The sequence below is a fragment of the Rhinoderma darwinii genome, chromosome 4 (genome assembly GCF_050947455.1).
Source record: "Rhinoderma darwinii isolate aRhiDar2 chromosome 4, aRhiDar2.hap1, whole genome shotgun sequence".
NCBI classification, from domain to species: domain Eukaryota; kingdom Metazoa; phylum Chordata; class Amphibia; order Anura; family Rhinodermatidae; genus Rhinoderma; species Rhinoderma darwinii.
The window spans coordinates 214,547,069-214,619,157 of NC_134690.1; positions in this window are offsets into that span (position 1 = coordinate 214,547,069).

Below are 72,089 nucleotides of genomic sequence, written 5' to 3' on the forward strand. Positions count from 1 at the left end.
CCATCTGAACCTCTTTGGTCTTCGTCCATGCAGGACAACAGGTAGCTTGCGCAAAATGGGAAATTGCCCAGGGCCCCCATCTCAGTCTGCGCTGGGCCATTGCCTTCATAGGCTAGAAGACTCCTCAGCCACTCTACTCGTTGTGAGATTGGGGTGAGGTGAGCATATATTTTATTATTTTATTACCTATTAGGTGGTACTGTTAGTGACAAGGGGGCAGTGTTGGCCATAAGGTGGGCAGTGTTGGCTATAAGTAGACAATGTTGACCACCACTACAGCTGGTCGGGTACTGGATCGCACCCAACACTTCCCGGTACCCCTGGTGGCGTTAGGTGCCCAGGTAGTAATGGGGGTTAGTGCTGGCCTTTTCACCGGCTAACATTAAAACCCGCCATAGTAATGGACGCTGTCAATCGGCCAGCGGCCATTACTAAGGCGGTACAAATATAGTTTAAAAAAATGCAAAGACATAGAAAAAATATTTTATTGAAATAAAAACTGCCCACACAAAGCTGTTAACCATTTTATTAAGAAAAAAAAAGCACCGCCATCGAAGTAGTCCTCGAATCCAAAGTAGTCCAACAACCGAACCTGTAAAAAAACACAAACACAAAAAAAAGTAACATCAAAAAGCAAAGCAATTCTTATACTTACCTTTCCTGGGTCCAGCGCTGGAGCAGCAATGTCAGCGAGCTGGGCCCTATATCTAAGCATACCATATGTGATAAAGTCTGTTTAGCCACAAACTGTAAGTAATTCCATCCATAGCTATAGGAGTCGTAGTGCTATAGATATATATACACACATACATAAATATTTGGGGGGGGGGACATATGTATTGAGGCTATTTCCCCCCACATTTTAAGACCTTAGCAACGCCCCTGCCTGCTAGTGCTGCATCGTTGGATCACTTTTTTGGGGGGACATATGTATTGGGGCTATTGCCCCTGACGTTTTAAGACCTTAGCGATGCCCCTGGCTGCTAGTGCTGCATCGTTGGGTCACTTGCAGAGTGTATATATGTATAATTTTTGTATGTAGACAGATATATGCCTTGGGGCCCCAAAGACCCTAGCAATGCCACTCAAAAGCACTAGAGATCAGCTCTATAAGCTCTTTGCACACTATCTTCTGAATTGAATGAAGATGATGGTGTTGTTAGAACAATATTTCATCATTTGGGGCTCACACTTTCAATTTTTCCTAGGGCCACACATTGTCTAAACCTGCCCTGCTTCTATGCACAGCATGTTTGAGCTCTACTTTTCAATAGTACTCAAGTCTGGGTATCTAAATTGTAATTCCAGGCACCTCTTTTACCATGGTCTCAAAAAATATAATGGAAACATTCATGTATCTTCTCTTTTTTGGACAGACTTTTTATTTTGGCCAACAAAAAACTAAAGCAAAATACTGATCACATTTAAAGGACTCATTTGGCATATGTGTAAATTACTTGATAACATTAGTTACCTCACTGGTTTGATTTCTTGTAGTTTCTTTTATGAGGAGCAACTGGAAATGTGGACAAAATTTTGCATATACTGTAGCATATCGGGGCACAGTTTGCCAAACATAACCGAAACAATCCAAAAGATGGTATAAGAGAAAAGTGTCTAGCTTATTTAGCAAGATGTGTCAAAGTTATTATACAGGGTGTGCGACTGTGATAAATTTGGCACATCTTCAGACTGTCTGGTCTAAGTTTATGCTGTCTACATCTTAGGCAATGTTCACATCTGCACTGAAGGCACTATTAGGAGCTTCCGTTGCAGTTTTGGTAAAAAAAATGCCAGAGGAAAGAGCTATTTCTCACGAAAGAAAAAAAGGACAACATCACCAAAACCTGAGGAAACCTATTAAGTCAATGAGCTCCATCGGGTCCGTTAGAGTCCGGGGCACAATGGGGCAACCACTTCTAGTTTTTTATTCTTCTGATCCTATGATGGAATAGAAAAATATCGTAGATGTGAACGAAGCCTAAGGGTATGTTCACACGAGGGCGTCCGTAACGGCTGAAATTACGGGGATGTTTCAGCCTGAAAACATCCCCGTAATTTCAGCCGTAACGGCATGTGCAGGCGCTTGAACGCCGCGTCCATTACGGACGTAATTGGCGCTGCTATTCATTGGAGTTAATGAATAACGGCTCCAATTATGGCCAAAGAAGTGACAGGTCACTTCTTTGACGCGGGCGTCTATTTACGCGCCGTCATTTGACAGCGGCGCGTAAATTACGCCTCGTGTGAACAGACAAACGTCTGCCCATTGCTTTCAATGGGCAGATGTTTGTCAGCGCTATTGAGGCGCTATTTTCGGACGTAATTCGGGGCAAAAACGCCCGAATTACGTCTGTAATTAGTGCGTGTGAACATACCCTAATGTATACACATGGTGAAAAAATAATCCCATAGAAACTTTCATAGAATTAGGTAATTTCTCCTTGAAATTGAAAGATTTCCCAAGGAGAATAAGAAGATCTAGGCAGTTAGACCAAGATGTCAATCATTAAACTAAGATGAATAAAGTATATTGGATAAAATTCATCTGTCAAAAATTTGTCAAAAAAATACCACACAATTAAAGCATACATAACCTTTCAGATGACTTTCTTGAATAAGCTGTCGTGTGTGTACTTGAGGAATAACAGTATTTCTGGCCTTTATATGACTATATGGCATTTTTTAGCAGTTTTCCCCTCTGCAGGCTCTGTATCTTATTTTCAGTTTCAGTTTCAGTTTCCTGAGCTACTGTGTGGAGCCTAAGGGTATGTTCACATGCAGTGTTTTCAGGCATATTTCGTGACGTTAACGCCTCGAAAAACACCTGAAAAAACGGAAGCTGAATGCCTACAAACATCTGCCCATTGAGATCAATGAGAAATACAGAATTTAGTTCATACGGGGCGTGTTTTTAAGCCGCTGTTTTAAAAAACGGAGCGTAAAAAGACGCTCCGTAAAAAGAAGTAGCATGTCAGTTCTTGAGGCGTTTTTTGAGCTGATTTTCCATTGAATACTATGAAAAACGCCTCAAAAAACACCTCAAAAGAAGCCTCAAAGAAGCTCCAAATTAAAAGAAGCTTCATTTTCACCTTCAAAAACGCCTGAAAATCAGAGGCTGTTTTCTCTGAAAACAGCTCCATATTTTCAGTAGTTTTTTAGTAAACGTGGGAACATACCCTTAGGGCAGGGGTCTCAAACTCGGCCGGGTAAGTGGGCCACATATAGAAAAAATGGGAAGTTAACGGGCCACATTACTTTCAAATTTGATACAATACAAAATTATTGTTAATCAATTAGTTATTTGAACTACTATAACAATATATTACTATAATAATAATACTACATTACCATAATAATAATACTACATTACTATAATAATATCGCTAGGTTTAAAATTTGAGAGAATTCTCCACGTGCTTATTTCAACAATCCAGTTTTCCAGTTTAAGTGTTGCTAAATGCAGTCCGGCGGCTCAGTTAGCAGTGTTTGGCAAACACACATGTCAAGATTGGGCAGCCCCTTTTTAGATAGTGTCACAGTGCCCACTTTGGATGCTGCCACAGTGCCCTCTGTGGATGCTGCCACATAGTCCTCTGTAGATGCTGCCTCAGTGCCCTCTGTAGATGCTGCCTCAGTGCCCCCTGTAGATAATGCCACAGTGCCCTCTGTAGATAATGCAACACACCCCTAGATAATGCCACAGTGCCCTCCGCAGATGCTGCCACAGCGCCCTCTGCAGATGCTGCCACATTGCCCTCTGCAGATAATGCCACACACACCACAAGTAGATAGCTCCATTGGGGCTCCCTCTAGGAGTGGAATCCTCAGCCAGAGCGTTGCCGACACTTTGGCTGGGGATTCCTCTACTGTTGGAGCCCCTGACGTCACTGTCCATACACAGTGATGTCAGGGGATCCTCCTGGACCGGAATGTGATATCAGGGGCAACCCCGGAGCCGGAGTCCCGGAGCAGGAACTCTGGGGAAGCCATTAACATAAGTGTCCATACATGGAGAGTGATGTCAGGGGCTTGCCCAGAGCTGGAGTCCCGGAGCAGAGCCGCTTCTAGCACTCTGCCTGGGATTCCAGCTCTGCTCCTAACATCACTGTCCATATATGGACATGGATGTCAGGGGCAACCCCAGAGCTGGAGTCCCGGGCAGAGCGCTAGCAGGCTCTTCTTAGGACTCAAGCTGTGCTCCTGACATCACTGGGACTCCTGCTCTGGGGAAGCCCCTGACATCACTGTCGATGTATGGACAGTGATCTCAGAGGCTTCCCCAGAGTCCCAGAGCAGAGACTATACTAGCGCTCTGCCCAGGACTCCAGCTCTGGGGAAGCCCCAGACATTGCGTGTCCAAACATGGACACCGATGTTAGTGAACTCCACAGAGTCCCGGAGCAGAGCTGATACTAGCGCTCTGCCCGGGACTCCGCTCTGGGGAAAACCTTGACTATACTAGTGCTCTGCATGGGACTCCGGCTCTGGGGAAGCCCCAGACATCACTGTTCATATGTGGACAGCGATGTCAGGGAGTTCCAGAGTCCCAGAACAGAGTCTGTACTAGCGGCTCTGTGTTCCGCAGGCCGCAGATGACAGCCCCAGGGGCCTCAGGCGGGCTGAGACCCCTGCCTTAGGGTTAGTAAAAAAACATCTGAAAATACGGAGCTGTTTTCAAGGGAAAACAGCTCCTCATTTTCAGCCGTTTTTTAAGCAGACTCGCGTTTGTTGCTGCATTTTTTACTGCGATTTTTGGAGCTGTTTTCCTATATAGTCAATGAATAACGGCTCCAAAAACGTCTCAAGAAGTGACATGCACTTCTTTCTATGGGGCGTCTTTTTACGCGCCGCTTTTTCAATACGGCCACGTCAAAAAACTCCCCCTCGGAACAGAACGCCAATTTCCCATTGAAATCAATGGGCAGATGTTTGGAGCGTAATGCTTCTGATTTTACTACCGTTTTTCGGCCAAAAATGAACCGTGTGAACATACCCTAACTGTTATCATGTCTTCTATACACTGCACAGAGAGAAGAGGAGAATCCTGCTCTCCTATTTCTATCTATCACGCAGCAGCAGCAGCAGCATTAAGGAGACTATATCTATCTATCTATCTATCTAGATATAGATATGGATATATATACAGTATATAAATATACAGTATATATATATATATATATATATATATATATATATATATATATATTTATTTAATGCACTGGGTGAAATATAAAACTTACTAGGAAGCTGCTGCAGCATTTATGTGTGTCGCTCTCTCCTCTGTCTCTCTCACTCTGCTCCTCCTCCCTCCCCCCCTTACCCTCATTATGTCGCCTTTTAGACTTATATTAACTTATTTTCTTTAACTCCTCTAATCCTTACCTCAGTAATATTAGCAGATTTAAAATGTTCTATATTATATGTTTCACATTGTAAATATAACTATGTTAAATGCTATTATATATCTGCTCCTATATATTTATTTCTTTACATATTAACTTTCATGAAGGAAATGCTGGAAGCAAGGATAATCACCAATCCAAAACCAGGGAAAAAACATTTGCTCCCAGAGAGCTATAGACCAATATCTCTCCTTAATGGAGACCTAAAAAAATAATTCTACTGTCCTGGCAAATAGATTGGGGTTTGTGGTAGACTCGATCATTTCACAAGATCAGGTGGGTTTCATGCGATATAAACTAACTAGAGACGCCACCAGAAGAGTGGTTGACCTGGTTCAGTTGGGTGGACTGTCCGGATCCCCAGTGCTCTCCTATCGCTTGACGCTGAGAAAGCGTTCGATCGAGTGCACTGGGGTTTCCTCGGATCTATCCTGGTTAAGTTCAGCTTCTCTGGATTCATAGTGAATGCAATAATTTATCTTTATCCGTGTCCTACTGCAAGAGTCTTTAACGTGGTGTTTAATTAGAAATAATTTAACGCCTTGTTCAAACGGTGTGTATTCGATGCGTTTCGGACGCATTTTACACGCTGAAAAACGCGTCAAAAGTGCATGCTTTAAGCTTCCCATTGACATCAATGGGAAAGCGCATTGTAGTGCATACAACACGTTTTTTTTACGCGTGTGTGTTTAAAAAACTAGTTGTGTAAAAAAGGAAGAGTCACGTCAAAACGCGCCTAATACCCGGAGTGAAAGGGAGTCCTAATTACGCACCTAAAAAACGCGCCAAAAATGCACACAAAACGCGTAAAAAACAACTGTATTTTAAAAAGCGCTTTACAAAAATTATAAAGTATAGGAGCACGATCCGTGAAATGAAAAAATAGGACATGAATTTTTTGGGCAGCTTTCTACGGCATGGACACCCTCCCGTAGACATACGGGAAGGTGTCCGTCGGCCATAGAATTGAGTGGGCCCGTAATTACGAACAGTAATTACGGTCCGTAGTTAGGGGCGATTTTACGGTCGTGTGCATGAGGCGTTACTGTGGACTTTTTATGTTATAAATAGCATATTTGCTAATAATTTTAAAATACATTAAATAATAATCAATCTAAAATGAACTCTCATGCCAATTAATCTGAAGTCTAGTACAGACCTATACAGTATAACACGGAAATATTTTATATTTATTTATATTATTTATTTATTTATTATAACATAATTTATATAGACTTAGGCCTCATGCACACTAACTTATTTTTTCCCTCCCGTAAATACTGGCGTAAATACGGGTCCTTGGTCACACGTATTCGACCCATATTGCACCAGTATTTACTGACCGTGTCCGTAAATACGGGTCCGGTGTCACCAGTATTCCACCCGTATTTACGGGCACGTTTTCGCTGCAAAATTTCACTGCACTAATTGGCAGCCCCTTCTCTCTATCAGTGCAGGATAGAGAGAATGAGCAGCCCTTTCCGAGGTAAAAGTAAAAGAAATTCATACTTAGCCGGCCGTTGTCTTGGTGACGTGTCCCTCTCTTGACATCCGGCCCGACCTCCCTGGATGACGCGGCAGTCCATGTGACCGCTGCAGCCTGTGATTGGCTCCAGCGGTCACATGGGCTGAAACGTCATCCCGGGAGGCCGGACTGGAGGAAGAAGCAGGGAGTTCTGGGTAAGTATGAACGTCTTTTTTTTTTTACAGGTTGATCTATATTGTGATCGGTAGTTTCTGTCCAGGGTGCTGAAACAGTTACTGACGATCGTTTAACTCTTTCAGCACCCTGGACAGTGACTATTTACTGACGTCACCTAGCAACGCTCCCGTAATTACCCGTAATTACAGGAGCCACATAGACTTCTATGGGCCTGCCCGTGCCATAATTACGGCCTGAAATAGGACATGTTCTATATTTTTAAACGGCACGGGCACCTTCCCGTAAGCATACGGGGAGGTAACCGTGGCCAATAGAAGTCCAGGGGCCCGTAAAAATGTGCCGTAATTACGGCCCGTAATTATGGGCGTTTTTACGTTCGTGTGCATGGGGTCTTAGAAATGAGAATACATACTGGAGTTGTTTTTGAAAGTGGAATTAAATGTATAATTTTGCAAGAGTGTTCTTTCTGTTTCCTTTCCACTACTGTCTTCTTAAAAAAAACCTTCAGATTTCTAAAACAAACATTTTCTCTGGTTCTGTTTGATTCTTTGCAGTTTCCTTTTTCCCCAGCCATACTCTCGTCATATGTTACATTATCAGTAATCTATTTGCAATGCTTATTTTTGCTGACCTTTTAATATATTTTTTTCAGCTTTTTTTCCCAGTATTGTGTTGAGACTATACTTGAAAAATATTTGATATATAAAAAATAACATGGAAAGTAGAAATAGTATAAGGAAAATGTGATTATTCTATCAATGATCAATGCCTGAAACGAATATTCAAAGAATGAATATATTTGTTATGCTTCTTCTAGTGAAGAGGTCATGGAAAGGACAAATCAAATGAAACTAAATGGAAAAAAAAAAAAGAATTGAATGTGCATAAGCATTAAAAATCCATGGAAATCTACAGTGCATTAAAAAAAAATCTGTAGGGCATCAGTCTTTCATCTTACTTTATCCCGGCTCCTGAACTAATAATTAAACCGATAGAAATACTTCTTTATCCATTTCTTTGTTCTGTTTAATCCTGATGTTCTGCCCATCATATTTGGACCATCTTCAAAGAAAACATATCCAAGCAGTCAAAACAGCATTGAAACACTGTGCTGTGCTACAAATTTTTAATTCATATAAACTAAAGTGTGTTTTCATGCAAAAATGTTACCTGTTTTTTTAGGGGATGTTCAGTTTAGACAATTCCATTTTGTTATAAGGGTATGTTCACACGCCCTATTTACGGGTGTAATTCGGGCGTTTTACGCCTCAAATTACGTCCGAAAATATGGCTCCAAACCGCCGGCAAACATCTGCCCATTGAAATTAATGGGGTTACGATGTTCTGTGCACACGGGCTTTTTCAAAGACGCCCATTTCAAAGAAGTGCATGTAATTGACGCCGCGAAAAACGCGAGTACGAGCAATTACATCTGAAATTCAGGAGCTGTTTTCGCCTGAAAACAGCTCCGTAATTTCAGGCGTATTTGATGCTGCCATGTGAACATACCCTAAGGGTTACCCGACATTAAAGGGGTTGTCCAGATTGGGGGCTGTTTTTTATACTGATGACCTATCCAGAGGATAGGTCATCAGTATATAATTGGTGGAGGTCCGACACCCAGGCTCTGCACCGATCAGTTGCTCCGGCTGCCTCCAGGCGCTGGAAGCTATGCAGGGATCGGTGCCGAAAGCAGAAGGCTCCGACCACTGTATAGCAGCTGTGCTGTAGTACAGCAGCTCTGCTCCTATTCAAGTGAATAGGGGCAGAGCTGCAGTAAACCCAACAAGAAAATATAGTGGGCACTACAAATAAATATATCGGAGTGCCAGTCAACGTCTGCATTAAACTATGAAAACAATATATAGAGCAAGAAATGCACATATATAAGGCATCATTTACACGAGCCTAATATACGCACGTGCTTTTCACGCGTGTCGTACGCACCTATATTACTCTATGGGGCAGTGCAGACAGTCCGTGGGTTTTGCGCAGCATGAGTGTGCTGCGTAAAACTCACGACATGTTCTATATTTCAGCGTTTTTCGCGCATCACGCACCCATTGAAGTCAATGGGTGCGTGAAAACCACGCAGGTCGCACGGAAGCACTTCCGTGCGAACTGCGTGGTTCGCGCAACAGCTGTCAAACTCTGAATGTAAACAGAAAAGCACCACGTGCTTTTCTGTTTACAAACATCCAAACAGAATGTCAAAATGATGGCGGCTGCGAGAAAATCTCGCAGCCGCGCATCATACACTGATGACATACGCAGCTGTTAAGTGCCTTTTGCGCACACAAAACGCCGCGTTTTTTGCATGCGCAAAACGCACATGCTCGTGTAAATCAGGCCTAAGACTGATCTCCTATATGAATGAAATCACTTTATTATAGCCTACACAGAAAGATGGAAAAACAAACAAAAGTTCTGGGTAGAGTGCTTTGACCATGGATTCTGCTCCTAGAGGGAGCTTAGGTGGCGCTATCTATGGAGGGCATGCTGCTATCTACAGGGGGTGTTGCTATCTACCCGGGGGTGGTGATATCTGCAGGGGGTGGCACTAACTACAGGAGGGATGGTGCTTTCTACAGGGGGGATGGTGCTATCTACGGGGGGATGGCACTATCTAAAGGGGGTAGTGCTATATACAGGGGTGTGGCACTATCTTCATGGGCACTGTAGCACTATATGGGCACTACCTACAGGGGACACTGTGGCGTTACCTATATGGGCACTGTGTGTGGCACTATGTGGGCACTATCTACAGTGGGAACTGTGGCACTGTGGGGGAACTATCTACAGTGGGATTGGTGGCACTATGTGGGCACTGTGGCACTATCTACAGTGGGCACTATCTATGTGGTCAAAGGCACTATCTACATGGGCACTATCTATGTGGTCAAAGGCACTATCTACATGGTCATTGCAGTGTTTTCAGGGGTTTGGGACAAAAAAAACTTAACAAATAAAATTCATCCATTTTTTTTAACTGCTGTAAAAAGCGGCTGGCAAATGGCGGTTAAAAATGGTCAGACAGACGGAAAATGTATAAAAAATTTGAGACACACTGATGCAAAAAAGTCATGAAAAACTGACATGTGATCCGTTGTTAACTGCCTTTTTTTTCACGTCGTGAAAGCCTTCTTCATTCTCCCCTCACAGTGAACAAGGCTGACAGAGAGAGACTAATTGGTACAGAGCTGCAACAGTGTGTGTGTGTGTGTGTGTGTGTGCGTGTGTGCGTGTGTGCGTGCGTGTGCGTGTGTGTGTGTGTGTGTGTGTGTGTGTGTGTGTATATATATATATATATATATTAGATAGATATAAAAAATTACACAAAAAGATATATGAAGAAGTGATTTTTTTCACATTTTTAGTAAATTGTCTGCTCACAATAAAAATGAAAAACATGGACTTAATTAAAGTAATGTAGAAAGGGAAATGCTCAAAAGTCTTGTAAAAAAATAAACAAAGTAAAAATAGCTGTAATAATTAAAACGATTGCAAAGATATTAAGGAAGTGCATATAAAAAATGGAAAATTTCACCTCAAAATTTAACCCTTGGTCATGAAAGGGTTAAGCTGGTTACACAGTGTTTTGTTTTTTGCAGGTACCCACACCAATCAGTTGTAATCTATTGGACAACCAAACAGCAAGTGTTCAATAGCTCTGCAGTGCTACTGCAGGTCAAAAAATGCAGTACACAGTTAGGCTGGGTTCACACGACCTATTTTCAGACGTAATGGAGGCGTATTACGCCTCGAATTACGTCTGAAAAAACGGCTCCAATACGTCGGCAAACATCTGCCCATTGCTTGCAATGGGTCTTACGATGTTCTGTGCAGGCGAACTGTCATTTTACGCGTCGCTGTCAAAATACGGCACGTAAAATTACAGCCTCGTCAAAAGAAGTGCAGGACATTTCTTGGGACGTTTTTGGAGCCGTTTTCTCATAGACTCCAATGAAAACAGCTCCAAAAATGGCCGTAAAAAACGCAGCGAAAAAACGTCTGAACATACCCTAAGGGTATGTTCGCATGACAGCGCAAAGAACGTCTGAAAATACGGAGCTGTTTTCAAGGGAAAACAGCTCCTGAATTTCAGACGTTTTTTGAGCAACTCGCGTTTTTCGAGGCGTTTTTTACGGCCGTTTTTGGAGCTGTTTTCAATACAGTCTATGAGAAAACGGCTCCAAAAACGTCCTAAGGCCTCATTTACACGAGAGTGTGCGTTTTGCGCACGCAAAAAAACGCAGCGTTTTGCGTGCGCAAAAGGCACTTGACAGCTCCGTGTGTCATCGGTGTATGATGCGCGGCTGCGTGATTTTCGCGCAGCCGCCATCATAGAGATGAGGCTAGTCGACGTCAGTGCTGAAAGAGTTAACTGATCGGCAGTAACTCTTTCAGCACCCTCGACAGTGAATTCCGATCACAATATACAGCAACCTGTGAATAAAAAAAAGACGTTCATACTTACCAAGAACTTCCTGCTTCCTCCAGTCCGGTCTCCCGGCCGTTGCCTTGGTGACGCGTCCCTCTCTTGTCATCCGGCCCCACCTCCCTGGATGATGCGGCAGTCCATGTGACCTCTGCAGCCTGTGATTGCCTGCAGCCTGTGCTTGGCCTGTGATTGGCTGCAGCTGTCACTTGGACTGAATTGTCATCCCGGGAGATCAGACTGGAGGAAGAAGCCGGGAGTTATCGGTTATCGGTTTTTTTACACGTTCATGTATATTGTGATCGGAAGTCACTGTCCAGGTTGCTGAACCAGTTTAACTCTTTCAGCACCGTGGACAGTGACTGTCTCCTGACGTCGCGTACCGGAAAATTTATTGCCGGGTTCGGTCAAAACGAGTTTGGCCGAACCCGGTGAAGTTCAGTGCGCTCATCTCTAATTTGACACTCCGTTTGGATGTTTGTAAACAGAAAAGCACGTGGTGCTTTTCTGTTTACATTCAGTTTGACAGCTCTTGCGCGAATCATGCAGTTCGCACGGAAGTGCTTCCGTGCGGCATGCGTGGTTTTCACGCACCCATTGACTTCAATGGGTGCGTGATGCGCGAAAAACGCACGATTATAGAACATGTCGTGAGTTTTACGCAACGCACTCCCGCTGCGCAAAATTCATGCATTGTCTGCACTGCCCCATAGAGTAATATAGGTGCGTACGACACGCGTGAAAAGCACGCACGTCGCACGCGCGTATATTACGCTCGTGTAAATGAGGCCTAAGTGTATGTGCACACGATAGCAGGCATTTACGTCTGAAAAGACAGACTGTTTTCAGGAGAAAACAGCTGCCTCGTTTCAGACGTAAATGCTCCTCCTCGCATTTTGCGAGGCGTCTTTGACGGCCGAACATTTGAGCTGTTCTTAATTGAATTCAATGAAGAACGGCTCAAATTACGTTTCAAAGAAGTGTCCTGCACTTCTTTGACGAGGCAGTCATTTTACGCATCGTCGTTTGACAGCTGTCAAACGACGACGCGTAAATTACAGGTCGTCGGCACAGTACTGGCACAGTATTGGAGCCGTATTTTCAGGCGTAAATCGAGGCATAATACGCCTCGTTTACGCCTGAAAATAGGTCGTGTGAACCCAGCCTTACATTTATTTGTAATCAGAGAGTTATCACTGTGTTATCTTTGGTGTTACCTAGGACTGCAAGTAAAATCTACTACATTATCTGTACTCAGAGTGTTCACTGTGTGTTATTTGTGGTGTTACATAGGACTGCATATAACATATACTCCATTATCTGCACTGTGTATATATGTGCCTTTTTGGGTTTATATTGGTCTGTATGTGAATGTATTTTTGTGCTTGTATATATATGTGCCTGTATGTCTATATATGTGCCTTTTATGTATTTGTATATGTTCCTGTCTATGTGTTTATGCGCCTGTATGTGTGTGTGTGTGTGTGTGTCCGTAAATATGTGTCTGTATGTCTATATATTTACTATATTTCAGAATCTGTTTATAATGTGTGTATATACTGTATATTTGCAAGTTTGTCTAAATATCTGCCTTTATGTATGTACAGTATATAGGTTCATGTGTGCATGTCTATATATGTGGTTATTTTTTGGTTTGCGGAGGGCAGCAATAGAGAGTCCCGCACAGGGCGCCATCCAACCTAAGGCCAGCCTGCATTCCTGCTAGCTATGTAACATTATTTCATTCTATGTTAATTGGAACATTTAAGATCATATATCAGTTTATAGTTTTTCATATATAGTTTTACAATTTTGGAAGTAAAAAATGGTTAAGTCTATTTGTTCATATGCCTGGCATCTCAATTGGCTTTCAAAAATATCAATTTGTAGTCCTATAATGCACACAAATAGTATCACTTAATAATGGTGCATACTTTTGAAGCATTTACATAAAGGCTGTATCCCCATACTGCGACTCTGTCAAAACTTAAAAATCAAAAAAAAGAAGAAAAAAAAAGCAAATCCGACACAGGTTTGCAAAAATTGCCGCAAAGCTGTGTGTCATATCCTTTATATGTAAACATAGGCTTAGGTCTTTCCATGTACAGAAATGATTAGAAAATTATGTGTCAGTTTACCTTAATATGTGCCAGCATGGGGAAAACTGTTAAAGTACAAAGTACAACTGTTAAAGCGTTAAATTCATTAATTTTCCACACTTTTTTCACAATGTTTAAGACCACAAATTACTTTTTTTGAATAGTATAAATAAAATTTGAAGATCCTTCATAGAAAAAAAAATTCATTTTCTTCAAGCAAATAAAGAAGCAAAATGATTTAACTGAGGCATGCATAGGAATAAAATGTAATCAACTCAATAACAGACATGGGATATTTCAACATTTTGAAACATTGCCAGCAAATCTGTCAAAATATTATTCAATGTCTTTTCCACGTGGACTTCTATAATAAATGTGTGATAGGCAGAAAACAGATTATGATTCATGAGTAAGATTTCCTCTTATTTATCCATCAAAACAGATTAATAAAAAGTAATTTCAGTAATGTTCCCAGACAGCAAGGGGTATGGCAGGGACCCAGAAGTTGCTCATTTGAGCATAGTCGCCCACCCTCTTCAATAATGGAAACCAGACTTATAAATGTAAATGTTTCCCTTTGTGCTATAGCAGTGATAAAAAAGAGAAATTTATTTGCATTTAAAATAAACTTGAATGAGTTAAAAAATAATCCTAAATATGAAAACATAGATATCAAAATTCTTTAATTAAGAAGTCCAATATAGGGGGGCGGAGCTTGCCGAGCAAGGTGATGGACGTGTAATCCCGGCGCTCCACACTACATCCACCGATTCCTCAGGTTATTGCCCGTTTATTCTGCTAAAATGGTGAAGACAGGTCGGGACAAGACTAAGGACCCTACAGGTACCCCCAGATCCCATAAACAGTCGTCCGACATGGACAAATACTTTGGCAAAAAGCTGCCGCCTGTGGAGGGCAGATCTAAGATGGCGCCAGCGTCCTCTCACTGGAGCAGGGAGAGGACTCAGACAGCTCGTGTGCGCCTTCAGACTCGGCTGGGGATGCGGACTCCGTGCCGATATCCAGGGCTTATCTAAAGAAAACGCTGCTCCAGGTACTCATGCCTGTGATGAAGGACTTATCGGACATCAAATCCGATATGCATCATATTGGCCATAGGGTAATGGTGCTGGAGGAAGCTCACATTACTACTGCTAAATATGGCGCTTCAGTTCATCAGGGACTCTCTGCTCATCACATGCATTTGAATAATCTATATCTTCACATGGAAGATCAAGAAAATCGTAGTAGACGGAGGAATATCCGCCTACGAGGAATTCCCGAATCGATTGACCATGGTGCCTTACCTGCTGTGGTGGACACTATTTTTCGCTCATTAGTGGGATCTGAGCTGGCTTTGGCTATCACGGTAGAAAGGGTGCATCGAGCCCTTCGTCCCAGGCCTGGGGCTGGTGAACCACCGCGTGACGTCATATGTGGGATTCTTAGCTATGTTCACACGGCGGCCATTTTAAGAGCTGCAAGAGATGCTCCGGAAGTAGTGTATGAAGGGACTAAGATCTTACTCTTCCAAGACCTGGCTGCGAGCACATTGGCCAAACGCCGTATTCTGAAGCCGGTTACAGAGGCTCTTCGGGCTAAGAAATTACCTGTTCGTTGGCTTTACCCCTTTGGCCTTGCTACTATGAAAGATGGTCGGCAGATCACCATCCGCACACCTGGAGATCTGGATACCGCATGGAAAAAGCTGGGGATAGAGCCTATGGAGATTCCGTCCTGGATGCCAGTGTCGCTGGATTTAGAATTGCCTTCAGTGCAGGAACCGTGGCACCCTACTCTCAAGCCCAAGTCTCCGAGAGGCAAGAAGACGCGTATGGCAGAGGACACTTGAATGATGTCTTAGAGTGATATATATTTTTCAATTTCTTCACAGAATGCTGTGGTCATTTGTACATGTTGGGGCTTTTTATTTTCTTTCATGTAAACCCAATACACTGTTGCAAATTCACCTTGATAAGTGAGAGGAAGGTGTGATACTGTTTTACTGAGGGGTTGGAAAAGATTGTTATATCGTGGGTTGGTGAATAATTTTTAAAGTATGGGTCAGACGCTGTAGTTGACAGATGCTTATGACACTACTTATACCCCCTACATATATATATTTCTCCCAGCTCTCTAATATATTCATGAGGTGACTCAGTTTAGTATTAATATTTGGATCAGTATTCGGTTTATGTCTTACGAGTTATGAAGAATTGGTGCGATGTTTTGTACAAAATGGCAATTTTCTTTCCCCCCCCTCTGGCAGGGGATTTGTTGGATGCTTAGTTGCATCACGATAGCACCTCCTATTTCCGGGATAATATGGAGGTTTCCTTTTGATACCATTCCTTATTGTTTTGTTATTATTTGTTTCATTGTCAATTTTGTCTTATCTCCCTGGTGGTGGCACATTGCAAACGTACTTGCGGTCCTCTTGGTTCTACAGGTAAAATATCATGGGTAGACTACGTCTCTGTTCCTTCAATGTGAAGGGGTTGAATTCTCCCCAAAAGAGGTCTTGTATTTTTAATTCTTTAAGGTTTAATACTCCTGATATATTAATGCTGCAAGAAACCCATTTCTGGCCTACACATATCCCAAACTTGTCTACACAACCATATACACAATGGTTCCATAGCAGTTATTCCTCTAAATCGAGGGGGGTTTCTATTGCTATTCACAAAGACACTCCATTTAGAGTGGAAGCTTCTTTGCTAGACCCTATGGGAAGGTATGTCTTCTTGAAGGGACACATCTCCAACACAAAGTTTATGATAGCAGCTGTATATGCACCTAATGTTGGACAACTGACGTGGTTGCGTAAAACTCTTTGCTCTCTTAAAACGTTTAGTGAGGGATATCTTGTTTATGGGGGAGACCTTAATGTGTCTCTGGACCTCACTTTGGATTCTACCTCTTCTAGTACGAGGTTATCCATATCTGCTATGCGTCGCCTTAAACTTCTTTTGTCACAATTAGGGATAGTAGATGCCTGGCGTGTTAAGAATCCGTCCTTAAAAGACTTTACTTTTTACTCTGCCCCACATGAGACTTATCATAGAATTGACTATATATTCATTCCTATGGTCCTTGTTCCCTCATTACTTCAAGCTGATATAGGAAGTATTACGATCTCAGACCATGCTCCGATCTCGCTTTCCTTAGAACTGTTTAATTTACCTCGTAGGGAATGGACCTGGAGATTGAACGATACCATTATTGCAAACAAGGAGCATAGTCAAGCACTTGCCCTAAAACTAGAAGAATTCTTTGGCTTTAATGATACTCCGCAAATCTCTAGACCCATTCTCTGGGAGACGCAAAAAGCCTTCATGAGAGGAGAACTTATTGCCCTGTCCTCACGAGTTAAAAAACAATGGAATGCTCAAATCCTAGACTTACTTCATAAGATAACCCAAATGCAATTATCGCATAAAAATTCTAGCTTGGCTGAGGATTATAGGGAATTGTGTCAGTTACGTCAGGAACTTAAGGACCATATGAATGTAAAAGCGGCTAAAGCTTTTTTGGCTGCTCAAAGTCACATGTATCTTCATGGAGACAAAGGCTCTAAATTGATGACCCGTCTGATCCGACAAAAACAGTCCAAAACATTTATAGAGACCATAAAAGATGACAAAGGGGCAAGGGTGACTACCACCCCACTTATAGCAAAGGCCTTTCAATCCTTTTATTCTTCTCTATACAATTTGGGTAACTCGGTGGGGAATTCTGGGTTGACGCCTCAGGAGAAGACTGGTAAAATAGGAAGTTTTTTAGATTCCATTACGGTTCCTGGCCTTTCTGAGTTGGACTGTGGAGTGCTCCTGGCGCCTATCACTAAAGTGGAGGTTGAGAAAGTATTGCATTCTATACCGTCTGGGAAGAGCTCGGGGCCGGATGGTCTCCCTATTTCGTTCTATAAAAAATTTAGTAAGCAATTGATACCGAAATTTGTGGAAGTATGCAATTCTCTGATGAAGGGGGCTGCGCTACCTAAGCAAGCTTTGGAAACTTTTATAACTATTCTCCCTAAAGAGGGGAAGGATCCGGAATGCTGTGGGAGTTATAGGCCTATCTCGCTCTTGAATTGTGATGTGAAGTGGTGGGCTAAAATTCTGTCTCTCCGCATTCAACCACTATTACCGAAACTCATAAATGAAGAGCAGGTGGGATTTGTGAAGGGACGGGAAGGTAGGCACAATGTGAGTAGGGTAGTGCATGCTATATGTCAAATAAGGCGCCGGGGGCATTCTATGATCCTCCTTGGTACTGATGCAGAGAAGGCGTTTGATAGGGTCTGTTGGGAGTACATGAGAGCTACCTTACTTAAGTTTAATTTTCCGCCTGTGTTTATTGATGCCATATTTTCTCTGTATACCTCCCCGTCTGCTAGAATTCAAGTGAACGGTTCTTTGTCAGACTACTTTTCTATTACAAATGGAACCCATCAAGGTTGCCCCTTGTCCCCGTCTCTGTTTTGTATGGTGATGGAGACATTACTTGCGAAATTACGACAGACCGTTGATATTGAAGGGCTGCAGATGGGGAACTATACTCATAAATTGGCAGCCTTTGCAGATGATTTGCTATTGATGGTTACAAATCCACTTGTAGCCTTCCCAAAAATAATAGACGTCTTTAATGAATTTGGAGAGATATCTAATTTTAAAATTAATTATGATAAGTCGGAGGCCTTAGGTATTAATGTACCGGTTGGTCAGCTATTGGTTCTGAAATCTATGTCGCCCTTTAAATGGCCCTCGCATGCTATTAAATATTTGGGGATAATGATTTCAGCTGATGTGTCCCAGCTTTTCGCACTTAATTTTAAACCCCTCCTCTCCAAGATTCATAGATATATAACCCAATTGAACATACCTTATGTCTCTTGGATAGGACGGAAAAATTTACTTGCGACTTATGTGCTCCCACAGATCCTATACATGATGCAGAGTCTGCCTATTGAGCTTCCAAATAGTTTTTTCAATAGTTTTAAGAGTCTTTTTGTTAAATTCTTGTGGAAGGAGAAACATTCCCGGTTGGCTTATCGGCTCCTTACTTTTAAAAAAGCGCAAGGAGGGATGGCATTGCCTGATTTAAAGACATATTACGAGGCGGTCCAATTGTCTCGATGGTCACAATTAGCTAATTTGTCTCTGGGGGCTCTTCATCTGGACATGGAAAGAGCGCTCCTCTCGGAGGACTTAGCTCACTTGTTGTGGGTGAAATTACTGTTGCCTCCACCAAAGGTTTTAATTAGTGTACTGACTAGGGGAATGCTTAAGGTTTGTCAGAGATCGGGCGCTCTGGCCATGTCTAGTGGAAATCTCTCTTCATTGGCTCCGCTGGCTGTACTGCCACATTATGTAAATAAAGCGCAAAATGTTAGTTCTTCGATGTGGCAGACACTTAAAACTTATAAAGTAGCTGAGATAATAGATTCAACAGCCTTACCTGATTTGGAGGCTCTTAGGGCACGACTCAGGGGAAATGCTCCGAACCCTTCTCTTCATAAGGTTACGGTCTCCTTTCTACATCAATTTAATTTTAAATCAGTATGTCGTAAATTTCTGTCGGCCAATCCAGTCTAGTATCCTGATCCCACGTGGCTTGAAAATTATTCTCTTTTACCCAGTACCCCAGCTAGGCCTCTGTCCAAGATACATTCTGGTCTCCTCCTACAACGAGCTCCATCTAAACCATACTTCATTAGAGAATGGGAAGTTGAGCTAGGCTTTACTTTCTCGCAAACAGAGATTGATCTGATATTATCTCACTCTCATGGGTTCTCTAGATGTGTGAGGTACCAGGAAAATTCATACAAATTAGTGACAAGATGGTATAGGACACCCGCTTACCTTTATAGAATACATCTAGTTAGCACGGACGTTTGTTGGAGATGTGGCCTTGAGACAGGGACGCTCTCACACATATGGTAGTTTTGCCCTAAAATTAAGAATTTCTGGAGGGAGGTGGAAATAGCCATAGGCAAGATTACAGGGAATAATATCCGGCTGACCCCGGAGTTAGTTTTGTTGTGGTTACCAGTGAAAGATTTTACGCCTTCTAAAAAGAATTTGATTACTTTCCTGGTGTCCACTGTAAAACTTCTAATTCCCTTATATTGGAGGAAAGCAGATCCCCCTACGATAGAGGTCTGGTGGTCTAAAATGCATCAACTATATAGACTAGAGGAGTTGGTTGGCTGGACTACTTTCATAAGGGACAGCTTTCTTAAGATATGGCAACTTTGGAAACAATATTTAGAAAAATTATCCAGTAACAGGAATGGGGGGTCTGTAATCTCTTGACAAAGGAATAGTTAGGGGTAGGCATATTTCGAGAAACCCTTTCTAGATTAAGCAAACTAGTATGTAGGGGATCGATGTATGAATAATTTCTATTTCATGGTATTTAATTTAATGGTTATTTTGAAGGACGTGACCAGGGACGTTGAAAGGTGCTGATATTCAATACTTTCCCACCGCCAGGGAGACTGTGTCTTTTGTACTGTATTTACCCGTTTATGTTATTATTATTTCCTTTCCTTTACTTTGTGTTCTTTTACTACTACAGTAGGTTATTGACATTTGATCTTCGATGGGTGGTTTTCATTTATCAGGTTATAATATAGGGAAGGGGGACCTCTTGGTCCACTCTCTGTTATGCATGTCTTTGTATTTTCTTCACACTTTATTTCATGCTGATATGTCGGGATTTATCCCATTCGCTCATAGACGACTTTTCTAAAGATGTTTGATTTATGTAAACCTACTGCATTGTAAGAATATTATTACGATGGACGTAAGTTTTGTTTTTCTTTGTATGTTAAAACCTTTAATAAAAGAGAATTTATAAAAAAAAGAAGTCCAATATATCATATAACTTGTTAGTTCATTTAGCCAGGGAGCATGTTAATAGGAACGATTTGGCAGTCTGCTCATTTTGAGTAAGTAACGGTTCGTTATCTGTCATCCTGCGCCCCACCCCTTGTACCTGTGTCTCTTCCTCACTCTCTCCCTCTCCCGGATGGTTTGTGCAAATAAATACAGAAAGAGTTGGTCAGAATTACAGAAATCAGTTTAGTGTGCGATGCAAGAGAGATTGCCTATATTTCTGTAGAGGTATTCCAGAGTGATGGAGAAGGGGTAAGTATGAGTCATGCTCCAATATCCAAACCGTGGATTCTCCTGTCAAAGTTTTTCTGCAACTAGAATCACACGGGCGTTGCGCATCTCAGACGTGAAAAACTGAAGTTTTTTACATCCGAGGTGCATCCGTGCTCTGCTCTGCGGGATGCGATATCATGCATCCCCCTTAGATTAGAGTCTATGGAGGGATGTGTGAAGCGTGAAAAAATAGGACATGAGATGTCCTATTTTCTCACGAACCCCTCACACGGTCCGTTGAAACAACGGCTGTGTGAACGGCCACATTGAATTATATAGGTCCGTGTGACGGCCGTTTAACACGTTCGTGTGAATAAGGCCTTAAGGAAATATTTGTACTCCTGTTTTTCACTTGTACAGCTGGATGTAATTTGTGGTTCCCTGTAAGCAGACATTCCATTCTGTGGTAAGGCTTTCTAATATGTTCACCATAGAATTGATAAGACACAGAAAAATGTCTGCCCCCCTGATTACAAATTGATGTCACGTATCGACAGACATAATAACATTAGAAAGATTTTCACATGCATAATTGAAAATAAGAAGCTCTTTTTATAAGCTTTATGTTTAAAGTAGCAGTTACAGTCACTAGATTTAACTTTTCCTTTTATTCCTATTAATGTGCATATGTTTAAATTTAACTTCCAGCGTTTAGTTTAGTTTAGTTGTTTACCTGAGAAAAAAAAAAGCTGGGTCTGTACATTTCTTGCAAATAAAATACTGTGCAATCGTATAAGGCCTCGTTCACATCTGCATTGGTATTTCTGAGGAGCAGGAACGTTACCCAAAGTATGCAGTTAACATATACCTGTGATGGATGCCAAACAGTGGCATTGGTCACAGATAGGCTCCCATGTAAATAAAAACAAATACCGCGCAGTATGTTTTGGTTTTTTTGCGGGATCCCTCAGGATGGAATAGCGTAGTATACTACGTTATTCCATCCTACCAGCCCAACGCAGGCCAAAAGGACACTTTTTGTTCATGTTTTTATAAATTATGTTTTTTGGGAGTATTCTATCTTTTCCAGATGAATGGGTGTCTTTAAAATCTGTGGTTATAATGGATGAAATGTATTAAGGAATTTCCCCTGGTTTTCCACTATATAAAACCTGGATTGGGGTTTGCTGGCTTTGTGTAAAGCTGTATCCAATCCCTGGGCATCCTCGGATCATTACTTTCTTCATTCTTCAGACAGGCAGATAAAGGGGATGGGACAGTGATCCAAGATTTTGAGGTTCTGTTGTCGGAGGGGGCCCAATGGCAAATCTGCCTTATGGGAAGACACTAATATTACAAATGGCACATAGTAAATGAATTTGGGGCCCAGGAGCTTCTGAACATACTTCTGACTATGGAGTTAACATCACTATAAACAAACATCCAACATAACCTAGGGATTAACTATGTTGATTATTATCTATGTAGGGACCCATTTATTTCAGAGGAACAAAGGCAGTTCTTAATCAAGAACTTTGGTTTTATTTTGAAGAACAAATATTTTACCTTTGACAAACAAACTTACCATCACATCTCTGGGACATTGATGGGTACAAAGTAGCACCAACTTATGTAAAACTCATTAACGGGGAAGTTAAGGAGACCCAAATTCTCTCCACTTTTACAGACAACATATCACCCTATATGAGAGATACAGATAATCTCTTCTTTATTTGCAGAGGAGACAGTGACTAGGCTGAGTAATTATGTGACCAGTTAAATAGGAATGAGTGGGGGATTAAATTGACAGTTAAAAATAGCAGAGACGAAATGGAGTATCTAGAGCTATTATTATTGCATGATGACACAAAGTTCATCACGTCTACCTTTTTATATAAAAAGGTAGCTATAAACAGCTACCTAGAAAAGAACAGTGGTCACAATAAAAAAAAATGTTAACAAAATATTCAGTTTAGCCAGTATAAACTAATAAGAAAGAAATGTATTAATATCTAAAATATAAAAGCCAAGCAAACATATTGCGAAGAAGATTTAAGGAGAAGGGGCATTCGGAGGAACTTGTCACTACATCATATAAAAGAGTCACTGCCCTCAGCCAGGAAGATTGTCTGACCACACCAAACCATATTAAAAACCATATGGCATATATTACAAAATGATCCATTGTCCTAAAAAATAATTTTAGGAGGGCCCCCGCACGTAATATGTTGGTTCCTGCTGGCCTCAAATAGCAAATACAATCTCTGGAAGACTGGAAGTAGTTCAAAAGATGGAAAGAAAGGCAGCTATGTCATCAAAACTGTTGTTTATGCTGTAACATTAATGCACATAATATCACCACATATAAGTCCTACAGCACCAATGAACAATCCACTATCAAACACCATCTAATCTGATAATCAAAATAGGTTATATACGCTATATTCACAAAAGTGGTGGGATACCCAATCATTACACTTATCGGAGCTTTTAAGGCATCCCATTCTATAGATTTGGTGCCCCCTTTGCTCCGAAAACCGTTTTCACTCTTCTCGGAAGGCTTGCTACAAGATTTATGTTGTCTGAACTTCGTGGCTGATTTGTGGCTGATTTGCTGTGGTTCCTAAACACTTCCATTATGCAATAATACCACTGGCAATTGCTCATAGAATATCTAAGAAGGAAGAAATTTCACAAACTGACTTGTTGCAGAGCCCATATAGGGTATCTTGTTACAGAAAAATACCCTTTTCTCTACTTATCAGTCCCCCCCTCTCCTAACTATTCACACACTCTGAATTTGCTGCTTTTTCCATCTCTTCAATCAAGACGAACTCAGCTCAGTGAGTGATTAGCTTACAGATGCCCATATAAGTCTATGGAGAGGGGAAGGGAGAGGATGGACAGAGGCATAGAGAGAGAGAGGCACACACACACACACACACACACACACACACACACGCATGCGCACACTGCTTCTAGCAACTGTTATATCTCACTCCAGGTAAATTATATTCTCAGCTACACTTCTCAGTACTGCTGTATAATGTCCTACATGTTTCTGCTGTTTCTGAGGATGTGCTACAAAGAGATAGGAGAGCAGGATGTTCTCTTCTCTATATGTGCAGACATAGTGTATATCAAACATAAAAGCATTTAGGCTCCCCCACTAACTCAGATATAGCTGAGAATTAGAGATAGTGCCTGCCGACAGGGAAAACTGCTTAAAAATGCAGAATACAAGTCATATAATGGCCAGAGTGTTATTTCTCATGCACACACATGATTAATGGGGTTATCCGGGTTTTAAAAAATTTGTGTAAGGTCTGGAAATGAAATAAATAAGCAAAAAAAGCAATACTTACCTATCCTGGCCCCCAGCAATGCAGCGCCGACGATCCCGCGGCGTTCCTGGTGGTTGTTTATATGCACATAGCATGTGACCACTGCAGCCAATCAGAAGGCTCATATGTCATATGTTGTATTTCTAGCATCATGCCAGAAATACAATTCATCACCACTGAGCCCCGAAGAGTCCCCAGGTTGGCTGCACCGAGAATTGCCGCCGTAAGATCAGAACTGGATCGCCGGAGGAAAGGATACAACTTTTTTGCCTATTTATTTTATTTCCAGCCATTGCAAAAAAAATTTTAATGTATCTGGTTGTAAGGTAGATAGTAATACCACACATTTACCATATGTCTACTTTATGTTGGCATCATTTTTGAAAGTCCTTTTATTTTTTTAGGACGTTAGAAGGCTTATAAGTTAAGCAGCAATTTCTCACATTTTCAATAAAATGTCAAAAACCTATTTTTTTAGGGACCGATTTATTTCTAAGGGGCCTATATATTACAAACTGTAGCGTCCATGGCCGCGGGCCTTCGGGTTTACTCACCTTCCGACGCCCGCAGCCATGGATCTATGAGTGCTGTGTCCCGTAGGGTGCGCGCGCACACTCGTGCCAGCTCTTAAAGGGCCAGCGCGTGCACATGAAAATAATCATCATCATCAATTCACATGATTTCCTGGACTATAAGAAGGCCCCTGCCCTTCTAATCCTTGCCTGAGCATTGTTAGTATATCCCAAGTCTGTCTTGCAAATGGTCCCTTAGTGTTTTCCCGATCCAGTTGTTACCCGTGACCTGTTCCTGTATCCTGTGCTGTGTTCTTGTTCCTGTGCCTACTAGTGTTGGAGTCGTGTCTACTGCACCTGCTGTTGTTAGCCACGTCCAGTGTCTTCTGCCACGTCCAGTGTCTTTTGTTACGTTCAGTGTCTTCTGCCACATCCAGTGTCTTCTGTCACATCTTGTATTGTCCACCACGTCTGGCGCAACCTGATGCACCTACCTCCATCCGTGCTGAAGCCACAGCCACTGTATGGACTAGTTCATGTACCCGTGTGTTATGAACTGCTATAGACTCTTGTATATACTGTGACTAGGCCAGCTGCCTCTCCGCTATGGTGGAGCGGCCTAGTGGGCCCATATACCCTGTGATCGTGACAGTACGCTCAAGCCATGGAACCCGCTGGCCAGCCCAAGACCGCAGTCTAGAAGATACACTCGGAAATGCATGACCTACACACTCATCAGGATCAACTCCTGGAGGTGGTAAATACTATCATGGTCCATCTGGATTAACTCGCTGTTCCTCTTCCGTTTCCTCCTCCAGAGGCTGTTGATGTGCCACTGCCCGTTGCCCCTCCTGTTTGTTCCGGATCCACAGTTCCTCTGCCTCTTCCTCCTCGCTATGACGGTGAGCCCAAAGCCTGTAGAGGATTTATTAACCAATGCACGGTTCATTTTAGGCTACGGGCTCATCTCTTCCCCTCCGAGAAGGCCAAGGTAGCATTTATCATCTCCCTCCTCACTGGCAAGGCCCTCCCATGGGTGAACCCAATCTTGGAGCAACAAGGACCTGTATCCTCGGACCTAGCGTTGTTCCTGCAGTTGTTTCGTGCCGTGTTCGAGAAGCCGGGCCGAACATCCTCTGCTGCAGCCACTCTGTTGACCCTCAAGCAAAAGGGTTCCATAGTAGGGGAGTATGCTATTTCCTTCCGTACCCTGGCAGCAGAGCTGGCATGGAACAATGAGGCACTGGTGGCTACCTTCTGACAGGGACTGTCCTCTCACATCAAGGATGAACTTCTACCTTGGATGCCCTCATCCTGTTAGCCACTCGGGTTGACATGAGAATCTGGGAGCGCACTCAAGAGGTTCGACAGGGGAGCCGGGGCCACAGACCAGCACCCTCGGTCCAGAGACCACTATTGCCTTTCCCTAGTGCGCCATGTGAAGAACCCATGCAGGTAGACCGAGTCCGCTTGTCGGAACAGGAGAAGCAACACAGACGCACCTCTGAACTATGTATGTATTGTGGCCTTAAGGGTCATTCTGTGCGCCAAATCCCACAGAAACCGGGAAACTCCAGTACCTAGGGTTGGTTGGAGAGGCAACTCTAGGTGGGACACCTCCAAACGTAGACTCCTAGCTGTTGCCTCTGTGAATGGTCTACCATTGCCCTATCCGATTGTGTTCATCACTGAGCCGTTGACACTACGGGTCAAAGCTCTTCACTCAGAGCACATTGTCTTCCTTGTACTACCTAAGGCTATCAATCCTATCCCGGTGGGTCTACCATGGCTTCGTCTACACACCCCGGTTCTTGACTGGAGTTCCAGAGAAATTCTTCAATGGGGTCCCAGATGCCATAGTCATTGCCTGTCACCAGTTTGTCCTGTTATGCTTCCTCTGCCTCAGTCACTCTCCGATCTACCATCTCAGTATGCCAGTTTTGCGGATGTCTTAAGCAAGCGAGAGGCTGAGACGTTGCCGCCACATCGGAATTATGACTGTCCCATTGAACTGGTTCCAAATGTTTCTCTTCCCCGTGGATGGGTATATCCTCTCTCCTTGCAAGAGACTTTATCCATGTCAGACTATATCAAGGAGAGTTTGGAGAGGGGCCGGGGCCGGCTTCTTCTTTGTTAAGAAGAGAGACGGATCTCTTCGACCCTGCATTGACGACCGTGGTCTCAACCAGATCACCGTCAAGAACATATACACGTTGCCACTTATATCCGAGCTGTTTGATCACATACGAGGAATATTTTCTAAGCTAGACCTGCGGGGGGCTTATAACCTAATCTGGATTCGCCGGGGTGACGAATGGAAGACGGCATTTAACACCCGTGACAGGCACTACTAATACATAGTGATGCCCTTCGGACTGTGTAACAGTCTTTCAGGAATTTGTCAATGATATCTTCCGAGATCGCCTCTATGCCTCTATATCTGTGTTGTAGTTTATCTCGATGATATTTTGATTTTCTCCCCAGATCTGATGACCCATCGGAGGCATGTCCGTCAGGTTCTACTGCGACTAAGGGAGAATCACTTATATGCCAAGTTGGAGAAGTGCGTCTTTGAAAAGTTGTCTTTTACCTTTGTGGGCTACATCATCTCGGATTAAGGTCTTAAGATGGATCCTGAGAAACTAAAATCTGTCCTGGAATGGCCACGTCCTCAAGGCCTGAGGGCCATACAGCGGTTCTTGGGATTCGCCAATTTCTACCGGCAGTTTATTCCAAACTTCTTATATTTGATGGCTCCCATCTCTACCCTTACCAAGAAGGGTGTGAACGCCAAGGTGTGGACTCCACAGGCAGAGTCCGCATTTGTTAGCCTCAAAAAAGCCTTCACTTCAGCCTCAATTCTCCATCATCCAAACGTATCTCGCAAGTTTTCATTGGAGGTGGACGCTTCTTCTGTTGGTGCAGGTACACTTCTGTTCCAGAGGAGCTCCACAGGAAAGGCAGTAGTATGTGGCTATTACTCGAGACTTTTTTCTTCTGCAGAGTGCAATTACTCCATTGGGGATCGGAAACCACAGGCCATCAAATTGGCTCTGGGGGAGTGGAGACATCTTCTAGAGGGCGCAGTTCATCCCATGTTGGTCTACACCGACCACAAGAACCTTACCTATCTTCAGTCCACTCAACGACTAAAACCCCGTCAAGCCAGGTGGTCACTGTTCTTCACCCGTTTCCAATTTGTGCTCCACTACCATCCCGCTGACAAGAATGTGAGGGCCGATGCCCTGTCCAGGTCATTTGAGACGGATGACACAGTGGAGCCTCTTCAAAGTATCATGAACCCGTCCTGCATTGCCACTGCTAATCCTTTGCAGGTTAGAGACGTCCCTCCGGGGAGGAGTTTTGTTCGGTTGGCAGATAGGAGGAGAATTCTCCGCTGGAGACACAGTTCTCAACTGGCTGGGCACGCTGGTGTTCATAAAACCCGAGACCTGATTGCTCATCACTTCTGGTGGCCCACGCTACCTAAAGATGTTGTGGACTTTGTCTCTTCTTGCACGGTGTGAGCTTTTAACAAAGTTACTCACTCCAAGCCTGCCGGCCTGCTTCAACCTCTGCCTGTACCCAATGCTCCCTGGCAGCACATTGTGATGGACTTTGTCACAGACCTTCCTCCCTCAGCAGGATGCAACACTGTCTGGGTGGTGGTGGTGGACCAGTTCTCGAAGATGGCACATTTTATCTCGCTGACCGGCCTTCCTTCTGCTCTCTGACTGGCGAGTCTCTCCATTCAGCACACCTTCCACTTGCATGGCTTGCCCCTTCACATTGTGTCTGACCCGGGGGTTCAATTTACATCAAAGTACTGGAGAGCCATCTGTAGACTTTTCCTCAGCCTATCACCCCCAGTCCAATGGGCAAGTCGAGAGGATCAACCAGATCATGGAGAATTATCCCCACGACTTCATCTCTTTACAGCATAATAACTGGATACAGCTTCTTCCATAGGCCAAGTTCTCGTACAACAACCACACAAGTGAGTCCACCACTTGAACTCCGTTTTACATTGTGTACAGTCAACATCCTAGAGTCCCTCATCCTGTGTTGACTACATCTCAGGTACCCGCTTCTGACTCTGCATTTGGGGAATTTCTGCAAATCTGGAAACATATACTATCCGTGGATCCATCGATGCTATGTATCCCTACGGATCAACTGCTTCTATTACATGTCCCCTTGTTATTTCTCACCTGTTGTTCTTTTTCTTTTTGTTATTACGGTGTACCGCATATGCAGTTTCTAATTCTTGTTCCTGCTTCTGCAGGAAATTTACATTATATATTATATGCATCTTAATCCTTGTATATTTTCACTATTATGGTCTTAACATCAGTGCACATTCAGATTATAATCACTTTTTATGGGCGAATTTTCATTCCCCCTCGTACTTCATCCTTTTTTGGATATTAGTTAGTTTACTATTGTCACACATTAGTAGTTTATAACTACTAGTTTTAAATATGTCACTGTTTTTCATTTTAACTTTATTTAAAAAAATTGTTTGCTAGAGATGAGCGAACTTATGAAAAGTTCGGTTCGGCAAGTTCGCCGAATTTCGTGCAAAAGTTCGATTCGGACCGAACTAGTTCTGACCGAACCTGTAATACAAGAAAGCCCCTAAAAATCGTGTATAACACTGTTTTAAAGCCCTAGAAGCCCTGTATAACACTCTTAGGTCACCCATGAGTGTATCCAAGTACTTTTGAGCTGTCTTTAATGCAAAGTTGGTGTCAAAGTTACGCCAACATGTATGGCTCTAGGAAAACGGATGGGACACGGAGATAACTAACAGAAACCACTGCACTTGTGCATGTTGTATGCTTAATGCATTGTTAAAAAAGGTACAAAAATTTACCATTTTAGGCGGCTGATGCCTGCCAGGGTTCATACATATAAGGTGGTAAAAGAAGAAGCAATGGCTTTTGACAAGCCCTCCAAAAATTGACCCTTTTTATTGGCAGATGCCTGCCGGGGTTCATCCATACATGGATGTAAAAGCAACAAGCAATGGCTTTTCACAAGCCCTCCAAAAATTGACCCTTTTTATTGGCAGATGCCTGCCGAGGTTCTTCCATACATGGATGTAAAAGCAACAAGCAATGGCTTTTCACAAGCCCTCCAAAAATTGACCCTTTTTATTGGCAGATGCCTGCCGGGGTTCTTCCATACATTGATGTAAAAGCAACAAGCAATGGCTTTTGACAAGCCCTCCAAAAATTGACCCTTTTTATTGGCAGATGCCTGCCGGGGTTCTTCCATACATGGATGTAAAAGCATTAAAGCAACAAGCAATGGCTTTTCACAAGCCCTCCAAAAATTGACCCTTTTTATTGGCAGATGCCTGCCGGGGTTCTTCCATACATGGATGTAATAGCATTAAAGCAACAAGCAATGGCTTTTCACAAGCCCTCCAAAAATTGACCCTTTTTATTGGCAGATGCCTGCCGGGGTTCTTCCATACATTGATGTAAAAGCATTAAAGCAACAAGCAATGGCTTTTCACAAGCCCTCCAAAAATTGACCCTTTTTATTGGCAGATGCCTGCCGGGGTTCTTCCATACATGGATGTAAAAGCATTAAAGCAACAAGCAATGGCTTTTCACAAGCCCTCCAAAAATTGACCCTTTTTATTGGCAGATGCCTGCCGGGGTTCTTCCATACATGGATGTAAAAGCATTAAAGCAACAAGCAATGGCTTTTCACAAGCCCTCCAAAAATTGACCCTTTTTATTGGCAGATGCCTGCCGGGGTTCTTCCATACATTGATGTAAAAGCATTAAAGCAACAAGCAATGGCTTTTCACAAGCCCTCCAAAAATTGACCCTTTTTATTGGCAGATGCCTGCCGGGGTTCTTCCATACATGGATGTAAAAGCATTAAAGCAACAAGCAATGGCTTTTCACAAGCCCTCCAAAAATTGACCCTTTTTATTGGCAGATGCCTGCCGGGGTTCTTCCATACATGGATGTAAAAGCAACAAGCAATGGCTTTTCACAAGCCCTCCAAAAATTGACCCTTTTTATTGGCAAGGGTGAGTAGTAGCAGCACATTAAAAGACACTGGACGACAGTCACAGGACAAAGCCCTGTGGTGGGGCAGGCCTGCTTGTAGCAGACGGGCGGCAGTGGAGGTTTATTGGTGGTAGTAGTCGAGGTAGCCAACACAGACAGCAAGGGTGCAAGCAGTAGTAGCAGTAGTAGCAGCACATTAAAAAAAGAGACTGGACAGTCAGAGGAGGACAAAGCCCTGTGGTGGGGCAGGCCTCAGGCCTGCTTGTAGCAGACGGGCGGCAGTGGAGGTGTATTGGTGGTAGTAGTCGAGGTAGCCAACACAGACAGCAAGGGTGCAAGCAGTAGTAGCAGTAGTAGCAGCACATTAAAAAAAGAGACTGGACAGTCAGAGGAGGGCAAAGCCCTGTGGTGGGGCAGGCCTCAGGCCTGCTTGTAGCAGACGGCAGTGGAGGTGTATTGGTGGTAGTAGAGGTAGACTAGCCAACACAGACAGCAAGGGTGGTAGGACTGGTAGTAGCAGCAGCACATTAAAAAAAGAGACTGGACGACAGTCACAGGACATAGCCCTGTGGTGGGGTAGGCCTGCTTGTAGCAGACGGGCGGCAGTGTAGGTGTATTGGTGGTATTAGAGGTAGCCAACACAGACAGCAAGGGTGCAAGCAGTAGTAGCAGTAGTAGCAGCACATTAAAAAAAAGAGAGACTGGACAGTCACAGGAGGACAAAGCCCTGTGGTGGGGCAGGCCTCAGGCCTGCTTGTAGCAGACGGGCGGCAGTGGAGGTGTATTGGTGGTAGACTGGTAGTAGCCGAGGTAGCCAACACAGACAGCAAGGGTGCAAGCAGTAGTAGCAGTAGTAGCAGCACATTAAAAAAAGAGACTGGACAGTCAGAGGAGGGCAAAGCCCTGTGGTGGGGCAGGCCTCAGGCCTGCTTGTAGCAGACGGGCGGCAGTGGAGGTGTATTGGTGGTAGTAGTCGAGGTAGCCAACACAGACAGCAAGGGTGCAAGCAGTAGTAGCAGTAGTAGCAGCACATTAAAAAAAGAGACTGGACAGTCAGAGGAGGGCAAAGCCCTGTGGTGGGGCAGGCCTCAGGCCTGCTTGTAGCAGACGGGCGGCAGTGGAGGTGTATTGGTGGTAGTAGTCGAGGTAGCCAACACAGACAGCAAGGGTGCAAGCAGTAGTAGCAGTAGTAGCAGCACATTAAAAAAAGAGACTGGACAGTCAGAGGAGGGCAAAGCCCTGTGGTGGGGCAGGCCTCAGGCCTGCTTGTAGCAGACGGGCGGCAGTGGAGGTGTATTGGTGGTAGTAGTCGAGGTAGCCAACACAGACAGCAAGGGTGCAAGCAGTAGTAGCAGTAGTAGCAGCACATTAAAAAAAGAGACTGGACAGTCAGAGGAGGACAAAGCCCTGTAGTGGGGCAGGCCTCAGGCCTGCTTGTAGCAGATGGCAGTGTAGGTGTATTGGTGGTAGTAGAGGTACTAGCCAACACAGACAGCAAGGGTGCAAGCAGTAGTAGCAGTAGTAGCAGCACATTAAAAAAAGAGACTGGAGAGTCACAGGACAAAGCCCTCTGGTGGGGCAGGCCTGCTTGTAGCAGACGGCACTGGGGTGGATTGGTGGTAGAAGTAGTAGCAGCTGCAGCACCAACAGCGGCACATTAAAAAAAGAGTGGACAGGACAGAATCCCATAGTAGCAGGCGGCAGTAGCAGGCGGCAGCAGCAGCAGCAATGTAAGATCTAATCAGTGGCATCAGGCACAGGGGTTTTAAAATCCTCACCGATCCACGCTTGATTCATTTTCAGAAACGTGAGATTTTCCAAGCTGTTGGCGGACAATCTTGTTCGCTTAGGGGTGACGAAGCCCCCTGCTGCGCTGAATACCCTCTCTGACGCTACACTGGAGGGTGGACAAGACAGTACACCCATGGCAAACTGGGCCAGTTCTTGCCAATGATCCAATCTGCTGACCCAGAAGTCCATGGGGTCTGGGATCAGCATTTCTGACGGAGAAAGGGCACAGTCCAAGTACGAGTGAACCTGGTTGTTTAGGTGCTGCACCTGGAGATGGTGAACATCCCTTTGGTGACTAGTGCTACGATGTGTGTCAGGTCGGGGTATTGGATGTAAAAATGTTGTCATCATATTTTCCAAACTGAATTGGCTGCTGCTGCTGCTGCTGCTGCCGCTGCTGCCACGGCTGCCGCCTATTGCAGAGGTAGCTCTGCCAGAGGCGGTGGAACGATGAGACAGTGGGGAGCGGAGAGTGGCCCCCCGGTCAGACATGCTTGCAGCGGGTGTCTGCCGTTTGAAAGCCATGACAAGCTGGCTGCATAGCTTCTCTCTATAATAAGCCAATTTTGCCTCCCTCTCGGAAGGCGCAAAAAACTCCCCCATTCTGGCTTTATACCGAGGGTCTAAAAGTGTGGCTATCCAGTAGTCATCTCTTTGCTTCATGCTAACAATACGACAGTCAGCGCGCAAGTAACGAAGCATACAGCTCGCCATCCTGGCCAGCGTTTCAGAGGGCCCGGTTGGTTCCATCTCCGCCCCATACTGCCATGGTTGTCCATCATCAAGGTCGTCGTCAGACTCGTCATCACCACCATCACTGTCATGTTGTGCGGCTGCCTCGTCCCCTATCCCTTCCTGTGATTCCATCTCCAAATCCAGCTCCTCTTCAGGTCCTGTTTCCTCATCCTCCTCCTCCTCCTCAACATCCATAGCCAGATGTGATCCTTCCTCCATCCTTTGCTGAATCATCGCTGTGAGCGTTTGCTCCATAATGAATATCAGCGGCATAACATCGTTCATTCCGCTAGCGTCACGGCTCACAAATCGTGTGGCCTCTTCAAAGGGCCTCAAAACGCGACATGCGTCTCTAACCAGCTGCCAGTGCCTGAGCTCGAAATTACACTGGCTCCAAACGCTGCCCGTCTGCTGCATCAGGAAATCATTCACGGCTTTCCGCTGTTCGTACAGACGGTCCAACATGTGCAGGGTGGAATTCCATCGTGTTGGAACGTCGCAAATCAGGCTGTGTTCTGGGAGATTGTTTTGACGCTGCAAGTCCAGGAGGGCGTGCTTAAATGCATACGAACGTCTAAAGCGAACGCAAACCCTCCTGGACATGGCCAGCACACCCTTCAAACCAACATATGACTTTAAGAAGCGTGTTATGACCAGATTGATCACATGTGCCATGCAAGGAGCGTGTGTCAGGTGACCTAGACGCAGTGCAGCCACAACGTTCTTGCCGTTATCAGAGACAACATTGCCCAGTGTGAGTTTCAGAGGAGACAGCCAGCGTGCGATTTCCTCCTTGATGCACAGCAGCAGCTCCTGCCCTGTGTGGCTTTTCTCGCCCAGGCTCAGCAGGTGTAAGACAGCGTTGTGACGCTTCACCTTGCACCTATGAAAAGAGGAGGGAGGAGGAGTGGAAGATACGCTGTGTCCTGTCGGGGACGGGAAGACCTCCAAGGAGGAAGGCAAGGAGGAGGAGGAGGAGTAGGAGGAGAAGGATGGTAGGCGCCTGGTGTCCGGAGTTGAACTAGAAACATACAAGCGTGGAGGTGGTAATGCCTGGCATTGCTGCGGTGGTGCATCGGACTGCAAAATATTGACCCAGTGGGCCGTGAAAGACATGTACTGTCCCTGCCCATAGTTGCTGCTCCACGTGTCGACGGTGGCATGTACCCTGCTGCACACGGATAATTGCAAGGACTTGGACACCTTTTCCTCCACATGCTTGTGCAAGGCAGGGACAGCTGTTTTGGAGAAGTAATGTCGGCTAGGTATTCGCCACCTAGGCTGAGCGCACGCCATCAATTGCTTGAAGCCGGCGGAGTCGACCAGGTGGTATGGCAGCGACTGCACCACCAACAACTTTGCCAGGTGTGAATTAAGCCGCACGACAAGTGGATGACTGGGTATATATTGTTGCTTATTGGACAACGATTCCGTAATGGATAACTGACGGGACATAGGAGGAGCACTAGATGACAGTGATGATGATGATGACAACGACATGGTGGATAAGGCCTGGCTACTACTTAGATGACAGGGACTCGGAGCAGCAGCAGCAGCGGAAGAGGGGTCTTCATTAGATGTACATGATGGTGGGGCATGTTGATTGTCCCACATGGCCTTGTGATGCCGTTCCATGTGTTTACGTAGAGCAGTAGTTCCTACATTGCTGCCCTGCCCACGCCTTACTTTCTGCTTGCAGATACGGCACTGTGCCATGTTTTCCTCCTCTGGGAAGGTACAGAAAAATTGCCACACGGCAGAGTACCGTAAAGAGGTAGTACCACGTCCACCACCACCACCACCACCACAACCACCCGAGCTTGCCCCTTGTCTGGCAGGCTTTTTTCGGGAACCTACACCAGCATCTGTGTCGCCGTCACCGGCTCCTGAGCTGACCCTACCGCTGCAACGTTTTGCAGATTGACTTCTGCCCCTACCTCGGCTTGGCTGTTTATCACATCCAGTGCCGCCACTACTACCCTCCTCCTCTGACGCCGTCATCACCTCGTCACCTGGTTCCCACGTCCTGTCTAAAACAACATCATCATCATAGCCTTCCTCATCATCCCCGCCACTTCTGTCACTGTGTTGTGAATGTGATGTGACATCATGGCGGGCTCCATGCCCCCCCTCATTACTGCGTCTGCCACCACGGCTACCACCACCAACACCCCCACTACCGCAGCTATGCGTCTCGGTCACCGCTTCCACCTCCACCACCGCCGCAACACACTCCGTTGGCTGACTCGCGGAAAACAAATCATCATCATCACTATGTTGTTCAGTATCTTCCTTCGCACCCGAGGAGATGTCTCTTAGGACTCTCAGGAAAGATGGCTTCCCGCTAGGAAGGGGGAGCGAAGACATAGATGATGGAATGGAAACGCTAGAAATACCTATATTACTACTGTCACCGTGCCAAGGAACTGTAGAGGATCTGGAATCCAACGAAACCTGGCTTGAAGCCAGATCGTCAGAGTCTTCCTGCTGAGATGACCGCGAGCCAGCCAACCAGTCCACAATGGCCGTATTGTCTAAAGTAACCCGCCCACCGGAGGAGATGGACAAGTCTGGCTTGCTGATACTACTACTAGCAGGCACATGGCAGCTGCTACTAGTGGAACTGGGCACATGTCTTGTGCCACAAATGCTGCTACTGGGTCTGGCACCAACAGATCCAACATTTGGACTGGAAGAGGAGACGGCATGGGTGTTTCTTCCTCTACCCCGTCCTTTCACAACCTTTTTTTTCCCAGACATTTCAGAGCCCCTTTTAAAAGCGTATTCACACACGGACACTGGCTTGGCAAATGGCAGTGAATGAGAATTTTAATCAGCCTCGCTGCAGTGCACTCAGGGAATGCTGGGCCTTGTAGTACTACTAGGCTGCCTGTATGGCAAGTTGGATTGTTATTCCAGGGATGAGCCCCTTTTAAAAGCGTATTCACACACGGACACTGGCTTGGCAAATGGCAATGAATGAGAATTTCAATCAGCCTCGCTGCAGTGCACTCAGGGAATGCTGGGCCTTGTAGTACTACTAGGCTGCCTGTATGGCAAGTTGGATTGTTATTCCAGGGATGAGCCCCTTTTAAAAGCGTATTCACACACGGACACTGGCTTGGCAAATGGCAATGAATGAGAATTTCAATCAGCCTCGCTGCAGTGCACTCAGGGAATGCTGGGCGTTGTAGTACTTCTAGGCTGCCTGTATGGCAAGTTGGATTGTTATCCTGTTAATAACGGCCAGGGATGAGCCCCTTTTAAAAGCGTATTCACACACGGACACTGGCTTGGCAAATGGCAATGAATGAGAATTTCAATCAGCCTCGCTGCAGTGCACTCAGGGAATGCTGGGCCTTGTAGTACTACTACTACCACTACTACAAAGGCTGCCTGTATTGCAAGTTGGATGCAATGGGGATGAGCCCCTTCTAAAAGCGTATTCACACACGGACACTGGCTTGGCAAATGGCAATGAATGAGAATTTCAATCAGCCTCGCTGCAGTGCACTCAGGGAATGCTGGGCCTTGTAGTACTACTAGGCTGCCTGTATGGCAAGTTGGATTGTTATTCCAGGGATGAGCCCCTTTTAAAAGCGTATTCACACACGGACACTGGCTTGGCAAATGGCAATGAATGAGAATTTCAATCAGCCTCGCTGCAGTGCACTCAGGGAATGCTGGGCGTTGTAGTACTTCTAGGCTGCCTGTATGGCAAGTTGGATTGTTATCCTGTTAATAACGGCCAGGGATGAGCCCCTTTTAAAAGCGTATTCACACACGGACACTGGCTTGGCAAATGGCAATGAATGAGAATTTCAATCAGCCTCGCTGCAGTGCACTCAGGGAATGCTGGGCGTTGTAGTACTTCTAGGCTGCCTGTATGGCAAGTTGGATTGTTATCCTGTTAATAACGGCCAGGGATGAGCCCCTTTTAAAAGCGTATTCACACACGGACACTGGCTTGGCAAATGGCAATGAATGAGAATTTCAATCAGCCTCGCTGCAGTGCACTCAGGGAATGCTGGGCCTTGTAGTACTACTACTACCACTACTACAAAGGCTGCCTGTATTGCAAGTTGGATGCAATGGGGATGAGCCCCTTCTAAAAGCGTATTCACACACGGACACTGGCTTGGCAAATGGCAATGAATGAGAATTTCAATCAGCCTCGCTGCAGTGCACTCAGGGAATGCTGGGCCTTGTAGTACTACTAGGCTGCCTGTATGGCAAGTTGGATTGTTATTCCAGGGATGAGCCCCTTTTAAAAGCGTATTCACACACGGACACTGGCTTGGCAAATGGCAATGAATGAGAATTTCAATCAGCCTCGCTGCAGTGCACTCAGGGAATGCTGGGCGTTGTAGTACTTCTAGGCTGCCTGTATGGCAAGTTGGATTGTTATCCTGTTAATAACGGCCAGGGATGAGCCCCTTTTAAAAGCGTATTCACACACGGACACTGGCTTGGCAAATGGCAATGAATGAGAATTTCAATCAGCCTCGCTGCAGTGCACTCAGGGAATGCTGGGCGTTGTAGTACTTCTAGGCTGCCTGTATGGCAAGTTGGATTGTTATCCTGTTAATAACGGCCAGGGATGAGCCCCTTTTAAAAGCGTATTCACACACGGACACTGGCTTGGCAAATGGCAATGAATGAGAATTTCAATCAGCCTCGCTGCAGTGCACTCAGGGAATGCTGGGCCTTGTAGTACTACTACTACCACTACTACAAAGGCTGCCTGTATTGCAAGTTGGATGCAATGGGGATGAGCCCCTTCTAAAAGCGTATTCACACACGGACACTGGCTTGGCAAATGGCAATGAATGAGAATTTCAATCAGCCTCGCTGCAGTGCACTCAGGGAATGCTGGGCCTTGTAGTACTACTAGGCTGCCTGTATGGCAAGTTGGATTGTTATTCCAGGGATGAGCCCCTTTTAAAAGCGTATTCACACACGGACACTGGCTTGGCAAATGGCAATGAATGAGAATTTCAATCAGCCTCGCTGCAGTGCACTCAGGGAATGCTGGGCCTTGTAGTACTACTAGGCTGCCTGTATGGCAAGTTGGATTGTTATTCCAGGGATGAGCCCCTTTTAAAAGCGTATTCACACACGGACACTGGCTTGGCAAATGGCAATGAATGAGAATTTCAATCAGCCTCGCTGCAGTGCACTCAGGGAATGCTGGGCCTTGTAGTACTACTACTACCACTACTACAAAGGCTGCCTGTATTGCAAGTTGGATGCAATGGGGATGAGCCCCTTCTAAAAGCGTATTCACACACGGACACTGGCTTGGCAAATGGCAATGAATGAGAATTTCAATCAGCCTCGCTGCAGTGCACTCAGGGAATGCTGGGCCTTGTAGTACTACTAGGCTGCCTGTATGGCAAGTTGGATTGTTATTCCAGGGATGAGCCCCTTTTAAAAGCGTATTCACACACGGACACTGGCTTGGCAAATGGCAATGAATGAGAATTTCAATCAGCCTCGCTGCAGTGCACTCAGGGAATGCTGGGCCTTGTAGTACTACTAGGCTGCCTGTATGGCAAGTTGGATTGTTATTCCAGGGATGAGCCCCTTTTAAAAGCGTATTCACACACGGACACTGGCTTGGCAAATGGCAATGAATGAGAATTTCAATCAGCCTCGCTGCAGTGCACTCAGGGAATGCTGGGCGTTGTAGTACTTCTAGGCTGCCTGTATGGCAAGTTGGATTGTTATCCTGTTAATAACGGCCAGGGATGAGCCCCTTTTAAAAGCGTATTCACACACGGACACTGGCTTGGCAAATGGCAATGAATGAGAATTTCAATCAGCCTCGCTGCAGTGCACTCAGGGAATGCTGGGCCTTGTAGTACTACTACTACCACTACTACAAAGGCTGCCTGTATTGCAAGTTGGATGCAATGGGGATGAGCCCCTTCTAAAAGCGTATTCACACACGGACACTGGCTTGGCAAATGGCAATGAATGAGAATTTCAATCAGCCTCGCTGCAGTGCACTCAGGGAATGCTGGGCCTTGTAGTACTACTAGGCTGCCTGTATGGCAAGTTGGATTGTTATTCCAGGGATGAGCCCCTTTTAAAAGCGTATTCACACACGGACACTGGCTTGGCAAATGGCAATGAATGAGAATTTCAATCAGCCTCGCTGCAGTGCACTCAGGGAATGCTGGGCGTTGTAGTACTTCTAGGCTGCCTGTATGGCAAGTTGGATTGTTATTCCAGGGATGAGCCCCTTTTAAAAGCGTATTCACACACGGACACTGGCTTGGCAAATGGCAATGAATGAGAATTTCAATCAGCCTCGCTGCAGTGCACTCAGGGAATGCTGGGCGTTGTAGTACTTCTAGGCTGCCTGTATGGCAAGTTGGATTGTTATCCTGTTAATAACGGCCAGGGATGAGCCCCTTTTAAAAGCGTATTCACACACGGACACTGGCTTGGCAAATGGCAATGAATGAGAATTTCAATCAGCCTCGCTGCAGTGCACTCAGGGAATGCTGGGCCTTGTAGTACTACTACTACCACTACTACAAAGGCTGCCTGTATTGCAAGTTGGATGCAATGGGGATGAGCCCCTTCTAAAAGCGTATTCACACACGGACACTGGCTTGGCAAATGGCAATGAATGAGAATTTCAATCAGCCTCGCTGCAGTGCACTCAGGGAATGCTGGGCGTTGTAGTACTTCTAGGCTGCCTGTATGGCAAGTTGGATTGTTATTCCAGGGATGAGCCCCTTTTAAAAGCGTATTCACACACGGACACTGGCTTGGCAAATGGCAATGAATGAGAATTTCAATCAGCCTCGCTGCAGTGCACTCAGGGAATGCTGGGCCTTATAGTACTACTAGGCTGCCTGTATTGCAAGTTGGATGCAACGGGGATGAGCCCCTTATAAAAGCGTATTCACACACTGGCTGAGTAGTGAGTAGTGGATGAGCCCCTTCGATTTCTGAATTCCTGCCTTTTAGATTCCTAAAGCTTTCCCTTACTGCACAGAGATGCTATTCCTACAGCTCCTGTCTGTAAAATGGCCGCTGAGCTCCGTGCATAGACTTTTATTGCAGGCTTGAGCCCGCCCCTATGCTGCCTCCCGATAGGCTGGGAGAGCCGTTTGCAAGGCATTATGGGGTAGCCTGATGTCAGGTGATCTTCTGTAATCCTCCATTTTAGATGTAACATGTGGCAGGCGCCAAAATGTAGCCGGGTTCGGTCAAAACGGGTTCGGCCGAACCCGGTAAAGTTCGGATTCGCTGCGAACCGAACTTTTCCTGAAGTTCGGACCGAAACCGGGTTCGGTTGTCCCGGTTCGCTCATCTCTATTGTTTGCATCCGTGTAGGTTTGGTAATAACTTGATTCATCTAATACTGCTGTATTTTGATAGTATAGTCTGTCATTTCGTTCTGCATTATCGCACTATTGGCTATTTAATGTGGCTTATATTGCAGTATTTGGATATAGACATACACCTCCTTTTACTCACCGTGTTTCTTATCCAATAAGGTGCGCACTTCGTCCGTGCGATGCTGGTGTGTGGCCGGCCCCCTTCTCCGCCCCCTATAGCGCACTGTGCATGCCTGGGATCCCTGTACGCGTCGGGGATCCTCGGTGTGTGCTCCGGCGCTGGGGGCTGGAAGTGGGGCATGCCTCACTTCCGGTTTCAGCAGGAGACGTGCGCCGCAATCTTTTTGAATCAACAAACACTCAATCCATCTGTGGCTAGTACTATATATAGCTGTCATTTCTTCAGACACTATACACCCCTTGAGGAAGCACATCGCGAAACGCGGATACAAAAAGAAGAGAGCCGCCTCAGTATCTTCCAGGTACCAAAGTCTGGCTGTCCTCTCGGAACATTCGTTATGAAGGTGCTCTCATACAAGTTTTTCTCCCAGGTTCCTCGATCCTTTTGAGATTCTACAACAGATAAACCCTGTCTCCTTTAAGCTGCGGCTCCCTCCTACCCTCAGAATCCCCAACTCCTTCCATGTGTCCCTCCTGAAACCAGTGGTCATGAACCGCTACAGCAAGACTTCCAGTTCCATAGTTGCTCCCAGCGGTTCTTCTGATGTGTTTGAGGTGAGGGAGATCCTGGACTGCAAAAGGGTAGGAGGAAGGACTTTATATTTGGTGGACTGGAGAGGGTTTGGTCCTGAGGAGATGTCCTGGGAGCCAGAAAAGAACCTCAGTGCCCCTGCTCTCATTAAAAAAATCCTCTCTCGCTCTGGCCCCAAGAAGAGGGAGCGTAATAGGGGGGATAATGTAGTGTCCATGTAGCGTTGGGTATACTACCCTCCCGACGCCCGCAGCCATGGATCTGTGAGCGCTGGTCCCCATCTCCTTTCTAGGGATGCCAGGGCTCACTACCGCTCCGGTCCGCTGTGTACCGTAGGGTGCGCGCGCACGCTCGTGCCCGCTCTTAAAGGGCCAGCGCGCACATGAAAACAATTATCATCATCAACTCACATGATTTCCTGGACTATAAGAAGCCCCCTGCCCTTCTGATCATTGCCTGAGCATTGTTAGTATATCCCAAGTCTGTCTTGTAAATGGTCCCTTAGTGTTTTCCCATTCCAGTTGTTACCCGTGCCCTGTTACCTGTTCCTGTATCCCGTGTTGTGTTCTTTCTCCTGTGCCTACTAGTGTTGGAGTCGTGTCTACTGCACCTGCTGTCATTTTCCACGTCCAGTGTCCTCTGCCACGTCCAGTGTCTTCTACCACGTCTGGCGCAACCTGCTGCACCTACCTCCATCCGTGCTGAAGCCACAGCCACTGTCTGGACTAGTTCAGGTACCCGTGTGTTACGAACTGATTTTAAGAATTTTTGATTCTTACTTATATTTGCTTCTTTTGGAGACAGCCAGGTTTTTGATGCTAGGAGAGTATGGTGTGCTGTTGTTTGGCATAGTAAGCAGGGTAGCCTGCTCTATGAATTATCAAGGCATCACAAATAGGCTTCTACCTGGTTATACAAGCTGCACCTCATGACTTACACACTATCCCTCCATGTTTCACACACTGGCACCCCATTATTCATTTATTTTTATTTATGCACTTTACTCATTACTGCCCCCTATATTTCACCCCTATTATTATCACTTGCACATACACTATTCATTTATTATTTTTTACTACACATCCCATGCACCACACACCACTCCCCTGAAGACTAGTGGGAATGGCTATTATTATTTAAAGCACCTGCTCACTCTCCTTCATCAGTGTTTCTGACCTGTCTGTGTTCATTTGTAAGTATGGCCTTTTTTCTGTGTTTTTGGATTGATTTCTTGGCATCATGTCGGTTTTGCAAAGCCCCTAAGGTACCAGTACAGTGGAAACTCCCCAAAAGTTACTCCATTCACAAAACTAAACCCCCTGAAGCATTCACCTAGGGGTATAGGGAGAATTTTGACCCCACAGGTGTTTCATAGATTTTATTAGAATTGGGCAGTGAAAAAAAAAAAAACGTATTTTCAATAAGACGTAGATTTAGCTCAAAATTTTTCATTTTCTCAACAACTAAAGGAAAAAAAGAATCCCAACATTGGTAAAGCAATTTATCCCAAGTAAGGAAATACCCAATATATGGTCATAAACTGCTGTTTGGGCACACAGTTGGGCTCAGAAGGGAAGGAGCGCCATTTGGCTTTTGGAGTACAGCTTTTGCTGGATTGGTTTCTGGGCGCTATGTCGCATTTGCAAAACCCCTGTGGGACCAAAACAGTAGAAACGCCCAGAAGTGACCCCATTTTAGAAACTACACCCCTCAAGGTATTTACCTAGGGGTGTAGGGAGAATTTTGACACCACAGGTGTTTCATAGATTTTATTAGAATTGGGCAGTGAAAATAAAAAAAAACGTATTTTCAATAAAACGTAGATTTAGCTCAAAATTTTTCATTTTCTCAACAACTAAAGGAAAAAAAGAATCCCAACATTGGTAAAGCAATTTATCCCAAGTAAGGAAATACCCAATATTTGGTCATAAACTGCTGTTTGGGCACACAGTTGGGCTCAGAAGGGAAGGAGCGCCATTTGGCTTTTGGAGTACAGATTTTGCTGGATTGGTTTCTGGGCGCTATGTTGCATTTGCAAAACCCCTGTGGGACCAAAACAGTAGAAACCCCCAGAAGTGACCCCATTTTGGAAACTACACCCCTCAAGGTATTTACCTAGGGGTGTAGTGAGCATGTTAACCCTGCATGTGTTTTGCAGAAATTAGTGTGCACTCGATGTTGCAGAATGAAAATGGGATTTTTTCCATAGATATGCCAATATGTGGTGCCCAGCTTCTGCCACCATAACATGACAGCTCTCTAATTATTATGCTGTGTTTCCCGGTTTTAGAAATACCCACATGTGGCCCTAATCTTTTGCCTGGACATTCGACCAGGCTCAGGAGTGAAAGAGTACCATGCGAAGTTGAGGCCTAATTTGGCAACTTACAAAGTATTGGTTCACAATTGCAGAGGCTCTGATGTGAAATAATAAAATAAACCCCTCATGAGTGACCCCATTTTGGAAACTGCACCCATCAAGGCATTTATTAAGGGGTGTAGTGAGCATTTTCACCCCAAGGGTCTTTTCCATAAATGATTGCGCTGTGGATGGTGCAAAGTAAGAATTTAATTTTTTCCCTAGATATGCCATTTCAGTGGCAAATATGTTTTGCCCAGCTTGTGCCACTGGAAACACACAACCCAAAAATTGTTAAAAGGGTTCTCCCGGGTATGGTGATGCCATATATTTGGAAGTAAACTGCTGTTTGGGTACACATTAGGGTACAGAAGGGAGGAAGTGCCATTTGGCTTTTGGAGCGTGGATTTTGCTTGGTAGTAGTTTTGTTTGATTATTACTGGTATTTCAGTTTATAATGTGGGGGTATATGTAAGCTGGGCAGAGAACATCAGGGGCATAGTCAGGTGGTATAATAATCGGGTAAAATAATAAATAATCCATTGATGTGTGTTACCCTGTGAAGCAATCCTTTCTGCACAGGCCGGTGCCACACAGATAAATGGTGTACTTTCTTATCCCCTTTTGGTCCATTCTCTGCACCTTTGCAGTTTGGGGAATTTTACTGGGAAAGTATTTTCCTGGTATCATACGGGCACCCTCGCTTCCAGCAGATATGTTTCTGAGCCCTCCCCTTCCTGGTTCCCGAATTTTAGGGCCTTGATAAATCACCTCTTGAAACAGAAGAAATGTTCCCCTCGGGCCTGCACAACTGCATATTTTTTATTTCCTGACTTAATGAAGCCTTAACTTATTTCATTTTTTCATAGACTTAGTGGTATGAAGGCAGTTTTTTTTTACGGGACGAGCTATAGTTATTATTGGTACCATTTTGGGGTACATGCGACTTTTTGATCACTTTTTATCCTTTTTTTTTGGAAAACAAGGTAACCAAAAAAACAGCAATTCTAGCATAGTTTTTTTCAGTATTTTTATATAGCGTTCACGCATCATAAATTATATGTTAACTTTATTCTGCGGATCAGTAGGATTCCGGTGATACCAAATTTATAGCACTTTTTTATGTTTTACAACTTTTTGCACAATAAAATTACTTTTGTAAAAAGAATGTATTTTTTCTGTCGCCATGTTGTAAGAGCCATAACTTTTTAATTTTTTAGTTGACAGAGCTGTATGAGGGCTTGTTTTTGTGAGACGAGCTATAGTTTTTATTGGTACCATTATTGGATACGTGCAAATTTTTGATCACTTTTTATTTGAATTTTTGGAAGACAAAGTGACCAAAAAAACAGCAATTCTGGCAGTATTTTTTAGGTTTCTTTTACAGTGTTCACTGTGCGGGACAAATAACACACTATTTTTATAGTTCATGTCGTTACGGACGTGGCGATGCCAGATATGTTTGGTTTTATTATGTTTTTTTTATTAAATGACTTGATAAGGGAAAAGTTGTGCTTTATTTTATTACCTGAAACGTTTATTTATTTTTTTCCAACTTTTATTTTTCCTTTTTTTTTACACTTTAGTGTAGACCACTAGGGGACTTGAAGGTCCAATTGTATGATTGATGTTCTAATACATTGCACTACCTATGTAGTGCAATGTATTAGAACTGTCAGTTGTTCACTGACAGCAATCCGATCAGACTCCGCCTCCGGTCTGGGCTTAATCGGCTTCCAGAATGGCAGACAGGAGGCCATTGTTAGGCCTTCTGTTGCCATAGTAGCATTCGGCAGCCTTGTCATCGCATGGCAGGGCTGCCGATTTGCAACAAACTGATCCGTGCATCTAAGGAGTTAATGGCAGAAATGGGAGCTAGCACCGGTTCCTGCCATCACAGCAGGGTGTACACTGTAACATACAGCGGACACCCACTGCTGATGACGCCGGCTCAGCTTCCACGTTGCTGGGGTGTTAGTGGCTAAAACCCCCTGTAATGTACGTGGCTGCGGGCTGTCAGCTCCAACCTTCCCCTGACAGCCGCAGCCACGAGTCGGCAAGCGCTGGCCCCAGCCTCCTCCTCAGGAGATGCCAGCGCTCGCGTCCACTCACCTCTGCCGGATCCCGTAGGGTGCGTGCGCACGCTCTTAAAGGGGCCAAGGCGGTACGGCCCAGTGGGTCCACAGACCCTTCGTAACAGTACGCTCAGGCCATGGACCTTGTCGGTTCAAGACTATGACGACAACAAAGGAGATGCGAGCGAATATGCTGGACCTCCGGTACCGACAGGACTAACTCCTCCAAGCGTTGAACATTCTTGCACGTCAGCAAGAGGCACAAGCTGCTGTTCCTCCTACTACATCTCCTGGCAATGTGGATCCTCAGTCTACACCTCTTGGTAGTATTGACCCGCGCATTTCTTTGCCACTTCCTGATCGCTATGACGGAGATGCAAGTACCTGTCGTGGTTTTCTTAATCAATGCCAGATCCACTTCAGCTTGTATGCTAGGACATTTTCGTCTGATGGTGCCAGGGTCGCTTTCATCATTTCCCTCCTCACCGGAAAGGCTCTTGCATGGGTGAACCCTATCTGGGAGAGACAAGGACCAGAGAACCGTGACTTCCCTGCCTTCCCCCGGACTTTTCGCATTGTGTTTGAAGTGCCTGGACGGGTCTCATCTGCAGCGGCTTCTTTGATTGACCTGCGCCAAGGAGACACCTCTGTGAGTGAGTACTCCATTCACTTCCGCACCCGGTCTGGAGAGCTCGCATGGAACAATGAGGCTCTTGTGGCTGCATTCTGGCACGGAGTATCTTCCAGAATTAAAGACGAGCTTGCCGCTCGGGATCTGATGTCTACCCCGGATGAACTCATCCTTCTGTCTGCCCGGATCGATATGGAGGTTCAACGTGAGGGAGCCCTTCCTAGTTTGGGCCCTATGTTGCAGCAAACCCTGCTGTCCTCAGATGTCGATCCTCCTAAGAAATCGGAAATTACAGATCAGTATAAGTTATCTACCCAAGAGAGGCAACGCAGACTCACATCTGGACTCTGTCTTTATTGCGGCCTCGAGGGCCATCTGGTGCACCTGTGCCCCCAAAAGTCCCAAAACCTAGGGTTGCTTGGAGTGACCACCTTGGGCAAAGAGGGACTTCCGTCTAAATTGTCCATACCCGTGACTATAGTGTCCGGCGAGGAAACACATCAGGTCTCTGCGTATCTGGACTCAAGCCCCGCTGCTAATTTTATCCGCAAAGATCTGGTGGACCTTCTACAATTGCCCACCGTCCCCCTGGAGAGCCCGTTGACAGTTGCTTCAGTAAATGGACTACCTCTGCCAGACCCGATTTTAGCGGTGACCAAACCGCTGAGGCTCCAAGTGGGAGCTCTTCACTCTGAACTTCTACCTTTTTATGTCCTGCCTAAAGCTGTTAACCCTGTGTTGCTGGGCCTGCCTTGTCTCCGACTGCATGCCCCAGTTCTGGACTGGAATTCGGGAGATGTTCTTCAGTGGGGCCCTGAGTGTCAAGGTCGTTGCCTGGTGAGGATTCGTTCGGCTCAGCCTTCGCTGCCTCGGTCATTGGCAAGATTGCTGGGTCATTATGCTGCCTTCTCGTACGTCTTCAGCAAGACGGAGGTGGAGACATTGCCCCCACATCGGGCGTATGACTGCCCTATTGAAATGATACCTGGTGCTTCCCTTCCCCATGGTAGGGTATAGCCTCTCTCCTTGCCAGAGACTCTGTCCATCTGTCCATGTCTTCCTATGTAAAAGAGAACTTAGAAAGGGGCTTCATACGAAAGTCTTCCTCCCCGCCAGGAGCCAGGTTCTTCTTTGTCAAAAAGAAAGATGGCTCTCTTCGTCTTTGCATCGACTACCGTGGCCTTAACCAGATCACGGTGAAGAATAAATATCCGATGCCACTGATCTCCGAACTGTTTGACCGTATACGTGGTGCAAAGATTTTTTCTAAACTAGACCTGCGTGGGGCTTACAACCTAATCCCGAATTTGCCAGGGCGATGAATGGAAGACTGCATTTAACACCCGTGATGGACACTATGAGTATCTAGTAATGCCCTTCGGCCTGTTTAATTGTCCCGCGGTCTTCCAGGAGCTTGTGAATGACATTTTCCGTGACCTCCTCTATGTTTGTGCTGTAGTCTACCTTGATGACATTTTGATTTTCTCCCCAGATCCTATGATGCACTAGAAACATGTTCGTCAGGTTCTGCTGCGGTTAAGGGAGAATCATCTGTACGCCAAGTTGGAAAAGTGCGTATTTGACAAAGGCTGCTCTACCCTTCCTGGGCTACATCGTCTCGAATCGAGGTCTCGAGATGGACCCTGAGAAGGTAAAGTCTGTCCTGGAGTGGCCACGTCCTCAAGACTTGAGGGCCATACAGCGCTTTCTGGGATTTGCTAACTTTTACAGGCAGTTTATTCCGAACTTCTCCTCACTGACTTCTCCCATCTCTAACCTTACTAAGAAGGGTATGAACGCCAAGGTGTGGACTCCCGAGGCAGAGTCCGCATTCAACAGCCTGAAGAGTTCCTTCACATCAGCTTCTATCCTTCATCATCCGGATGTCTCTCTGCAGTTCTCGTTGGAGGTGGACGCATCCTCTGTCGGTGCTGGTGCACTCCTGTTCCAGAGAGGTCCCAAGGGCAAGTCAAGGGTATGTGGATACTTCTCTAAGCTCTTCTCTTCCGCAGAACGCAACTACTCGATTGGGGATCGGGAGTTACTGGCCATCAAATTGGCCCTGGTAGAGTGGAGACATCTACTAGAGGGTGCAGCTCACCCGATCTTGATTTTTACGGACCACAAGAATCTGACCTACCTCCAGACGGCCCAACGGGTGAACCCTCGTCAGGCCAGGTGGTCACTGTTCTTTGCAAGGTTTCATTTTGAGCTTCATTATCGCCAGGCCGACAAGAGGGCCAATGCCTTGTCCAGGTCTTTCTAGACAGAAGACACCATTGAGAATCCGCAGAACATTATTGATCCGTCTTGCATTGTCTCGGTCAATCCCCTGCAAATCGGGGACATTCCTCCAGGGAGGACTTTTGAGCGCCTGGCTGATCGTGGAAGAATCCTCCGCTGGGGACACTTCTCTAGACTGGCAGGTTACGCGGGGTACCGTAAGACCCGGGATTTAATTGCTCATCACTTCTGGTGGCCCACTCTACCAAGGATACTGTGAACTTCGTTTCTTCCTGTGCTGTATATGCAGCCAACAAGGCCACCCACTCCAGACCTGCTAGTCTGCTCCAGCCATTGCCTGTGCCCAATGCTCCCTCGCAGCATATAGCGATGGATTTTATCACGGACCTGCCTTTCTCTGCTGGATGCAGTGCTGTATGGGTGGTGGTGGACCAATTTTCGAAGATGGCCCACTTCGTTCCTCTGACCGGTCTTCCTTCTGCTCCTCAGTTGGCCAAGTTATTTATTCAACACATCTTCCGCCTGCACTGCTTGCCACAGCATATTGTGTCTGATCGGGGGGTTCAGTTTAACTCAAGGTTCTGGAGAGCCCTCTGCGGACTTCTTGGCGTAAATTTGGACTTTCTTCTGCCTACCATCCTCAGTCTAATGGTCAGGTCGGGAGGATCAACCAGATTTTGGAGAACTACCTACGCCACTTCATCTCCAAACAGCATGATGACTGGGTGCAGTTGCTCCCATGGGCGGAGTTCTCCTACTATAATCACACCAGCGAGTCTACTAGGAATACACCGTTCTGCATTGTCTACGGCCAGCACCCACGAATTCCTCTTCCAGTGCCTGATACTTCCGAAGTACCTGCAGCTGACTCCACGTTTAGAGACTTTTTGCAAATCTGGCAGCAGACTCGAGCCCCCATCCTAATGGCAGTGGACCGCATGAAACGGAAGGCTGACACAAGGAGAAGAGAACCTCCTCGATTTCTTCCTGGCACTAAGGTCTGGCTGTCGTCTAGGAATATCCGACTGAGGGTACCCTCATGTAAATTTGCCCCCAGGTTCTTCGGACCGTTCGAGGTCCTGCAACAAATCAACCCTGTCGCCTACAAGCTTCGGCTGCCTCCTACCCTCAGGATTCCCAACTCCTTCCATGTCTCCCTCCTGAAACCAGTGATCCTAAACCGCTATTCCAAGACTCCCAGCCCTGCGATTGCCTCCAGCGGCCCTTCAGACATCTTTGAGGTCAAGGACATCTTGGACACCAAGAGAGGGAGAGGAAAGACTTTTTATTTGGTGGATTGGAGGGGGTTCGGCCCTGAAGAGAGGTCTTGAGAGCCAGAGGAGAACCTCAATGCCCCTTCTCTTCTGAAGACGTTTCTCTCTTGCTCTGGTTCCAAGAAGAGGGGGCGTAAGAGGGGGGATACTGTAATGTCTGTGGCTGCGGGCTGTCAGCTCCAACCTTCCCCTGACAGCCGTAGCCATGAGTCAGTAAGCGCTGGCCCCAGCCTCCTCCTCAGGAGACGCCAGCGCTCGCGTCCACTCACCTCTGCCAGATCCTGTAGGGATCTTAAAGCGGCAGCGCGAGCACCGGACTGGATAGACGAACTTCGACCCGTAAGTACCCTGACTATAACAGGGGTCCAGCCCCCTAGTTCTATGCCTGAGCGTTGTTGTGAATCCCTTAGTCTGTCTATGCAAATGGTCCCCTAGTGTTTTCTGCTCCCAGTGTTCCTGTTCCCGTTCCTGTACCTGTATCCCGATCTAGTGTTGTGCTTGCTATAGTCGTGCTGTGCTGGATACCACGCTTGCCTGCTTATCCACGTCTGACGTCCACCCGCTGCCTAGTTCCTGCCAAGCTACTGTCCGTGCTGCCACAGGCACCCTATATACCATAGACTGTGACCTGCGCCCTGTTGGCCAGCTGCCCTACCGCCAAGGCGGTTCGGCCCAGTGTGTGCACAGACACTTCGTGACACCCACTCACATGCTGCGATCTCTTTTGAATGCAGCATCTGAGGGATTAATCGGTGCTAGCTCCAGTCCTGGTTGTTACATCAGGGTGCCAGCTGTAACATACAGCTGGCACCCGGTGGTGATGGTGTGGGCTTACCTCCTCGACGTAATGGTACTACGCTTTGAGGGAAGCCCTGCCCCACAGCACCTTATATATACGGCGGATGTCGGGAAGGGGTTAAATCTTACATGCACAGTTACACAATTGTTCACCAAAGGATCAAACAAAACAAAGCCGAAATATGCGAGGAATGGCTAGACGGCCGACTTAGATTGGCAGAACTGCACATGTAACCATTTTTTCAAGTAAAAAAAACAACTACTCCGAAATCTTCCACTTCCATATTTATAGCTGGGATGACATTAAAGTCAGGGATGAATGGAGTAGCAGAATTTGAAGCCTCCTATCTGGTAAATGCTACATATAGTTGCAAACTGCCTTGTAGGTTGCATTCGCCTTTTCACCATTATTAGGAATGTCTCTTTTACCAGGCATCGGGTCCTGATTTGGGGAAGTTTCTCCTGTACTGGTCCTTGTAATTTTTAAGTATGGACCAGAATGACTGCTAATTTAGGAGTTGTCACGGTCGCTGAAAGTAAACTTTTAAAATTGTCATCGCCACCTGACAAGACACTTTCTCCACTGTCAGAACATAAAATGACATAAGACTCCTCTACAGTATAACATTTATAAAATTCACATGCCATTTTATTTATTACATTTTATATTTCTTTATACATAAATGATACATAAAAGGAAATGAATAATTAATTGGCGAACAAAATTTTTTATATTTAACAAATTAATTAATTAAATTAATTAGAACAAATTATTTACCACAACAAATTAATTTATTAACTGGCACATCACTCCCTACCAAGTTATATGTATATATATATATATATATATATATATATATATATATATATATATATATATATATATATATATATATATATATATATATATATATATGTATGAGTACAGAATTGAGCTAGTATGAACGTTTTATTTAACTAGTTGTTATTGCCGCTGCTCTGAAATATTTAAAAAGTTTCATTTATGAAAGTTAAACAGGTAGAATGCAATAAATTGTCCAAAAGCATATGTTGAATAGCTACTTTCCTGTCACTTCTGTTTCTAAGTAGAAAACGAACTGTGAAAGAAGGGATTAGAAATGTCTTTACCTCTTTTAAGAAGGATTACCCTTGCAAACAATATGTGCTGATATATTCACCCATTTAGCACTGATATTTCTTTGAAGCTTTCATGCATGTAAGATATTTATAAACAGCCTACAGAAAAGCAATGCAATTGAGCCCTTTAATAGTCTCTTGCCAATTAAATTTTCATGAAGCTAGATTATGGCTCTTTGAGTAAATGATTTTATTTAGCACACTTTTATGTAGAATATATGTTATTTCATTGCATAGTCTAAGGACATGGAACATATTGTCATCATTCCAGTACCTCCTGCAGATGACACAAATCGGCTTGTGAATAGGGTTGGCTGTTTAAAATGTCTTTGAAGGTTTTGACAGGTATTTACTTTCAGAAGTTCATATAGGAGTCACAGGAAGTTAGCTTCATTATTGTTATCTGAAAATAAAATCTCTCTCCTGAATCAGTAGATTGTTATATTTAGTTGTACTTATCCAAACTCTTTAATCTCATATTCTTTTTTTTCTTTTTTTTAAAAAGTCCTTTGCACTTTAGAGCAAACCTTTATAAAACAAAAAAAAATAGCTTGAGGCTAGTAAACCGGACCCTGGGCATAACACCCACTATTGTTAATAGAACTGTATTGCTTTGGATGTTCTGTTTTTATTCTATCTACCTATCTATCTATCTATCTATCTATCTATCTATCTATCTATCTATCTATCTATCTATCTATCTATCTATCTATCTATCTATTTATTTATCTATCTATCTATCTATCTATCTATCTATCTATCTATCTATCTATCTATCTATCTATCTATCTATCTATCTATCTATCTATCATCTATCTGTCTAAATGCTATACAGTTAAATTTAGTTAACTCACAGGTGACGTCTTCTCTGATTGTAGTCGCCTGCTTTCCCTTTTCTTCTTTATCCAGGTCCAGACCACCATGATGATTTCTTTTGTCCACGACTCTTCTCTGCACACATACTTCCAAACATGCTGCTGACCTCAATGCCCTTTTCAGTGCCCCCACACAGTAATTGTGCCTTCTTTTTTGCCCCACAATGTAATAGTGGCAACTAATAATTTGAAGCTCTGGGAAAGAAAGAAAAATTTATAACAGGGTCCCACCCATGTGCGGGTCTAGGTGGGTATTAGTTAAAATGTTTTTTATAAGCTACACCTGAATAATAAGGGGGCACCATTACTGAGTGTGGGGCACGAGGGGGCTGCATTACTAAATAGGGCATCATTACTGAATGGGGGCACTAGTGGTGGCAGCATTACTAAGTGGGGGCACGAGGAGCAGGCAATATTACTGAGTGATGTGCAGCATTACTGAGTTGGGGGCACTGGGGGCAGCATCACTGAGTGTAGGGTACTATAAAGACAGCATTTAGGAGTGGGGTGCACTATGGAGGCCACATTACTGAGTGGATTGCATTATCGAGGCAGCATTACTGAGTTAGGGGCACTATCGGGGCAGCATTACTAGGTGGTGGAACTATGGGGGCAGAATTACTGTGTTGGGGCACTGTGAGGACAGGTGAGTATTAGTCTAGGTGAGTATTAGTTAAAGTTTCAATAAGCTACACCTGAATAATAAGGGTGCACCATTACTGAGTGTGGGGCATGAGGGGGCAGTATTGCTTAATGGGGGCAGTATTACTGAATGAGGGCACTAGGGGGTGGCAGCATTACTAAGTGAGGGAACAGGAAGGTGGCAATATTACTGAGTCATGTGCATTACAGAGTGGGGGGCACTGGAGTATAATATCACTGAGTAAGAGGCACTAGGGGGCAGCATTACTGATTGGAGGGTACTATGGAGGCAGCATTAGTGAGTGGAGTGCACTATGGAGGCAGCATTACTGAGTAGGGTGCATTATGTAGGCAGCATTACTGAGTTAGAGGCACTATCAGGGCAACATTATTAGGTGGTGGCACTATGGGGCAGAATTACTGTGTGTGGGAACTATGGGGACAGCATTACTGTGGGGGCACTAAGGGGGCACCATTACTGAGTGGGTCGTATTAAACTCGTTTTATTGAATTGTCACATAAACACAAAAGCTCAATAATCTATTAGGCCTCCACGAAGTGGACATGCCCTTCTAGAAATGCAGAAGTGTGTGTTACAAGGATATGGATATAACAATACATTGCAATAAACTTTGACTCTAACAAAGGTAACATTCAGTGTTTGATCTCATACATTTTCAGAGTGAATCCTGTAATGACGGGATAAACGGTAATTAGGAAGAACACAATTTTCGCAGTTCTTACAGTAATCAGGTAAAGTAGGAGGAGCGCTGTCCATAACCCACAAGCTCTGAAAGGGGCAAAGTGGCAGTAAATCAAGCGTTATGTTGTGACCGCTCTAATAGCAGCTGAAAAGTCTGTATTGGAATATGACGTAAAGTTTCACCATTGGCCCCACACCTAGTTACATTTTTCAGGGCGTCATCTATTAATATAGACTAAGCGTTCATAAGGCACTATTGAGTTTACCAGACAATTCCACATAGAGCAAGTGGGTGACCTACTGTCCATCCACGTAATGGCTATCGTCTTTCTGGCCAAAAATAATGTTTCCTTAAGGCAAGTACGGATATGTAGAGGACAGAGTTCCTATTCAATCAACCCAAATAAACAGACACCCGGTTCCAGTGCCACTGGGATATCTAGTATTTTCAAAAGCAAGGAAGTGACCTCAATCCAGAAGTCCTGAATCACAGGACAATCCCATATCATATGTTGGATGTCTGCTGGGCTATGTGAACACCTGTGACATTGGGGATTCATCCTTCTACCCATTTTATGGAGCAAGACCAAAGTGAGAACTTTGATTGATGATATAAAGCTTTATAAGTTTGTTGTTAATGCCTGGTGAAACAAATCTATGGGACTCTGAGTGGTCTAACTTGGACTCATCATCCAAGGATGGAATGAACTCCTTCCACCTGCTTTGTTTGCCTTTGCATGAAGGAAGTAGGAATAAATGGAAGAGATCAGACCCCCGGGGCCCTATGATCTAATGATACCTATTAAAGGACAAGAGCAAATGTAAATAACTCTACCGCTAAACTGGGCTTGTATCTATTTATAAAAGGCTTGTCGCAAAGCTGGTAGTTTTCTTCAATTTGGGTAAAAGATAACATAATATTGTTTTCAAATAAGTCACCAATGGTGTTTATACCCAACTGTGACCAAAAGGCAACATCATGTGATTGTCTCAAATGACTAAGTGCGTTATTAGGCCAAAGGAATTTTTCAGCCACTATCTGGCCATGACAGGTAATATTTAGCGCCACATGCCAGACTTTATGGGCTACCTTATGAATTTGCAAGTATAGTCTCACAAGCGGGGCTGAAGGGTCTAGAATGGGCCACAATTTGGGGAATTCCAGGTAATCTGCTAAACATTTCTCTGAACCTTCCTGACCATCATAGGACACCCATGAGTTTAGATATTTAAGTTGTCCAGCTATGTAATATAAATAGGGGTCAGAAAGAGCCATACCCGTCAAATTTTCAGGTCTTTGCAACTTGGCTAGTTGTAATTTTGATCTAGAAGAAACCCCAGATAAATGTGATAATTTGCAAATCTATACGTAGGGTATACATGGGTATAGGTGCGAATATATGTTGTAGTATATACAAGCACTTGGACTAAACCACCATTTTAATAAGATTAATGCAGCCCACGACTGACAGTGGCAGAGCCGACCAAATTCTAAATTTATCTGTAAATAGAGAGATCTAAGGATCAACGTTCGCCTTTACCATGTCAGAATCCAATCTAGTAACAGTAATTCCCAGGTTACGGGCCTGAGGAGAGGACTTGGGTACCCGCTCGGGATGTTCACGCTGGGATATTGGTCAGGAGGTTTCACCTTCGTTTCCCCAGTAAACCAGGTCCACTTAGAAAGGGTCCGGTGGCCCCTCATAAAAGGGGGGGTACTGTAAAGGATCTGCCAGGCACAGCTTCGGGGTTAACGCCCATAGATAATCAGTCTGCACCTGCTTCTATGTCTGTGAGACTGACTCCATCTTCCACAACTCAGGGTGGCAGGCTTAGGAGTGGGATAACCTATCACAGCCTGGCCAGACGGAGCTAGCTCCCGCCCTCTGTCTATTTATACCTGCCTTTCCTGTTCCTCCTTTGCTTGTGATTCTTCTCGTTTGGTTTCCTGGTCCTGCTGCAGCTTCTTGTACTATTGTCCTTGCTTCATATTGACCCCGGCTTGCTGACTACTCTCCTGCTCTGCGTTTGGTACCTCGTACACTCCTGGTTTGACTCGGCTTGTTCACTACTCTCCTGCTCTGCGTTTGGCACCTCGTACTCTCCTGGTTTGACTCGGCTTGTTCTCTTCTCTTGTTGCTCACAGTGTTGCCGTGGGCAACTGCCCCTTTCTCCCCCTAGCTCTGTGTACCCTTGTCTGTTTGTCTGTCGTGCACTTATTGAGCGTAGGGACCGTCGCCCAGTTGTACTCCGTCGCCTAGGGCGGGTCGTTGCAAGTAGGCAGGGACTGAGTGGCGGGTAGATTAGGGCTCACTTGTCTGTCTCCCCACCCCCGTCACTACATAATCACAAGCCCATACTTAGTCTACCCTGGTCCCTGACACCACTATGGACCCCCTTGAGACCCTGGCTCAGCAAATGCAGGGTCTCTCCCTACAGGTCCAGGCCCTGGCTCAGCGGGTCAACCAGCCTGATGCTACCATGGTAGTCCCCCTCACCTCAACTCTTGAACCCCAACTCAAGTTGCCCGACCGGTTCTCAGGGGACCGGAAGACTATTCTCTCCTTTCGGGAGAGTTGTAGGCTCTATTTTAGTTTAAAGCCCCACTCCTCAGGTTCTGAGAGCCAGCGGGTGGGTATAATTATGTCCCGGCTCCAGGAAGGGCCCCAAGAATGGGCCTTCTCCTTGGCTCCTGACGCCCCTGAACTTTGCTCTGTTGATCTTTTCTTTTCTGCTCTCGGACTCATCTATGACGAGACTGACAAGACTGCTTTTGCCGAGAGTCAGCTGGTGACCTTACGTCAGGGTAAGAGACCTGTTAAGGAGTATTGCTCTGACTTTAGGAAGTGGTGCGTAGCTTCTCGGTGGAATGACCCTGCCTTAAGGTGCCAGTTTAGGTTGGGTCTGTCGAACGCCCTGAAAGATCTGCTAGTTAGTTATCCCTCTTCTGACTCCCTAGACCAGGTTATGGCTTTAGCGGTACAACTTGACCGACGTCTCAGGGAATGACGACTTGAACATCTTGATGTTTTCTCCTCTGACTCCCCCATGATGCCTCCTGAGGTTCCGTTGCTTCGATCCTCCCCGGAAGACTCGGAGGTACCTATGCAACTTGGGGCCTCCGTGTCCCCCCAACAACGTAGAGATTTCCACAGGAAGAATGGTCTCTACTTCTACTGTGGGGATGACAAGCATCAAGTGAACAACTGTCCTAAGCGTAAGAATGCAGCCGGAGAACTTCCGCGCCTAAGTGATCATCGGGGAGGTCACTTGGGCGCACAGGTATTTCCCGTAAATATGAAACGTAATAAAATCTTGCTTCCCTTTCAGGTCTCTTTTGGTGGTAGGTCTGCTACCGGCAGTGCCTTCGTGGATTCAGGGTCTTCTGCTAATATCATGTCTGTGGAATTAGCTATGTCTCTAGCTATGCCTTTGATTGATTTGCTTAAACCTGTCCCGGTAGTGGGTATCGACTCCACTCCCGTTGCTAATGGTTATTTTACTCAGCATACCCCTGTTTTTGAACTCCTTGTTGGCTCCATGCATTTGGAGCGGTGCTCTGTACTGTTAATGCAGGGATTATCGTCCGATTTGGTTTTAGGCCTTCCCTGGTTGCAGTTGCATAATCCCACGTTTGACTGGAATTCTCGGGACCTTACCAAGTGGGGTAATGAATGCTTGACGTCATGTTTTTCTGTTAATTCTATTTCTCTCCCTGAGGAGGTGAACACGCTACCTGAGTTTGTTCAGGACTTCGCCGATGTTTTCTCTAAGGAGGCCTCCGAAGTGTTACCTCCTCATAGAGAATATGATTGCGCAATCTATTTGGTACCAGGAGCTAAACTCCCTAAGGGTAGGATATTTAATCTCTCTTGTCCCGAACGTGAAGCCATGAGAGAGTATATCCAGGAATGCCTGGCCAAGGGTTACATTCGCCCCTCTACTTCTCCGGTAGGTGCTGGCTTCTTCTTCGAAGGGAAGAAGGATGGTGGTCTTAGGCCATGCATTGACTACCGAAGCTTGAATAAGGTCACTGTAAGGAACCAGTATCCCCTTCCTCTGATTCCTGATCTCTTTAATCAGGTTCAGGGGGCCCAATGGTTCTCTAAGTTTGATCTACGGGGGGCGTATAACCTTATCCGCATCAAAGAGGTGGATGAGTGGAAGACTGCGTTTAACACGCTCGAAGGTCATTTCGAATACCTCGTCATGCCCTTTGGGTTGTGTAATGCTCCCGCGGTCTTCCAGAATTTCCTAAATGAGATTTTAAGAGACTACCTGGGGGTATTTCTTGTAGTGTACCTTGATGACATACTTGTGTTTTCCAAGGACTGGTCCTCCCACATTGAGCATGTCAGGAAGGTGCTCCAGGTCCTTCGAGAAAACAAACTGTTTGCGAAGACCGAAAAATGTGTGTTTGGGGTGCAGGAGATACCATTTTTGGGCCAAATCCTCACTCCTCATGAATTCCGCATGGACCCTGCCAAGGTCCAGGCTGTGGCGGAATGGCTCCAACCTGCCTCCCTGAAGGCGTTACAGTGCTTCCTGGGGTTTGCTAATTATTACAGGAGGTTTATTGCTAACTTCTCGGTCATCGCTAAGCCTCTTACGGATCTCACTCGCAAAGGTGCTGATCTCCTCCACTGGCCTCCTGAGGCTGTCCAGGCTTTTGAGGTCCTTAAGAAGTGCTTTATCTCGGCCCCGGTGCTGGTTCAGCCCAACCAAATGGAGCCATTTATCGTGGAGGTTGACGCGTCCGAGGTGAGAGTGGGGGCTGTCTTGTCCCAGGGTACCAGGTCCCTCACCCATCTCTGTCCCTGTGCCTACTTCTCCAGGAAGTTTTCACCCACTGAGAGTAACTATGATATTGGCAACCGCGAACTCTTAGCCATTAAATGGGCATTTGAATAGTGGCACCACTTCCTGGAGGGGGCTAGGCACCAGGTAACGGTCCTTACCGACCACAAGAATCTGGTTTTCCTAGAATCTGCCCGGAGGCTAAACCCGAGACAAGCTCGTTGGGCGTTATTTTTTCCCAGATTCAACTTTTTGGTTACCTATAGGGCTGGGTCTAAAAATGTTAAGGCTGATGCACTGTCACTTAGCTTCATGGCCAGCCCTCCTTCGGAGGAAGATCCTGCTTGTATTTTTCCTCCAGGTATAATCGTTTCCGCTATTGATTCTGATTTAGTCTCTGAAATTGTGGCTGATCAAGCTTCAGCTCCCGGGAGTCTTCCTGAGAACAAGCTGTTTGTTCCCCTGCAATTCCGGCTAAGGGTACTTAGGGAAAATCATGACTCTGCACTATCTGGCCATCCAGGCATCCTGGGTACCAAGCACCTCATTGCCAGAAACTATTGGTGGCCTGGGTTGCCTAAAGACGTTAAGGCCTACATCTCCGCTTGTGAAGTTTGTGCTAGGTCCAAGACTCCCATGTCCCGACCAGCGGGCTTACTATGTTCTTTGTGAGGAAAAGAAAAAACAAAAACCTGGTAAAAAAGGCACTCGGCTCAATAAAGTCGCAATTTAATTATCAAAAGTTTATTAATATATATGTAAAATTATGCAATCTTGCACAAAAACCTACAAACAGACATCACAAACCCGGCCGGGTAATGAATGGCAAATAAATCAGTTTTAAGAAAAATTCTCATTTAGCATGGCCATATAACAAATAGTATCAAGTAATAAGTTACTTCAATACAGGCCACACAAGTGGATGAATCAGATACAATGTAGTGAGTGGAGGCAACATACTAACCAAGGTCATTTACAAATGACATAACATCCATGGATATAAGCGATCCTGCTGATCAGATAGCAGTATACAGATGGGCTTACTAGCAAGGATATACATGCAATGAACCCATAGAGCACATGAATAGATGCAAGAGTATATACTTATCAGTAGGTAGTATATGTGGAAGTCCATAGGGTTCTCTACAGATGAAAACGAACAGGTCACTCCATGAGAAGATAAAACTCTGGTGTCTCCTCAAAGCTCCAGTGTAAAGTAACTGCAGACAGCAGATAGAGATCTGTCCACTCCGTGCCGTTCCTCTGTAACCTCCCAGCACAGGGAAAGATAATCATGCAGCAGGTGTGTCGACACTCCAACATGCGAGAGTCCACAGGACCGAATCCCCTCCTGGGACAAGCAAAAGCAGGGAGTGGCAAGTCAGAGCCGTATCCTCCACAGCAGGGCAAGTGCTAGCAATGCGTTTCCCAGCTTTGACAGCTTGTATTGCCAGTAAGGTTCACACTTAGGTGAAATATCCTTGTGTCCTTGTATCCAGCTCAAAGGAGTCTTAACTCCAAATAGGAGGGCAGGAGTGCAGGAGTGCGCAGCTTCCCAGCTTTCCGTCCATTCATCATGTGCTACGTCCAAGTCTCATGCATAGTATCCATGTGGGTTAGTTACCTCCAAGTTGCCATTCACCGGTATGTGACGTCACAGAATTGCCAACATGTTTCGTCACAGACGTGACTTCCTCAGGGCGTGTATTACAACATCAGAACCAACCCTCTATATCAAGGGATTGTTAACCAATAGTATTTGTCGAGTAGTAATACACCTATTAACCCTAGTGCTCCCAAATGGGACCAGGGTACTTAGTGTCAACAGTATATCATTATCAATAATACAATACAATGTATGTCTATAAAAATGTCTCCATTGACTGTCCCCATCAAAAATAAAAAAGACAAAATTAAATCAAAAAATATATAATATAAATAAAAAATAAAAAAAATAAATAAATGAAAAATAAGGCACATGCACCAGAGATCACTGCTGTAAAGTTAGAGAGCCAATAGTCAGGAATAACGAGCACATATCCCCCCCTAGAGATATGGAAGCCAGTCGGGGTGTCATCCCCAAATGCTATCCAATCAAAGGGGAGGAACATTTAGGTGCGGCCCGGGTCCCAAGAGCCGGGCCACACACTGAAAACCAATTATGTGGTCCGGGTCTCGGGACCCCGGCCGCATCAAAGGAACATCTGTAGCTTGAGTTCATTGTTCAAGCCATGAGGGGCCAGTGATTTAAGATTGTAAATCCACATACTCTCCTTTTGCAGTAAGGAGCGATCTCGATTCCCCCCCCTATTGTTTTTCGGTAATTGGTATATGGCCATAAAGTTGAGGCCATCTGCAGATTGTTGATGGTATTCCTTAAAGTGCATTGCTAATGGGCTCTTTTCTTCCCCATTTTTTATGTCCCTTATATGCTCAGAAATCCGGACCTGGACCTCTCTTATAGTCTTCCCCACATAAAACTTATTGCAGGGACAAAAGATCAAGTAAACCACCATAGATGACCGACAGTTTAGGAAGTTTCTGACATTAAATTTACGATGATTTGATGAATCAAAGAATACATCACTCTTCCTTACAAATCTACATTGTGAACAGGTCCCACATTTAAACATCCCTTTCAGGTTATGTGTGGGCCATTTAGTGTCTACATCTCTTCTAAATTCTGATCTTACAAGACGGTCACGAAGATTCGGAGCTCTCCTAGATATCATACTAGGATGATCACCTATCATTTCCCTAATTTCCTCACATAACGTGAGATGTGGCCAGTTTTTCTCTAAGATCTCCCTTATTTCCTCCCAGTGTAGTCCAAATCTGGAGATAAACCTCACCTGTGTCCTGGATGGTTGAGATGATGTATTATTTTTCTTAATTTTCCTATATTCCGTTGGATGTAAGAGAGCTTCCCGACTGGTATGTAAAGCTCTGTTATATCCACGTTTAATACATTTCGTTGAATAGCCGCGCTGTTTAAAGCGTGTCTTTAACTCCTGAGCTTCCTGCTTAAAGGTACTTAAATCGGAACAATTTCTGCGTAATCGCAGGAATTGTCCCACTGGTATGCCACGTATAAGGGATTTGGGGTGATGACTTTGTGCCATTAATAGAGTATTCCCAGCCGTCGATTTTCTAAATGTACTGGTTACTAGCTTATTTTCTTCCTTCTTGATCAGGAGATCCAAAAAGCTTATCTCTCGATCGCTTGCTGTATATGTCAGATGTATATTATAGTTATTAATGTTTAGTGAATCAACAAATGTTTTAAGTTCATCATGTGTGCCGGTCCAAACGACCAGAACATCATCCATATAACGAAGCCAGAGAGAGACGTATTTCTTAAAAAGATCACAAGGATAGACAGTCACCATTTCCCAAAATCCCAAATGAAGGCAAGCGTAAGAAGGGGCACATGATGAGCCCATTGCCGTACCAGTTACCTGTAAATAGTATTTACTGTCAAAACTAAAACAGTTATGGGTTAAGACAAATTCAAGCATGTCAATGATGAACTCATTCTGATGAAAGAGTTCAGATCTATATTGGTCAAGATAGTATTCACTATTACTATGTTCTTTGCCCATTCCCCAGAGACCTTGGACCCATATCTCCATGGATTTTATCACCGATTTGCCTCCATCTCAAGGCAAGGTGGTGGTGTGGGTTGTAGTAGACCGCTTCAGTAAGATGTGCCATTTTGTGCCCCTCAAGAAACTACCCAATGCTAAGACGTTAGCTACCTTGTTTGTCAAACACATCCTGCGTCTCCATGGGGTCCCTGTCAATATTGTTTCTGATAGAGGGGTACAATTTGTTTCATTATTTTGGAGAGCCTTCTGTAAAAAGTTGGAGATTGATCTGTCCTTCTCCTCTGCCTTCCATCCTGAAACTAATGGCCAAACTGAGAGGACTAATAAGTCTCTAGAACAATATTTAAGGTGTTTTATCTCTGACTGTCAATATTATTGGGTCTCATTCATTCCCCTCGCCGAATTTTCCCTTAACAACCGGGTCAGTAACTCGTCAGGGGTCTCCCCCTTTTTATGTAATTTTGGGTTTAATCCACGGTTCTCTTCCGTTTCACCTGGTAGTTCCAACAATCCCGAGGTAGAGGTCGTTCCTCGAGAACTGTGCACAGTCTGGGCTCAGGTTCAGAAGAACCTAGAGGCGTCCCAGAGCATACAAAAAACTCAGGCAGATAGAAAACGTTCTGCTAACCCCTTGTTTATGGTCGGGGATCTGGTGTGGCTATCGTCTAAAAATTTGCGCCTTAAGGTCCCGTCCAAGAAGTTTGCTCCCCAGTTTATAGGGCCGTACAAGGTCATTGAAGTCCTCAATCCTGTCTCCTTCCGACTGGAGTTGCCCCCTTTTTTTCGAGTACACAACGTATTCCATGCCTCCCTCCTTAAACGCTGCTCCCCGTCCTTGGCTCCCTCGAGGAGACCTCCGGTCCCTGTTCTCACCCCTGAGGGGGCAGAATTCGAAGTGGCCAAGATTGTGGACAGCAGGATGGTCCAAGGCTCCCTCCAGTACCTGGTCCATTGGAGAGGATACGGGCCTGAGGAGAGGACTTGGGTACCCGCTCGGGATGTTCACGCTGGGATATTGGTCAGGAGGTTTCACCTTCGTTTCCCCAGTAAACCAGGTCCACTTAGAAAGGGTCCGGTGGCCCCTCATAAAAGGGGGGGTACTGTAAAGGATCTGCCAGGCACAGCTTCGGGGTTAACGCCCATAGATAATCAGTCTGCACCTGCTTCTATGTCTGTGAGACTGACTCCATCTTCCACCACTCAGGGTGGCAGGCTTAGGAGTGGGAGAACCTATCACAGCCTGGCCAGACAGAGCTAGCTCCCGCCCTCTGTCTATTTATACCTGCCTTTGCTTGTTCCTCCTTTGCTTGTGATTCTTCTCGTTTGGTTTCCTGGCCCTGCTGCAGCTTCTTGTACTATTGTCCTTGATTTATATTGACCCCGGCTTGCTGACTACTCTCCTGCTCTGCGTTTGGTACCTCGTACACTCCTGGTTTGACTCGGCTTGTTCACTACTCTTCTGCTCTGCGTTTGGCACCTCGTTTTCTCCTGGTTTGACTCGGCTAGTTCTCTTCTCTTGTTGCTCACGTAGTTGCCGTGGGCAACTGCCCCTTTCTCCCCCTAGCTCTGTGTACCCTTGTCTGTTTGTCTGTCGTGCACTTATTGAGCGTAGGGACCGTCGCCCAGTTGTACCCCGTCGTCTAGGGCGGGTCGTTGCAAGTAGGCAGGGACTGAGTGGCGTGTAGATTAGGGCTCACTTGTCTGTCTCCCCACCCCCGTCACTACACAGGTATTTAAATACGGAAACTACTCTAAAACCCGACACCACCAAGTCCACCCTGGAGCTCCTGAGTGGGGAGAAGTACATCAGACATGACTTGTCCAAATTAATGTGTAGTCCAGAGTATTCCAGAACCGGTTGATAATTGCCATTGCGCTATCCAGTGATGTATCCAGAACAGACATCAACAATAACATGTCATCGGCGTATAGAGCCAGGCGATCCTCTCCAGAGCTAAGTGGGATGCCTTTAAAGATCTCATTAATAGAAAATAATAGTGGAGATATCGGGCAACCTTGCCTGGTACCCCATGCTAAACTAAAACAAGGGGATAACTGTACATTTAAAGAAATAGCGGCTCTAGGATGGTGGTATAAGAGGGCAATCCACTGTCTAAACACAGGACCAAAACCAAACTTATGAAGGATGTGTAGTAAATATGGCTATTCAATGAAATCAAAGGCCTCGGCCACATTTGAGACACAATTTGGACTCTACGTAGGTTGTCTGACGTACCCCTCCCTGGAATAAACCCAGTCTGATCAGAGTGTATAAGTGAAGTTATGATACCATAGAGTCTATTGGCAAATACCTTTGTTAACCTCACTTTTGACCTTCCTGACAGAGCCTCATTTTTCAAATCTGACATGTTTCAATTTATGCGGTAATAACTTCGGAATGATTTTACCTATCCAAGCGATTCTGAGAATGTTTTATCATGACACATTGGACTTTATGTTACTGGTAAAATTTGCTCGATACATTCAGTATTTAATTGTGAAAAACACCCAAATTTTCTGAAAAATTGCAAAAATTAGCATTTTTCTAAATTTAAATGTATCTGCTTGTAAGACAGGCAGTTATACCACACAAAATTGCTGCTAATTAACATCCCCCATATGTCTAGTTTAGATCGGCATAGTTTTTTTTTAATATCGTTTTATATTTCTAGGACGTTAGAAGGCTTAGAACTTTAGCTGCAATTTCTCACATTTACACCGAGAAAGGCCATACTTACAAATAGAGCCAGCCAGGCCACTCCCCTCAAGACTAGTGGGAGTGGCTATTATTATTTAAAGCACCTGCTCACTCTCCTTCATCAGCGTTTCTGGCCTGGCTGTGTCCATTTGTAAGCATGGCCTTTCTCTGTGTTTTTGTATATGTCCCCTTGTTTTTATCTGTTTTGTCTGTGCATCAGGAACATTCAGTTCCAGTTAAGGAGTTAGGGACTCGCAAGTCTGGGGATCCTTGTCGTGGATTGCGAGCTTGCGTCCTTTTGGCCAAAATGATCACTAATACCCCAGGTATTTTTCATTATTACGTATATTCGCTGCTCTTGGACACAGCCGGGTCTTTGATGCTGGGAGAGCATGGTGTGTTGTTGTTTGGCATAGCAAGCAGTGTAGCCCGCTCTATGAACTATCAAGGCGTCACAAATAGGCTTCTACCTGGCTATACACGTTGTGCCTCATGACGTACACACTATCCCTCCATGTTTCACACACTTGCACCCCATTATCCATTTATTTCTATTGAGGCACTTCACTCATTACTGCCCCATACATTTCACTTATAGTACTACACTTGCACACACACACTATTAATTTATTATTTCTTACTACACATCCCATGCACCACACACACCACTCCCCTCAACACTAGTGGGAGTGGCTATTATTATTTAAACACCTGCTCACTCTCCTTCATCAGCGTTTCTGGCCTGGCTGTGTCCATTTGTAAGTATGGCCTTTCTCGGTGTTTTTGTATATGTCCCCTTGTTTTTATCTAATTTCTCACATTTTCAAGAAAATTTCAAAAGGCTATTTTTACAGGGGGCAGTTCAGTTGTGAAGTGGCTTTGAGGGCTTTATATATTAGAAACCCGAATAAGTCACCCCATTTTAAAAACGTCAACCCTCAAAGTATTCAAAACAGCATTTATAAAGTTTCTTAACCCTTTAGACGTTTCACAGGAATTAAAGCAATGTAGAGGTGACATTTTCAAATTTCCTTTTTTTTTTGCAGAAATTCTTTTTTAATCCATTTTTTTTGTAACATATATATTGCCCAGAGTCTTCAGTTTTTAGAAATATCCCACATGTGGCCCTAGTGTGGTAATGGACTGAAGCACTGGCCTCCGAAGCAAAGGAGTACCTAGTGGATATTGGGGCCTCCTTTTTATTAGAAAATATTTTAGGCACCATTCAGGTTTGAAAGGCTCTTGCGGTGCTAAAACAGTGGAAATCCCCAAAAAGTGACCCCATTTGGGAAACTAGACCCTCAAGGAAATTATCTAGGGGTATATTGAGCATTTTGACACCACAGGTATATTGCAGAAATTATTGGAAATAGGCCGTGGAATTTAAAATCTACATTCTTTAAAAGAAAATGTAGGTTTAGCTACTTTTTTCTCATTTCCACAAAGACTAAAGGAGAAAAAGCATGCCACATTTGTAAAGCAATTTCTCCCAATTAAAACAACACCCCACATGTAGTCCTAAATGGCTGTTTGGACACACGGCAGGGCTGAGAAGGGAAAGAGCACCATTTCGCTTTTGGAGTACAAATTTAGCAGGAATGGTTTGCGGAGGCCATGTCACATTTGCAAAGCCCCCGAAGGGACTAAACAGTGGAAACCTCCCACAAGTGACCCCATTTTGGAAACTACACCCCTTGAGGAATTAATCTATGGGTGTAGTGAGCATTTTTACCCCACATGAGTTTTATGGATTTTATTAGAATTGGGTAGTGAAAATAAAAAAAAAATCCCTTTTCTTCAATAAGACGTAGCTTTAGCTAAAAAAATTTAATTTTCTCAGTAAATAAAAGAAAAAAAGAATCACAACGTTTGTAAAGCAATTTCTCCTGAGTACAGAAATACCCGTTATGTGGTCATAAACTGCTGTTTGGGCACACAGTAGGGCTCAGAAGGGAAGGAGCGCCATTTAGCTTTTGGAGTATAGATATTGCTGGATTGGTTTCTGGTTGTTATGTCGCATTTGCAAAGCCCCTGTGGTACTAAAACAGTGTAAATTCCCCACAAGTGACCCCATTTTGGAAACTACACCCCTCAAGGTATTCACCTGGGGGTGTAGTGAGCATTTTGACCCCACAGATGTTTCATAGATTTTATTAGGATTGGGCAGTGAAAATAAAAAAAAATCCTTTTTCTTCAATAAAACGTAGCTTTAGCTCAAATGTTTTCATTTTCCCAATAAATAAAGGAAAAAATAACCACAACATTTGTAAAGCAAGTTCTCCCGAGTACGGAAACACCCGATATGTGGTGATAGACTGCTGTTTGGGCACACAGTAGGGCTCAGAAGGGACGGAGCGCCATTTGGCTTTTGGAGTACAGATTTTGCTGGATTGGTTTCTGGTTGCTATGTCGCATTCGCAAAGCCCCTGTGGAACCAAAACAGTGGAAACACCCCACAAGTGACCCGATTTTGGAAACTACACCCCTCAAGGTATTCACCTAGGGGTGTATCGAGCATTTTAACCCCACAGGTGTTTTGCAGAAATTAGTGTGCACTCGATGTTGCAGAGTGAAAATGGTATTTTTTCCATAGATATGCCAATATGTGGTGCCCAGCTTGTGCCACCATAACAAGACAGCTCTCTAAATATTATGCTGTGTTTCCCGGTTTTAGAAACACCCTACATGTGGCCCTAATCTTTTGCCTGGACTATCGACAGGGCTCAGGAGTGAGAGTGTACCTTGCGAAATTGAGGCCTAATTTGGCAACTCCCACAATATTGGTTCACAATTGCAGAGGCTCTGATGTGAAATAATTAAAGAAACCCCTGAGAAGTGACCCCATTTTGGAAACTAAACTCCATAAGGTATTAATTAAGGGGTGTAGTGAGCATTTTCCCCCCACAGGTCTTTTCCATAAATGATTGCGCTGCGGATGGTGCAAAGTAAAAATTTAATTTTTTTCCCTAGAAATGACAATTCAGTGGGAAATATGTTGTGTCCAGCTTATGCCACTGGAGACACACACTTCAAAATTTTTTAAAAAGGTTCTCCCAGGTATGGCAATGCCATATATGTGGAAGTAAACTGCTGTTTGGGCACGCCGTAAGGCTCAGAATGGAAGGAGTACCATTTCGCTATTGGAGCGTGGATTTTGCTTGGTCGTAGTTTTGTTCGGAGTATTACTGGTATTTCAGTTTATAATGTGGGGCATATGTAAGCTTGGGGCATAGTCAGGTGGTATAATATGGGGTAAACAATTAAATAATCCATGAATATTTGTTAGGGCAGATACAGACGAACGTTGCGTTTTTGCGTGCGCAAACCACGCTGCGTTTTGCGCGCGCAATAACCATTTGACAGCTGCGTGTGTCATCCGTGTCTGATGCGCGGCTGCGTGATTTTCGTGCAGCCGCCATCATAGAGATGAGGCTAGTCGACGGCCGTTACTGTCCAAGGTGCTGAAAGAGCTAACTCTTTCAGCATCCTCGACAGTGAATGCCGAACACAATATCGCAAAACCTGTAGAAAAAAAAGAAAAAGTTCCTACTTACCGAGAACTTCCCAGTCGTTGCCTTGGTGACGCGTCCTTGGTGACGCGTCCTTGGTGACGCGCCTCTCTTGACATCGGGCCCCACCTCCCTGGATGACGCGCCAGTCCATGTGACCGCTGCAGCCTGTGCTTGGCCTGTGATTGGCTGGAGCTGTCACTTGGACTTAATTGTCATCCCGGGAGGTCAGACTGGAGGAAGAAGCCGGGAGTTAGCGGTAAGTCAGAACTTCGTTTTTTTTTCTACAGGTTCATGTATATTGGGATCGGAAGTCACGGTCCATGGTGCTGAAACAGTTTAACTCTTTCAGCACCATGGACAGTGACTATCTCCTGACGTCGCGTACCGATAATTTTTTTGCCGGGTTCGGCCAAAACGAGTTCGGCCGAACCCGGTGAAGTTCGGTTCGCTTGTCCGGCTTCACTCATCGCAAAGACACTCAGTTTGGATGTTCGGAAACAGAAAAGCACGTGGTGCTTTTCTGTTTTCATTCATCCTTTTCACTGCTGTTGCGCGAATCACGCTCGTCCCACGGAAGTGCTTTTATGTGGTGCGCGTGATTTTCACGCACCCATTGACTTCAATGGGTGCGTGATGCGCGAAATACACAGAGTTATTGAACCTGTCGCGCTTTTTGCGCAGCAGACAAATGCTGCGCAAAAAGCACGGACTGTCTGTACTGCCCCATAGACTTGTATTGGTCCATGCGTGCCGCGTGAAAAACACGCGGCCCGCACGGACCGAATACACGCTCGTGTGAATCCCCCCTTACGCTGTGAAGCAATCCTTTCAAAATTGCACTGATAAATGGTGTCCTTACTTATCTCCCATTTGGTCCACACTCCGCACCTTTGCAGTTTGAGGAATTTTGCTGGGAAGGGTTGTCCTGGTATAATACGGGCACCCTCGCTTCCAGCAGGTATGTTTGGGCCCTCCCCTTCCTGGTTACCTAATTTTAGGGCCTTGATAAATCGCCACTTGAAACAGAAGAAATGTTCCCCTTGGGCCGGCACAACTGCATATTTTTCTTTCCTGACTTGTTGGAGCCTTAACTAATTTTATTTTTTCATAGACGTAGTGGTATGAGGGCTGTTTTTTTTGTGAGACGAGATGTAGTTATTATAGATACCATTTTGGGGTACCTGCGACTTTTTGATCACTTGTTATCCTGTTTTTTTGGGATGCAAGGTAATAAAAAAACAGCAATTCTGCCATAGTTTTTTTTTTTTTTTTTTTACAGCGTTCACCACGCATCATAAATTACATGTTAACTATATTCTGTGGGTCAGTACGATTCTGGCGATACCGAATTTATAGAACTTTTTTATGTTTTACAACTTTTTTGCACAATAAAATTACTTTTGTAACAAGAATGTATTTTTTCTGTCGCCAAGTTGTAAGAGCCATAACTTTTTCATTTTCTGTTGACGGAGCTCTATGAGGGCTTGTTTTTGCGAGACGAGCTATACTTTTTATAGGTACTATTTTTGGATACATGCGACTTTTTAATCACTTTTTATTTTAATTTTTGAAAGTCAAAGTGACCAAAAAAAAAAGGCAAATCTGGCATTATTTTTGAGGTTGTTTTTTACGGCGTTCACTGTGAGGGACATATACCATAATATTTTTATAGTTCAGGTCATTACGGACGCGGCGATACCATGTATAGTTTTATTATGTTTTTTTCAATAATAAATGACTTGATAAGGGAAAAAGGATGATCGTGTTTTATGTTATTACTTGAAACTTTTATTTTATGTTTTACAACTTTTATTTTTACCTTTTTTACACTTTTCTTTAGTCCCACTAGGGGACTTGAAGGTCCAACTGTTTGATTGATGTTCTAATACATTGCACTACCTATGTAGTGAAATGTATTAGAACTGTCAGTTATTCACTGACATCAAGCCGATCAGGCTCCGGCTCCGGTCGGGGCCTAATCGGCTTCCGTAATGGCAGACAGGAGGCCATTGTTAGGCCTCCTGTTGCCATAGTAGCAGTTGGCAGCCTTGCCATCACATGGCAGGCTGCCGATTAGCTACAAATCACTTTAATGCAGCGATCGCATTGGATCGCTGCATCGAAGGGGATAATTGCAGGAATCGGAGCTAGCTCCGGTTCCTGCCGATACTTCAGGGTGTCCACTGTAACATACAGTGGACACCCACTACTGAGGATGCAGGCGCAGCTTCTGAGCCAGAAGCTGAGCCGGCGCCAACTTGCCGATGGTACCGGAAGCCTTTTAGGCCCCGCCGCCGAGCAGCGCATAGGAGGTTTCCATTGCTGGCAGACCAAGACCTAAGTATTAGGCCTCCGATTGCCTTTGCAGCCACCGGCAACCCAGCGATCACGCCGCTGGGGTGCCGGGGGCTAAAAACGTCTCACATGCTGCGATCTCTATTGAACGCAGCATCTGAGGGGTTAATCGGCCGGATCAGATGCTAGCACAAGTCCTGGCCGATACCTCAGGGTGCCAGCTGTAACATACAGCTGGCACCCGGCGGTGATGGTGCGGGCTCAGCTCCTGAGCCTGCACTATCACCGCGACGTAATAGTACTCCGCTTTACGGGAAGGGGTTAATATTTTAAAGTTAAAATTAAGTAATGCTATAGGTCTATATGAGGTGCAATCTAATGGATCTTTATCCGGTTTAAGTATGACAACCACTATTGCTTCGTAAAATGAGTCCGGAAGGGACTCAGCTGCTAGGGATGCTTGGTATGTTTTAAGAAGCTTAGGGAATAGCTGTTCTTAGTATTTCAAGTAAACCTCGAAAGGTATGCCATCCAGGCCCGTGGCCTTCCCCTCCCCCCCCGGTCATATCCGTCAATGCTTCAGCTATCTCTTCCTGAGTAATTGGGCTGTCAAGTTCGGTTTCTGGTCAGCAGATATAGACGGATAGTGAACAAGGTCACAGTAGCTAAATAAGTCGTCATTCGACTTGTCAAACCTGGATTGGTATAGGTCTTTGTAAAAATCAAAAAACATCGAAAGCATATCAGATGTTAAGGTTCGTATCGAGCCGTTTGTGTTTTTATTAATTAAAACTGCAGATGAGATCGCATTCTGATGTACAAGGTGCGCCAACAGGCCACTTGACTGATTGCCCTGCTCAAAATATCTCTGATTAGTAAAAAAAATAATTTTGCTTACTCTTTTCGGTCAGATGTAGCAAATACTGTCTACCCACCTGTAACCAAGTAACACTGTTTTAGTCTGAGGTGTCAGATATGTAGGTTGTCTGTAGTGATTTACAACAGCCAGTTCATTCTCTATTTTAACAGATTCTCTTTTTATATACAAAATGGAGGATTGTAGACAACCATGCAGGTATGCCTTCTGTGCATCCCAATAAGCTGAATGGTTAGCTGCAATCAAATTTTCTTGGGCATAGATTTGCAGCTGATCTGGCATATGATCCTGGTGGGTGAATTGAGTCAACCAGAACGGGTGTATTTTCGTGCTGTAGGGCATGCTCTTTTCTAGATGAAT